The sequence below is a fragment of the Poromitra crassiceps genome, assembly GCF_964638095.1.
Source record: "Poromitra crassiceps genome assembly, chromosome: 3".
In the NCBI taxonomy this organism is placed as follows: domain Eukaryota; kingdom Metazoa; phylum Chordata; class Actinopteri; order Beryciformes; family Melamphaidae; genus Poromitra; species Poromitra crassiceps.
Genome location: NC_139625.1, coordinates 77130424 through 77194763, shown reverse-complemented (window position 1 = coordinate 77194763; position 64340 = coordinate 77130424). Strand labels below are relative to the sequence as shown.

Here is a 64340-nt window from a genome sequence, read left to right as displayed (position 1 = left end):
ATGCTAAGTGTGATGACACCTGTTAGCACTGGGAGAGAGGTTTTTTCTTTTCTCCTTTTCCGTGGACAGAGTGCAGGTACCTCAGGTTGTTAAAGCAGCACTAGGCCCAAGATTCTCATGTGGGACTAGTGTCACTTAGCCAGCGCTCACTCCACACTTCATTTTAGCGCTGCAGAAAGGGCTGGCCGGGGCTCGAACCCGCACCTCTGGTGTTTGCTATGTAGTCTCTTGGTTTACACTCTAAAAAATGTCATTGAATGCAGTTCGACAACTCTGTACCTGAAGTAAATCACAAGCTGTTTTGTCTGTCAGCCCAAGTATTTCTCTCTTATCTCCATCAAAAGAAATTATGAGATTTTAAATAGACTCTCTCTCTCTCTCTCTCTCTCTCTCTCTCTCCCTCTCTCTCTTTAAAGCCTGTCACGGCCGATGCTCTCGCACGTCCCTAATCAATAGACAATATTCCTCTCCTCTGTGCAATCTCTGTGAGTGACAGAATAATGTCGGGCCCATGAAAGGGTTGTGTCAGATAGTTTCAAACCTAATATTAAAACAAGAATTGTGCTCGTTATGCGTTGTCATTTTTAATTATCTTGCAACAGCGTCAAAGGCGCACTCTCTCTCCCACTTTATTTACCTCAAAACGGTGGGAGAGATTGAAGAAAAGAAAGAGAAGAAAGGAGGCCAATATCAAACAGGTAGCAACAGTTTTTAGCGTCAGCCGTAGCGTCAGCTGTAATGGCTTTTGTCGCGGGTGACACTTCACGTAAGAGAGCAGGAGAGAAGTAAACACTCTCTTTTCTTTGTCTTTTTCAAACACAAAAGGTTGATTAAGAGTGAGCTGGGGGGGGTGAGAGGGAGAGGCTCTTGTCAGCGGTGGCACCTAAACAATGGCGTGTGTGTTGACGTTAATACCGACGCAGTTTGACTTGACGAGCTCCCCGCACGTCATCTCGCCTCCTCAGAGGTAAGACATCGAAGACAGCTGACGTCTCGGGGAAGATTGCGTCTGCCTTTTCGGAGTAATTCGGGAGACGTGAAAAGCCCCAGTGTTGCAATGTTCCTCACAAAGACAGACAAATACAATAGTCAAATCTAGCTTCTCTACTGTTGATTTTACACTTTGCACTGTTAAAAAAAATAATAATAATAACCTCTACAGTGATTCTTTTTCTTTTTTTTTTCTTTACTGTTTTTTGTTTTCAAATCAAGCTTAGTTAATATTTTAGTCAAATTCCTCTCTCTGCACTGGCAGATATAATCTGCTGGTTTCAGTAAATGTCACTTGATTCATGCCAATATGACTTCATAAAATCATCATAAAACAAAATCATCATAAAACAATGAAGACATAGTCTGGAAAGAAGAAACTCTATCCAAGAAGACATTTCAGTTTTACCAAGAAAATGTCCTGAAACAAGTTAAATTATGCTGGAAGAAAAAGGAGTGAGATGATTAAAGAAAAAGTCACTAAATCCTCAAATGAGTCTAGATATAAGAGATGTTTTTGTAGTTTTGTGAAGACCTAAATGCTCAACCACAACCATACTTGTTTTCAGTGCCAGAATTGTTGTTTTTTTTGTTGTTTTTTTTAGACGCCTATCCCGTCTCCTCTCATTGCTATATGGGAGTGTTGCATTATGGGACGGTGGTGCGGTGGATGTGCCCGCCGCCCCACGAAAAGAAGCTCCCTGCGTCCTTTTATTGGGGGAAGAATGGGCCCTTTAAAAGCTGTCCAGCCTGAGATCATTTCATTCAGACGTCCTCATTGAATCTGCATCCACAGATCAGGTTCACAGCCACGGGTTGATCGCTTCCCAAGCCTCCTGGCCACACCCCCTCCCAAAGCTGTAGGGGGTGGAGAGAGAGAGAGAGAGAGAGAGAGAGAGAGAGAGAGAGAGAGAGATGAGAGAGAGAGAGAGGGAGAGAGAGAGAGAGAGAGAGAGAGAGAGAGGGAGAGAGAGGAGAGAGAGAGAGAGAGAGAGAGAATGGGAATTGTGTTGTAAATGATGAGGTATCCACTTCTTGAGAAGAAAGTGACGCCCACTCATACCGAATGATTGATGACCTGAATGGAAACAGAATGTGAAACTATTTAAGGATGGGGGAAACTTTGGTCGCTTTTATGCTGACTTGATCCTCTAGATTTTTTTTAAAGTTCTTTGAAGGTGTGACTTCACACAGCGAACAATCTCCATGTTAACAAGCCATTTAGTGCTTCTCAAAGTGGGGTTCGAGGAGCCCTATAGGGTCCTTGAGAGAGGTGGTTCACAGCAAAACATGAATAATTCACTTTCACTCATTCCATCCGTAAGTAACACATTAGAGAAAGTGTATGAAACCTATGACCAAAATAGTCTTATGGACTCTACTTATGGATGGAATTATAGTGAAAATAAATTATTCTCCTTTTTGCTGGGGACCCCATGGAACCCCCTTAAGGACCCCTGGGGGTCCACGGACCCCAATTTGAGAACACTGGACTAGGACATCCTGAACAAGTGAAGCTGCATTGAGACAAGTGGAGTTATCTGTCCTCACTGCACACTGTATCTGTCCTCACTGCACACTGTATCTGTCCTCACTGCACACTGTTTCTGTCCTCACTGCACACTGTATCTGTCCTCACTGCACACTGTATCTGTCCTCACTGTTATGTCCTCACTGCACACTGTATCTGTCCTCACTGCACACTGTATCTGTCCTCACTGTTATGTCCTCACTGCACACTGCATCTGTCCTCACTGCACACTGTTTCTATCCTCACTGCACACTGTTTCTGTCCTCACTGCACACTGTTTCTGTCCTCACTGCACACTGTATCTGTCCTCACTGTTATGTCCTCACTGCACACTGTTTCTGTCCTCACTGCACACTGTATCTGTCCTCACTGCACACTGCATCTGTCCTCACTGCACACTGTTTCTATCCTCACTGCACACTGTTTCTGTCCTCACTGCACACTGCATCTGTCCTCACTGCACACTGTTTCTATCCTCACTGCACACTGTTTCTGTCCTCACTGCACACTGTATCTGTCCTCACTGCACACTGTATCTGTCCTCTCTGCACACTGTTTCTGTCCTCACTGCACACAGTTTCTGTCCTCACTGCACACTGTTTCTGTCCTCTCTGTCCTCACTGCACACTGTTTCTGTCCTCACTTCACACCGTTTATGTCCTCACTGCACACTGTTTCTGTCCTCACTGCACACTGTATCTGTCCTCACTGCACACTGTATCTGTCCTCACTGCACACTATCTGTCCTCACTGCACACTGTTTCTGTCCTCTCTGCACACTGTTTCTGTCCTCACTGCACACTGTATCTGTCCTCACTGCACACTGTATCTGTCCACACTGTATCTGTCCTCACTGCACACTGTTTCTGTCCTCACTGCACACTGTATCTGTCCTCACTGCACACTGTATCTGTCCTCGCTGCACACTGTATCTGTCCTCACTGCACACTGTCTCTGTCCTCACTGCACACTGTCTCTGTCCTCACTGCACACAGTTTCTGTCCTCACTGCACACTGTATCTGTCCTCACTGCACACTGTATCTGTCCTCACTGCACACTGTATCTGTCCTCACTGCACACTGTATCTGTCCTCACTGCACACTGTATCTGTCCTCACTGCACACTGTATCTGTCCTCACTGCACACTGTATCTGTCCTCACTGCACACTGTATCTGTCCTCTCTGCACACCATTTCTCTGGCTTTAAGAAATATAAGATTTGAAGGCTGAATATAGATTGACTTTAGTGCATTCTACAATAGGAGCCCAGTCTCTAGAGTGAGCCAAGGTGGATGTGGAGTGTACAGACCCAGTCTCTAGAGTGAGCCAAGGTGGATGTGGAGTGTACAGACCCAGTCTCTAAAGTGAGCCAAGGTGGATGTGGAGTGTACAGACCCAGTCTCTAAAGTGAGCCAAGGTGGATGTGGAGTGTACAGACCACCCAGGAATTCCTCCCGTTTCTTCCAGTCTCTCCGCTTCCCATCCCGTCACGTCCGAGCAGCATTGGTCTGAACTTGCATAAACCCTTGTGATCACACCTCTCTGAAAAGGTTTTGTTTCCTCCGTCAATTGGTATTCGGAGCGGGTCACCAGCACAACCCCCCCCCCCCCTCCTCCTCCTCCCCTCACCCCCTCCCACGTTTTGAAAGCCCCTGTTTTCTTTTTAATTTGCACCTGTTGTGCAGTTGTTGGCAGAAGGCAAGTGCGGACCAGTCGATGGTATATATGGAGACGTGTGGGGAGGAGATGAGGGAGGCTTTTCATATGTATGATATCTCTTTTTTATGAAAAGTCATGTAAGAACTTTGTCTGCTTGGCCATCTTGATACTTGTCAGGTTGCTATATAGCAGTGATTCTCTACCTTTATATCAAAAAAACCATCACAATGTTTTTATTGTCAGATATGATTTTGTCCAAAATGCCTTGACTGTGTTGTAGGTAGTGTGTTGTGTTAACTTCCTGCCAATTAAATAATGTTGAATTTTAACAAGTCATCCATTTCCATCAAGGACCCCTGTGGGTCCCCAGACCACACGTTGAGAACCACTGCTAGCATAATAGTGGATGGAGTTTTGCACTATAACATTGCCAGGTTTGGGCTTGTTTATTGCGCTTGGAGTCACCTATGATGAAGCAAATGTATGTATTTTTGGATAAGGCGTTTGGTGTATTTCACAGTATATTAAACCGTTGACTTATGAGCTCATTGCTGCTATTATTAGTCGGAAACATACTATTCAAAAGCAAATAATATAAGATATGATCCTTTTGATTTGTTTCACACTTTTTTGGTCGCTGCATAATTTCCATTTAGTTAGTTCATAGCTTTGATGCCTTTAATTTTTTTTCTAAAATGTTGAAAATAGTAAAAATACTGAAACGTGCGTGAGTCTCAGTGTGCCTACTTGCTCCGTTACAGAACTTACATTGCTAAGAAGTTAAGGCTAATAGGTTGTTCCATTGCACACAGCAAATCCTCCATTTTGGCCTGAAGGAGAATACGGTACTGATGCCAGTAAAATGCCATGCCTACAAACTGCCATCGTGTCTCTGTTAGAGCTGCAACAGCTTGACAGAATTACTTGACAGTAATTTTTTAAGAAAAAGGGTCAAAATTCTCTGATTTCGAGCTTCTTAAATGTGAATATTTTCAGGTTTCTTTACTCCTCTATGACAGTAAACTAAATATCTTTGGCTTGTGGACAAAACAAGACATTAGAGGATGTCATCTTGGCCTTTGGGAAACACTGATCAACATTTTTTTCACCATTTTCTGACATTTTATAGACCAAACAACTAATCGATTAATCGAGAAAATAATCGACAGATTAATCGATAATGAAAATAATTGTTAGTTGCAGCCCTAGTCTCTGTCATGGTTCTGCGCTGTTTCTATTGGCACAATGAGGTGTTTTCAGGCCAAAATGGCCGCAGCGCTGTTGTCAAAAAAGCACCACAGCTTTGTCTCTTGCCTTCTATACTCTTTGCGTCTCCAACCTAGCTTACATAATGATGCATATTCGTCCAATAAGTCTCCTGACGTCCCTGCTCCAGCGTGAGAACCTGCCCGCGGCGGCCGGCGACTCATTTGCACTAGAGCCACCTTTGATTGAGTTCAGTCCTGATTTACACACAAGCCGCTGTGTCTGGGACCCCAATGTTGTGGCACCGGGCGGGGCATCTCTACTGCTTGGGAGTGATTGTGTGTGTGTGTGTGTGTGTGTGTGTGTGTGTGTGTGTGTGTGTGTGTGTGTGTGTGTCTGTGTGTGTGTGTGTGTGTGTGTGTGTGTGTGTGTGTGTGTGTGTGTGTGTGTGTGTGTGTGTGTGTGTGTGTGTGAGGCCTTAAGGCTCTGTCTTGCTTCTATATATATTTTTTAGAAAACATTTCACTTCACAGGCTGCACACACGATGAATATTCCAATTACCATAGGTTAAGCCTTCTGTATGCAGCGATGGCATTCTGTCGTAGGCTAATGTGTTTGCTATGTGTAGCATCTGAAACGCGGCGGCTATGCTTCAGAGGCAAAGCCGTCCTGAAAGGTGCAGCTCGTTGGCATGCGAGGCATGCGAGCGGGACACAAAATTAGTGGCTATTTTGGCGCACATCTCTTCGGCAGCTGTCTGCCTCACCGCTGTGCTTCAGTCACAGATTCCACAGTGGAGGATGCTGTAATTGGGGTGTAACCCACAGAAGAAGAAGAAGAAGAAGAAGAAGAAGGGGGAAAAAGGCCTGGGACCGTGCAGTGATGTGGGATGACCTTTTAATCTAAGAGTAGATTTCCAAAACAAGTCACATTCCCTTTTGAAACGTCCTCTGTAGCTTCAAAAAGGGACGATTCACGCCCAAAAATCATAAATTTATGAGAGATATCGGCCGTAGAGATGTCTGCTTTCTCTTGAATACCATGGAACTGGATGGCACTCAGCTTGTGCTGCTCAAAGCACAAAAAATACATTTGAAAAACTCAACAGTGTCTCTTTCCAGAAATCATGACCCGCTTAAGATAATCCACAGACCCTGTTGTCAGCAGTTTCATCTAGGGACTATTTTCTTTTTCGACGTAGCTACCCGCTAGCTGTGGTGTAGCAGTCCGTGAGCTGTCCCTTTAAGGCGTTTAGCTGCTGCTGTTATCCAGACAAACTTGGAGGGAAAAAAGCTTAGAATAAACATGACGAGGAGCCAATAATAAGAAATACAAGGGTCAAAGCCTTAGTGCCACAAACACAAGATTTAAAAATATATATCCCTGTGTCTCTTGGATGATAATCTGAGAGAGAGAGAAGTGCATGGGAAAGAATAACTGGATTGTTGTCTCAGTCTGTATGTATAGACCCTTTTCACAGCAGCCATGTTGATGTCAAAGCAGGGTAAACACGTGTAACCTTGGCACTGGAACACATAAACTGAATGGAACCATCATTGATGTATGCTATTGGTTACATGTGTTTACCCTGCCTTAACACTCACAACAGCTGCTGTGAAAAGAGTATGTTGTAAGTAGAGAGGCACCACTAACAGTGGAACTATGATCAAAATAGTCATTATTATACACTTTCTAATAGTGTTAGCTTCAAATGTTGAAATAATGGTGAAGTTCAGCGATTCGTAAATTTGCTAGGGACCCTCTGGAACCCCCTTAAGGACCCTCGGTGGGTCACCGAACCGCACATTGAGAACCACTACTATGAATTGACCTCATGCAGATCGATTTCAGCCTAAAACAATACTTTGCCTGTTTGTTTATTGTGTTGAATGTCCACCTCGTTGTTTCACTATCTCAGTCCAGTCTGCCCTTGACCAAATTCCTCAGTAGTGACCACAGTTGTTTTGTCTCTGCGTCTCTGTTTGTTACAGCACTGAACTACGAGAACGTGGTGGAGACAGGCTCGGAGACGGAGGAGGAGGACAAGCTGCTGGCGTCCGAGGAAGACGCCTTGCTCAACGGCACGGGCAGCCCAGCCAGCCTCACCAACCCAGAGGCCTCGCCACGGGCCCCAAGCCACGGCCTGCTCACCGACCCGGAGGCCTCGCCGCAGGCCCTGAGCCACGGCCTGCTCACCAAGGACGAAGAGGATGACGAGATGAGGGACAGCGGTGTGGAGCACATCTGGCCCGACAACGACATGCTGAGCGCCTCCGTCGACGGTACAGGTGAGGGTCTCTAAACAGAAATAGTGGAGCAGATTGAAGACGAGCGTGAATTCGCAAATAGCTGCGACCAGATATGCGAATTTCCAATTTTCTCCGGACCAACCGACCTCTCTGCCTCATTTCAGAGAGGTGGATAAACTGTGTTTAGTCTCCACTACGCTCCTGATGATAATATATATTTTTCTAACTAATCTAGGTCACTCTTCGTGGACAGCAACTAATGGTAAATACCATACAAATCACATGAGAGCAGAATCAAATGTGAGTTTCCGAGTTGTTGTTCCGACTTCACGACTCATTCACGTGAATTTTCCAGTCGGGATCTCATTTTTCCCCGATGACTCCGACACCACATGAATGCAGCAGACATGAGTTGTGTCTCTGAGACGTGTTTGCAAAACACCAATCTGCAGTCCTAATGACAAAGACAACATATGGAGACATTTGTTCCAAAATGAAAATTCCACCATTTGATAAACGTGAGCTGCGTTAGCAGATAGAAAGCACTCAATTAAAACATATTAACTCTTTTCTTAAAGGGAAGCAGATGACACTTTAACGGCCTGGCTTCCTCTATATTTTCACATAATAGCCTTATTGTTTTGTCTCCCAAAATCAACACTTGGAGATGATCTTTTCATATGATTGTAGCGTTTCAGTGATGATGCTTAAACTGGTGGCGCACGCATAGACGGCTCAAATAGTCATCATGAAAAGAGACGATGTCTCATCTTTTCTTTTCATCTCCCTGAGCAGATGTGCAGGCTTGAGCTGTCAGTCACACACACGGTGACTACACTGCCTTCAGTCACACACACGGTGACTACACTGCCTTCAGTCACACACACGGTGACTACACTGCCTTCAGTCACACACACGGTGACTACACTGTCTTCAGTCACACACACACGGTGACTACACTGTCTTCAGTCACACACACGGTGACTACACTGTCTTCAGTCACACACACGGTGACTACACTGCCTTCAGTCACACACACGGTGACTACACTGCCTTCAGTCACACACACACGGTGACTACACTGTCTTCAGTCACACACACGGTGACTACACTGTCTTCAGTCACACACACGGTGACTACACTGCCTTCAGTCACACACACACGGTGACTACACTGTCTTCAGTCACACACACGGTGACTACACTGTCTTCAGTCACACACACGGTGACTACACTGTCTTCAGTCACACACACGGTGACTACACTGTCTTCAGTCACACACACGGTGACTACACTGTCTTCAGTCACACACACGGTGACTACACTGTCTTCAGTCACACACACGGTGACTACACTGTCTTCTTCAGTCACACACACGGTGACTACACTGTCTTCAGTCACACACACGGTGACTACATTGCCTTCAGTCACACACACGGTGACTACACTGCCTTCAGTCACACACACACGGTGACTATACTGCCTTCAGTCACACACATGGTGACTACACTGTCTTCAGTCACACACACGGTGACTATACTGCCTTCAGTCACACACACGGTGACTACACTGTCTTCAGTCACACACATGGTGACTACACTGCCTTCAGTCACACACACGGTGACTACACTGTCTTCAGTCACACACACGGTGACTACACTGTCTTCAGTCATACACACGGTGACTACACTGCCTTCAGTCACACACATGGTGACTACACTGTCTTCAGTCACACACACGGTGACTACACTGCCTTCAGTCACACACACGGTGACTACACTGCCTTCCAGATACTGTATGCCACCCACACTCTTTTCTTCCGCGCTAAACCCCACCCGCCTGGCATCCAAGCAGGGCTAAAACAAACCACACCAAGTATTTGCAAATTCTGCCTGAGCGAAGTCTGATGACGAAGCCCCGCTCGACCCTCAGCAGACAGACGCCAGAAAGAGAGAGAGAGAGAGAGAGAGAGAGAGAGAGAGAGAGAGAGAGAGAGAGAGAGAGACATTTGGTTCTGACTTAGAGAAAGCCCTACTCTGAGCCAAACAACAAGAATATTTACGTTGATGTACAAAAAAGAAGCCTCAGTCTGAACTCTGGGGGGCTAAACGGAAAAAGAGAAAGTAAGAATTCAGACTTTCCTCAAGATGCCAATCCAAACTGCACACTCCAAAAAAAATCCACCTTACTGTAACATGTCTGGCTGATTATTGAGTCATAATAAGTGAAGAAATCTGCCAGTGCCAATTTTAGGACTATCGATTATTTTCATTGTCGATTAATCTATCGATTATTTTCTCGATTAATCGATTAGTCGTTTGGTCTATGAAATGTCAAAAAATGTCCATGCGTGTTTCCCAAAGCCCATGACATCCTCAAATGTCTTGTTTTGTCCACAAGCCAAAGATATTTCCCTTTACTGTCATAGAGGAGTAGAAACCAGAAAATGGAATCCGTTCATTTTGGCTATTTTTTTTAATAATCAGACCGATTTATCGATTAACAAAATAGTGGGAAAATAATTTGATAGTTGACAACTAATTGATTAATTGATGAATCGATTCATCGTTGCAGCTCTAAGAGACCGACACGCATTTCTAGAAAACTGGAAACGTGAAGCTGCATTGGAAACAAGTTGAGAAAAATAATATTTGAAGGCTGAAGATGAGACTAAACGACTCGTTAAGATGGAGAGGCTGAAGATGAGACTAAACGACTCGTTAAGATGGAGATAATAAACATGCAGTGTGAGATTCCAATATGACTTCTTTCAAAAAAATCATCATAAAACAATTAAGAAAATCTGAAAACAATTTCACTTTTTACCAAGTAAATGTCATTAAACCAGTTACAGTACCATCTCCTGGAACACTAACATAAGTCGGGATGCAATTCCTGTCTGTTGATGCCATGTGTGTCCTTGTTTACAATGTGTTAGCATGTCAGACGGTGACAGATGCACTGTAATTCCTCCATCATCTCCCCTGCCTGGCAGGCTAATCCCATGCAGGTGATACCGACCCCAAGACGACTGACTTGACTGACTTGTCTCCATTTTGTCGGGAGTGACTCCGATAGCGGGGGGGCCGAGTCACAGATGCTTGAAAGATAAATACTTTTAATTAGGGGGCAGGGGTATAATCATTAAAGGAAGCCAGACTGCTGCAAAAAAAGTCATTAACAATCTTAAATGAAATTTTTATTTTTATGATAGCCATTTACATGTATAATAAGAGTCAATGATTCTTGGAAGCATGTGACAGAAACAGAGTATGGCGAGAACTCATGTAAGACAGCCCATTTAAATGAGCCAGGCTCTCGCTATTCATTTCTGCTAATGAACTGGCTGTGCACAGTACCGAAAAACGGAGGAATGCTCAGCAGTCTGAAATTTTAATACGGGGAGAATTGCACATTTATTAGGGTTGTGGGGTGGGTTGGGCTGGCTTGTGGGGTGGGTTGGGGTGGCTTGTGGGGTGGGGTGGGTTGTGGGGTGGGTTGGGGTGGCTTGTGGGGTGGATTAGGGTGGGTTGTGGGGTGGGGTGGGTTGGGGTCGGCTGTGGGGAGTTTTGGGGTGGGAGTTGTGGGTTGGGGTGGGTTGTGGGGTGGTTTTTGTTAGGTGTGTTGTGGGTTGGGTTGGGGTGGATTGTGAGGTGGGTTGTGGGGTGGGTTGTGGGGTGGGTTGTGGGGTGGGTTGTGGGTTGTGGGGTAAAATTATAGACCCTTTTCACAGCAACCGTTTTGAGGTGGTAAAGCAGGAAGACAAGCAGGTGTAACCAACACCGTTAATGATGGTTCCATTCCATTTAGGTCTTCCAGTTCTAGGGCCATCATTAATGTTATTGGTTACACCTGCTTTACTTCCTGCTTTACTACCTCAAAACTGTTGCTGGGAAAAGGGCCTGCCTACACACGTCACAATGACAGTGTGAGGTTTAAGTTCGGAGAAGAGGTGGGAGTGATGGACCTGTAAGTGTTCCCGACTTGCAACTTTCTTGTCATGAGAGAGTTGGTTGGAATCCCGACCCAAACCAGAACCTTCCCCCCAACCAAGTTGTTTTTGTTGCCTAAACCCAACCAAGATGTTTTACTTGCCTAAATGTAACCGCGATTCGAGCCGTGGCTCCCCCGCAACACGTTACCGGGCCCGCAGCCGGTAGTCTCAGTAGCCGAGAGATTCCCGCAATTCGCTACCAGGCCGAGGCGGTGCTCACGGTAACCAGGAAGTAGCGGTGGCTCCTCCGAGGCGGGTGCAAGGGAGGCGGTTATGTGGCAAGTAACCAGGAAGGAAGTAACCAGGAAGTACCAACCGGTGTCTGGCTGCGCTGGAGGAGGACCAAAAAGGTCCTATTTTACATTTCCATGGATTCTAGAAACGTACAATGTCGACATTTTATTCTGGCGATTGGGTTGCACTCACAGTTCACACTGGGTATACAGCTCTTTAGGGGTGGGGGAATAGGGAAAAGGCGGTTTTGGTAAATAAATCAAGATAAAGGATAAACAAGCTGTCGTTGCATACGGTAATTGTTTATTTGATAAAGACCCACGGTGCCATAATGTCTGTAATTCAACTATGTTGCAATTCCCAGATAATACAGTGAGCTTCTCTGTGTGTGATAAAGAGGCTGCCATATTTCAGACAGCAAGTCAGTTCATTACAGCCTTCGTTTCGTTTGGGAGGCTCTTTCCCAATCTGTGGGTGCTGTTTCTCAGCCTCCCCGGTGCCTTGGTGTCTACAGTGATACCTCAGCACATAGCTTATGTCTGAGATAAGCTATGCGCGCACTCTCTCCCCCTCAGTCTGCTCTCCCTTCATGTGTACTAGGCTTTTGACACCGGTCTTGAGAAGGAATGTCAAGTCAATTTAGTCCAGTCCAGGTCTTGAAAAGTTTGGAAATTGCAGAAAAAGTATGGAAAACGTAAAGAGAAACATGTCCTGAAATACAAAAAGACATTTTGTGGACATGCTTTTGTTTGATATATTGTGATTCACAGTCGAATCATCCTTAGTCTTATTATCTAGTCTTATGAGATCATATTCAATACTTGCCAATATGTTCAAATTCAGTATCATGAAAACAATATCGCATTTTTACATGGAAAATTGGGACACAGATTCACTGCAAAAAAATGACCAGCTGTCCAATGATCCCCCCCCCCCCCCCCCCATTATTTTTATGTTTAGTCAAATTCTCTCACTGCACTGGCAAATGATCAGCTGGTTTCAGTAAAGGTCACTTTCATATGACTGAGTTATATGAGTTACATTCTCCTGAAGAAAAGTCACATTTGTTGAAACTGGAATCTGCCTAGAATCTATAGAAGGAAACGTAAAATACATATAATCAATGTGAGGTCTTGAGCAGTTTGGAAAGGGCAGAAAAGCATGAAGAGTATGAAACTTACAGGCCATGTACATCGGATGCGTTATGGCTGCGTTATGGCGGATCCGGTAAAACTGCCGGATCGACTCACGCGGTAAGGAAAAGTTATGCATCTGTTCTATTTTTGTCGTATCCCTCATACGTCTGACAGATTACATGAGTGTGGGTCTGTTTGCAGCCGTGCCAGAGCCGTACCACATCTGTTCCGGAGGCGGTGTACATTGCCTGTTAGACACATACTGTATATTGTGATCCACTGCAAGGGAATTGTCCTTCCTTATACAGTAGGTATAGAACCCAAAGTCTTAATATATTATTATGAGTCTTATTCTATATCAATAGAAAAAGAAATGTAAGAAAGAATATGAGAGTTAGTGGCTGTGCGTTCGCGGTACAATCAAAGTCTTCGTGTATCTGGCGTTGTCCTTGACATTCCGTCATCAGCGGGCGTGCACGGCGAGGCTGGACGCGCTGTGCTGGAAAGCATGACATCATCATTATCACTGGCAGAGGTTTTACAATAAATCAGCTGCTGTTCGCTCCCCCCCCCCCCACCTCGCCCTTGTCCTTATCCCCTCTCGAAACTCTTCTCCGGAGCTTCTGTGAGATTTTATGAAGTTATGGAGCTGAGTTACAAAGTCTGTCAAAGAGGCTGTAGGAGTCGTGCTGATGTCTCCGTGCCTGTAGTTGGTGCCGTGCCCCAAGAGGAATTGTTTGGAATGTGCGACAACATAACGCGCTGATATTGGCCTTTTATTAGATATCATCCAGTCAGTGTCTCCTCCACCTCTGATGTGATGGAGAGTCCTGTCTAACCACTGCTACAGCACAACTGTCTGTACAACATGCAGTCCAATGTGATTTTCTAGCACTTTACAATGAGGATACATTCATTAAGGGGTATTTACCTTCATTAACAGTGAACTAACATGTCTTAATCATGTGCTAATGATGAAACATGGCCTTCCAGGAGGGTGAAGGGCAGTTTATAGTACAGCGATAGGTGTTCATGGTTGCGACCATGATCATATTCCATCGTTGGTGGCAACAATATAATGTTTATACTTCCAGCGACGGGCGATATGGCATCCTTGCGATGACGGTTGCGTCCATCGCCAAGACTTCATTTGGATTGAACTTTGACCCCATCGCTGGCTCGAGAAAGTATTGCTAGCTCTTGTTTTTCTACCTCCATGTCTTGAGAGAAAATGAAATTAAAATGTGCCTCTGCGATGTGTTCTGCTATCGGCCTAGTATTTATACTTTTTATGAGTGACAGCTTCCAAAATCAGCGTCTAGCGATAATAGAACATAATGTGACATAATGTGTAATGCTCGTTGGTCGATCATAAATCGCTGTACTCTAAACTGCCCTTGAGACCTACCGCCTCCAGGCTCTGGAGTGATTTATCAGTGACATAACACACCAATGAGTGCATGCATTTGTAGCAAAGTTCCATGTGAATTATGTTAAAATTGACATGCAGTCTACAAAGTTGCATATTAAAGCACACAGACATTTTGTTTCTTTTCACATTGTAGCCTATTCCACACAACAGATTTGACCTCAAATGTGAAAATTGAATTTCATAATAGTCTTTTTATTGTGTACATTGTTCACATTTTCCCCTTGCAAGACTTGACTTTTAACTGACTGTTAACTGACTTGACATTTAAGAAAAAAAATCACATTAACAGGCCAGAATAGGTGGCATGTTTTGTTTGTTTGTTTGTTTGTTTTTGGGGGTTTTTACAGTGTAGGTACTCGTCACGACGCCATGCAAAACTTTTTCACCTCAAAGGTAAAAAAAATAAATTCTGGTGCTTTTTCTTTTCCTTCTGGAGATGTTTCCACATTCTGCCAGTATTTGTTGAACATGAATCCCACATGTGGAAAGAGACCATTTCAAATGTAAAGGTGACTCAAAATGTCATTAGCTGGTCCATGCATCATCATCATCACATGTGATTTTGATGCTGTATCCGTTAAACGACGCAGGGGCTCAAACCTGTAACTCTGCTGCTGTTAGTGCCTCGATTTCCCTCATTCAACTCCCCTACTTACAAGCAGGCCTACAATCCCACTCTGTCCACGTGTATGTAAGCGGTCTTAGCCTACCTCCTACTGGAAGCAGCCGTCTCTCCCTGGCTTTGACCACAGATAACAAGACGTTTCCAAGGTAAATAGGGGAGTGGAGAGCCTAAATCCCACTGGTCATCCCCTTGAGTCAGGCCAAAAGTATGCAGCCAAATGTAATTACCAAAGCAAACACCATGCCTGCCTGCGAGGACACAGGCATGTGAGGGAGTTTTGGTACATATGCTTGATATCTGATACGTGTGGGTATATTTTAATCTGCGGTGCGGCCTTTGGTTTTTATCTTGTTTTGTTTCGTCGTAACTTAATTTATGTCCCTTAAAGCCCATTTATTTTCTCATACCGCGCCTGTGGTTTGGATGCTATTTGGCAGCGATGCAAGAGTGTTCCGACATGAGAAAAAGGAGGAGAAGAGAGAAACTCCAAGCGAGAGGAAAGTTAAACTAGGACAAGAGTCTGTCATTATTCTCTGAAGCCATTGACAGCGGTATTTATCATTTTCACCGCAGAAGCCCATATCTTTAATTTCCAAGCAGAGCCTGATTTGTGGAGCCTTCGCCTTCGCGAGCATCTGTAACTATTAAGACCATTGTTTTACACACGGGGAAACGAATCCAATCGTTTCTCTTTTCATGTCCTGGATTTTGTGTGTAAGGCAGAGGCGCTCACAAGTCATTTTTTGCAAATCCAAGTCTAAAGTCTGAGCTAGAGTCCAAGTCAAGCCGCAAGTCTTTGGTCACAAGTCCAAGTCAAGTCTCAAGTCTCTTATGGATGAGTGTTCTTTCATCTGCTGCATACCATCCGGTCTGCCTAGAACACTGCTAAAACCAAGGAATTCAAAGCATGTACTGTATTATCCTTACGCTTAGCATACAGTATCAACATTGATTAGTTGACATTATTACTAGTAGACCCTTTCTTACACACACACACACACACACACACACACACACACACACACCTACACACACACACACACACACCTACACACACACACACACACAAAGATTGTTCACAAGCCCCAAATCCCGAGTCCAAGTCAAGTCTCAAGTCTTTTGAGGACGAGACTCAAGTCAAGTCTCAAGTCACTGTGTGTGCGACTTAAGTGCGACTCGAGTCGCAGTGGCAAGTCCAAGTCCCCATCGCTCCTGTAATGTAAGTAATGTAGGCATCATAACGTTATTATCAACAATACCCCCACCCGCTTCTCCTGCAACATGGAAGCCAGGTTTCTACATAGGCACTCAACCTAGTCTAGTTTTAGGGCAGAGTGTAGAGGTAAAAGCACTCGGCTACTACAGTACCAGACCCGGGACCAATTCCCAACAGCCGTACCTCCGGCTTGGTCAGACGTTCCAGACACAATTGGCCATGTTTGCAGGTGGGAAGCCGGTGGGTATGACTCCTGGTCGCTGCACTAGCACCTCCTCTGGTCATTTGGGATGCCTGTTTGGGGGGGAGGGGAAGTGGGGGGAATAGCGTGACCCCCCCCCCCCCCCTCCCCCGCCACGCACTACGTCCTGCCAGTGAAAGCCCTTGCTGTCAGGTGAAAAGAAGTATAAATATTGGACGAAGCATGTGCCAGTCAGCTCTCCCCAGATCAGCAGAGGGGCTGGAGCAATGAAAGGGACAGCAGGGGGAATTGGCCAAGTATGGAGAGAAAACAGGAGAAACTCCAGCAAAAGAAAAGAAAAGAAAAGAAAAGAAAAGAAAAGAAAAGAAAAGAAAAGAAAAGAAAAGAAAAGAAAAGAAAAGAAAAGAAAAGAAAAGAAAAGGAAAAGAAAAGAAAAGAAAGGAAAAGAAAAGATCATTGTTTTACACACGGAAAAATATCTAATCATTTCTATTTTGATGCCGTGGCTTTTGCTTGTATTGTAACGTAAGCAGGATAACATTATTAGCAACAATACACCCACCCGCTCCTCCTGCAACATCTAAGCCAGGTTTCTACGTAGGCGCTCATCTCATCCTGCTCCAATAGCCAAGGGAGAGTTACATCACATCCTGCTGTGGATCGGGACAGAAAGAAACGAACATGAAAAAAGGCCTTCTTGACAATGCAACACTTGTGAGGTCCAGAGCAAGAACAGATGCGGGTGATCAGCACACAATGCAGGTTTCTTGTCATCTTTTTTCTCTCTCTTTAATACAATGCTCCCGTGTTCTGGGAAGCACCTTGATTTGATTTCGACACACAGGCAGGAAGGAGGTACCAGGACTCCCTAAGTGAATTGTCCGCCCGGCGTCTCCTGTCGAGAGCCGAGTTTGCCCAATGTCAGAAGTCGTCTCTCTGTCCCCTCTGTTTACGAGCCGTCAGTCAGTCAATCCAAGGGTTATTTACAGCCGCCTCACCTGTGCCAGGACACTGTGTGCACAGAGCGCACGCCATTATCCTGATTGGCAGTAAGAAGCTATTCTGTATAAAACGGTCCTGAGAGAGCATGCATGCTGCTGGGTGCAGCACTGCAGCGTGAGGCGAGGGGCGGCCTGGAGATTTAAATTTCTCCAAGGCAGAGCTGCTCTGTAGGAAGAAAGATTCTGATTGGTTGAGGTCAACCAGAATGGGCGGAGGCAAAAAAAAAAAATTCAAGCGCAAGGTGACAAACTGCCAAAGAAAGAACTAAAAATGTAAACAAACAAGACAGGGTCAAAACCTAGTGACATAGATCAAATTTCATTTCATATTCAATAAAGCAATAATGACATACACATAATGAATTGGTATGAGTTATAGTTATGTCATATAGACAGACACTACAGACAGACAGCATAATCTGTCGTGGCATTGAGAAGGTCAATGCATTCTGACACGCGCTCACAGACATGGTGCCAACTTATACAAATAGTTATTAGTTATCAGCACATCATAATGGAGACACATACATAGCTTATCAAAGGAGGAGATTCTCCCCTCTACTCTGGCCTTCAGAAAACTCTGCATGTCATTGGCCTTGGTACCCAAAAGACACAGGAACAGATACACACACACGCACGCAATCTGTGTGCTCAGTCAGATTCTCTCCTCCCTTCTCTCTGCCTACTGTATAAGAGTACATGCACTTCACTGAATATTTGGGCTCTGTAACATACATCATGTGTACATTGAGAATTCAGTCCTTTGGCAATGACGTTTGCCAAAGTATGTTATGGCTTTAATACACTTCTATAAGACATCTTCAACACCTAGTATATGGCTGGACCATGTGTAATGCATCAACACTACTAATAATGTGCGTTCAATGCATTTACATTTTTTTAGGCAAACAACGCAAGTACCGTAAATTTCGGACTATAAGCCGCGGCTTTTTCCCCGTTTTTTGGCCCTGCGGCTTATATAACGGTGCGGCTTATCTATGGATTTTTTCCAAAAAAAAAAAAAAAAAAAATCTCTCTTTTTTAGCACTCTTTCTAACTATAAATCCACTTCTGTTTTAATTTCCTCTCTTGCCCTCTTTTCACCACACCGCGGACACTGTGTGCACTCTAAAAAAAAACACAGGTGGTGTTGTGTTATGTTGTTTTGTTGAAATGTTAATAAATGGGAGCTTCCTCAAACAGCCATCTCTTTCCCGACAATCCCCTCTGTGCATGAACCCTTACATATGGTAATTAAACATTAAAACACAATTAAAAAAAAAAAAAAAAAAAAAAAAAAACATTAACACATTGAGTGCCAGCCATTTTTTCAATCCTGTAGGTAAGTTGTGCCAGGTTTTTTTTTTTAGGATTCTGGCTCATTTTACAAGAGCCGAGGATTATTTTCTGTTAAGAATTCGTGAACACCAATCATCTAAAAATAACTAATAGAATGTGTGCTTTCTCTGTCTAAAAGAGTTAGTTTGCAGAGTTAGTAGTTATGTAGATATTAGCCGTTGAGTACAGCATGGTTTCAGAGATTTTCAGAGAGTTTGGAGATAAATGGATTTTTAGAACCACCTCACGTGCCTGTGATTATGGGTGCCCTTGTCTCCCACTCTGTGCGCTCTCTCTCTCTCTCTCTCTCTCTCTCTCTCTCTCTCTCTCTCTCTCTCTCCTCTCTCTCTCTCTCTCTCTCTCTCTCTCTGAGAGGAGAGAGAGAGAGGGAGAGAGCGAGAGGGAGAGTTGCTTCAACTCCTCCCTCCGTGGGCGTTCTTCTTGGCTGCAGCGGCCGTCACAAGCTTGTCACCAGTCTCAGTGCTTTGCTGCTGTCCTGTGCCTGTGGCTGCGCGGCCGCTGTTTGAGGAAGTCGGGATGGACTCGCTCGCTTCTTGGAGTTTTGGTTGAGAGAAGCTTTTGCGATTCTGGTCATATTTATGCTGCGTGTTTCAAAGTGTGTTCCACCTGTAATCTATTATGTAAATTTGCAATCCCGCATCGCCAGCAATCAGCGCGAAAACGAAAGCGTTTTCCCCCATCCATTTTCATGAGAATGGCTGAGGTGAGAATGGCGTGACAAGTTAAAAAAATGCTTGCCTTCCTCTAGTCAGGAGAGCACTGTCGCCACTTAGTGGTCGGTAAAATAGATTATACACATTCTCTTGCTCCAATAGTGATCTCGAAGATGTAAAAGGGGTTGATTGATGTCCCACCGTCAAAAAAAAAAATGTTTATGTAAGACGAGATATCTCGGCTCTGGCACTCAAGCGTTGGATTATGTAAGACGAGATATCTCGGCTCTGGCACTCAACGTGTTAAAACACCTGCGGCTTATAGTCCGGTGCGGCTTATATATGTAACAAACAGGCAATTTTGCTGCTGCGGCTTATACTCCGGTGCGGCTTATAGTGCGGAATTTACGTTATACAACCTGCGAAGTGAATTTTCACCTTGAGGGGCTAAGCTTCTTCATAAACAACATAACAACATAACAACAAAGTTCTTTATTTTTGGTTCTAGCTCTGTAAATGTGGCACTTTAAATTAATATTTTTTGAGTGGACAAATGTAACCATGTAGATTCCCACTATGAGGTCAGTTTATCAAAATAACGTGTGTATGAAAATCTGATTTTCATTGCTGGAGATCTGAGGAACCGGGGCCAGCCGGCCTTGTCAACTAACGGGCCGGACTCCGAGCTGCTCAGCTGGGCAACGTAACGTCATCATGTGATCCCCACATTCAAAGCACTTCATATTCCCTGAGCTGGCATAACCATATCAAAACTCTCCTCATGCTTTAAAACCTCCAGTGTATGTGTTCGTGACTCCAAAAACATAAACAGCTAGCTAACGGCTGTGCTAACTTTGGCTAATGCTTCTGTGCTAAATTAGCTGGTCCCCGGGCGGGAGTTGTATGAAACAAGTCTCCTGGCATAGGCTACAGAGATCGAACAAAAAGGAGATTGAGGGCTTTGAGAAAAGTCCGCAAGGAAGTTGAACTACCTGATAAGTTCTGAAAATCTAACTAGCGTAGATAACGGCTAGAATGTATATTTTCAATCACCAGCAGAGCGCTACATTCACTGAGCTTCAGTCTAATGTTAATTTAGCCAGAAAGAAGTTGCTTCTTCACTGAAGTTGAACTCAACCTAGTCTCTCACCAGACATTGAATCGCTGCACTCTGCATAGGCTACTACAGCATAGAATCTGTGCCACTTGGCAGCCCGCGCTGCTGTTTTGAGGGTGGGTCGAGGGGTCAAAATTGAATGACTGACCAAAGAGAGTGGTTCCTTTTCAAAAGTCAATAGAGTCAGGTTGGGTGGGCGGTGTGCCTGATCGATAAAGTCGTTACTGATTGGTGACCCCAGCATTTCGGGGGAACCAATCACTGGCCAGGGTTTTCCAACACAGGTTTGGAGCTAGAAGTGTCCCAGACCCAGAGAGAGATCTGCAGCGTGCAGTAACCCTACAGTTGTGTATCAGCGTAAGAACTCTCATGGGTCTGCCGTTGAGACGAAACTCAACCAGTGACAATGTCTGCCTCTGAGGAATGAATGCCTGTAAACTCCAGCTCTAATCTGTGTGCTGGGGGTCCATCTGCATGGTGGGGCTCCTGTTCTTTGTGTGGCTCTGTGGCTGGGGCCAGCTAACACTGCGCCTCCCGTGGGGAATAACCCCGGGGCGGGTGCTGTGCTGCGCTGTGGTGGTGCGAGCCTCTGGATGAAAGCGTCAAAGCACCAAGTGACATGATGTTAAAACAGGCGTGCTCATGCATGCGGAGGACTGCAGCGGGCGTCACAGCCGGTTAGTAATAAGCTGCCTCTGTGTTGGCTGGAGCTCTGTGATTGCTCAGGTGTCGTATTTAATCGCCTCTGTTTGGCGACTGAAGCTTCCCCCGCCCCCCCTCCCCCCCGCCCCGCCCCCCCTCCCCCGCCGCTTGTTGTCATGTTAAAGGTAAATAAGTCAGTGTCTGGCGTGGACGATAGCATTCATTAAGAGCGCCGCACACACGCGGCGGTGCACTGCGATGCACACACGCGGCGCCTTTATTGCTTTCTCCATAGCCTTTCTGCTCAAAGGCCTTGTTGTTGTTGTTGTCAGTGTGGTTTGTTATGGCACTCAACCCAACCTCTCCCCCCTCCCCCCCCCCCCCTCCCCCCCCCTCCCCCCACCTCTCCTCCTCTGTTTCTGTGCAGATGAATTGAAAGATGATTTGGACACCCTGGGGCCTGACGCCTCTCTCCAGTCGCTGGGAAACTGTACAGGTGAGTCCACATTTCTGTCTCATAAACCATCAATGCTTTTCATATAAAGGACCCCTAATTTAATCCACATTAGAGCCACAGTGCCGCATTTGAGAGTATTTCTATTCTTAGTTATAATTTTGTCCAGAATTCCATGGCTATCTCTATTGTATGTAGAGGGAAGCTATGATGAAATATCTCCTTATACCATCTCTAGTTACGTTAACTTCTGAAATAAATGAAATAATGCCAAAATTTTACAATTCACCGCGGAGACCCAGGTTCAATTCCTGGGCAGTGGTACTTCCGGCTTGGTCAGACGTTCATACAGACACAATTGGCCGTGTCTGCGGGTGGGAAGCCGGTGGGGTAGGAGTCCTGGGCGCTGCACTACTGTAGCACCTCCTTTGATTGGCCGGGGGAGGGGAACTGGGGTGACTAGCGTGATCCTCCCACGTGCTACGTCCTGCCAGTGAAACCCCTCACTGTCAGGTGAAAAGAAGCGGCTGTGCTAGTCTACAACTTTCAACAGATCGGCAGAGGGGGTGGAGCAAAGACCAGGACAGCAGGGAATTGGCCAAATGTACAATTGGGGAGAAAATGGGAGAAAAAACTGTGTGTGGGGGGGACTTGATAAGAAAAACGGCAAAAATCATCTGCCTTTGCTGGTGATTTCACAAATCACAAGGTGATTTGCATTGAAAACAAGTAAAATTAACAAACATGGCTGATTACCCCCCCCCCCCCCCCCCCCCACACACACACACACACACACTTATTGTAAGAAGATTAGGATTTTAGTACTCAATAATAATAATAATAATAATAACAATAATAATAATAATAACCACGCTTTAGAATAAAGGGAACATAACAAACATGGATTACGAGTTTGGCGGTTTCTGGTTTCTTAGCTGGTGTGTGTGTTGCTCTCCCATCATAACCTGCCCTGTTTTATTAAGCCCACAAAGCGGATTTGCACACATGCAGGCACACACACACACACACACGCACGCACGCACGCACGCGCGCGCGCACGCACACACACACACACACACACACACACACACACACACACACACACACACACACACACACACACACACACAGGCATTAGACCTCTCCCTTCCATGATATCATCTTGGCCACCGTGACACTTGGCCCCGGATGCTGCCGTGGCTAAAACCAAACGCACCCCACAGAACGCCAGCCCAGCTTTAAACCTTCAACTTTAATTACCATTACATTCTGCTAGTCTCTCTCTCTCTCTCTCTCTCTCTCTCTGTCTCTCTCTCTCTCTCTCTCGCTCTCTCTCACGCTGTGTGCTTCAAAAGAGTGCCAAAGTCACGCCCTCTTCTGGGTTCGGCATGGGACCTAAGGGCTTTCATTCCACATACATTTTTCCATAGACATTTAGATATTTATGTATTTCCTTTATTTTTTATTTTTAGTTCAATAAACAATATTTAAGTGAAAATAAATCACCCTTCTTTTGGTGGGGACCCCCTGGAACCCCCTTAAGGACCCCTGGCGGGTCCCCAGACCCCACTTTGAGAACCACTGTCTTCAGGGAGGTTGATCCTATTGTATGCATGTTTCTTTCCAAAGCCTTTGCATCAAGGCAAATCATGTCAAATATGAGATAGTTTGGATTGTTTCACACTTTTTTGGTCGCTGCATAATTCCATTTGTGTTATGTCATAGTGTTGATGCCTTTACTGTCATCCTAAAATGTGGGAAATGGCAAAAATAAAGAAAAATGTGGTGTGGCATGTCCAAACTTTTGACTAGTGTATGGGCGTGTGTTGAGGGAAAGCAAATGTTTTCCATTTCTACTTTTTTATTTTTTTATTTTTTTATTTATTCTTACAACGCCATCTGTAGAAAATCCCATGTGATTTAGTTGAAGGTGCTGAGCAGTGTGATCACGTCTCGCTGTGAGCCAGGTGATTTCCTGTGAAAGACGACCGCGCCTCCTTAAAGACACATCTTCCTTTCATCGTTTCTGATCTCAATGCAAAGGCCACTTACGGAAGCATCTGGGGAATGAGCTGAAATTCTACTTTAAGGGACATTATACGCAACAGAAATGAAAAGTAAATAGTAGGGGAGACCGGGGGCAATTTTAACAGGGGGCAGGGGGGATGGTTTGCAAAAAATAAAAAAGTAAAAAAAACAATAGAGAGCCAGTCACACCTACTTCCGCGTTCAGCATACAGACCTATGGATTTCATCCGCCATTCATTTTTTCATCTACATTCCAAAAAATGCTTATAAAAATAGTTGTACTTGGTCAAACCAAGCGATTCAGCGATATATTTAGAATCAGGAGAGACCACATAACATTTCACTTGGGTTAAAAATAAAACAAATAAAAACATTTTTTTATTTTATTCAGTGAGGCGATCACGGTGAAATCTGCCGAAAGATCCATTGGCACAGATGACATTTCGGTGCCATTTTTGACCACCGAATATCTCCTCTACCTTGACCTTTGACAGCACAAAGTCAACCAGATATCTTCTCTACCTTGACCTTTGACAGTGCAAAGTCATCACGGCCCGACACATGGCTCTTTAAACCTCACCTGGAGTTGGTGTGTGCTCTAAACCAGAGGTTCTCAAATGTTTTTCAGCCAAGATAGAAAATATACCGGGGACCTCCTCATTCTGATTTGTGATTAGAATGTAATCCATGAACCATTTTAGATTTAAAGCAAGTTTGACAGCCGCGATGCAATTGTGGCAAAGAAACACCAAAAAACAAGTACTTCCGGAGTCTCTTCAGGTTGTGAGCACTGCGTGTGTGTGTGCGTGTGGGCGTGTGTGCAGTGCACGTGCGTGTGTGTGTGGGCGTGTGCATCCACGCCACGTGCGATGAAAGTGCGTCGTCCCCTTGACTAACGAAGGTTGCAGATTTAGTTTGAGCCCCGGTTTGTTCCTGCAGGCAGCTATCTCCACACAGCAGCTTAGAGGAGCTTCCCTGAAGAGAAGGGACCAGCAAATAAGTGGAGAAAAGGCATTGTGTGGCCTCAGCACTTTGGCTGGCTTAAGATACATGCTGCTCCCTCCGCCATGATGCCAACGCGCTTTTTTCTCCTTATTCTATTTTTCTCTTGGTGTTTTTTTCTGCACTGTGTTGTGGTTTGGCCCTGGTAATCTCTTCAACACAGAATCAACAAAAACCACAGTCTCTTGATTGACCTTATATGTGAAAGTCGATACAAAGAAACGTGGCTGCTCTGTTGCTGATTAAGTGGGTGCGGTGTGTGTGTGTGTGTGTGTGTGTGTGTGTGTGTGTGTGTGTGTGTGTGTGTGTGTGTGTGTGTGTGCGCGTGTGTGTGTGTGCGTGTGTGCGTGCGCGTGTGTGAGCATGCGCGTGCGTGCGCGTGCGTACGTGTGTGCGTGTCTATACTGTATATAAATTGACATGCACTGTACAATCCCTAAACTCACAATCAGATTTCTTGTGATGAGTAAATGAGGTCGCCAGAGTCTATTAACGTGCGGCCGTTTAGCGGCTTTCGTTCGCCGCCGATGGTGGCGTGTTTGCCTCTCCCCGCATCGCGTTTCCACTTTGCTAATGGTCACGGTCATTCCCAAAGATGGGTCGTGAACCACGGGTGGGTCACAGGAGATTTTATTTGGATCGCCAAATAAATGTGCAGCATTTCATTCAACATTGAATGTAACATGAATAGCTAGCGTACATTCTGTTTCTTTTCTTAATGAGAGGGAGGGGCGATGTGCCTGCTAACTCCGCCTTCATGCACTTTTGTCTCATTTATAACGATGAAAGGAAACAAAAAATGAGATCAGCCTAAATGCATTTATTTTGTCTCATTCATAACGTATTTGACGTGTATATGTTTTCAATAACGTGCATAAAACAAAGTTGTATGTGATTTAGCAAACGTATACCACTTCATAATGGCTGGTTTACCTCTTCAAGATAATTTAAGATGATGCAGTAAAAACGGTCACACAAATTCACACTTCTCACGATTTATTGAAAAGGCCTGTTGTGAATTGGGTTGCGAGGGTTTGTCATTTTTAAAAAGTACGTCCCCAGAGAGAGGGAGAAAAAAGCTTTGGGAACCACTGGATTAAGTTATGATTCTTATTTTAGCCGCTGCGGCGTGACAAGCCAACTCCCGTAATTTAGACGTATTCTTCTCCCCCAAAGTGCTACTGTAATGTTTTCGGGTGGCGGACCTCATCGCATTTCCACCAATATTCTCCTGTAAAACATTTACTGTATGTGGGGAAGAAACCAATATGATTTATTCCTAACTCTCCTCTCACTATCTCTCTCTCTCTCTCTCTCTCTCTCTCTCTCTCCATCCCTCTCTCTCCAGTCAAGGATGTCGACTGCCCCTCGGAGTTTGAGGACTTCTTCTCTAAGCGTAAGCTGGAGGACAGTGAGAGCCATGTGGTGAGCATTGCAGAGTACCTCCAGCGCGGAGACACCGCCATCATCTACCCCGAGGCCCCTGAGGAGCTCTCGCGCCTGGGCACGCCCGAGGCCACTGGCCCCGAGGAGAACGGTATGGAGCGTACACTGTCAAAATTGTGGTGATTTTAACTTGTTTCCAGACCTATCAAACGTATTTCATTAAGGTTTACTGACATTTATTGAAACCTGTGTTATTAATATCTACCAGTGCAGTGAGAGAATTTGACGAAAAATATGAAATAGTGAGTTGCTGAGTTTTGGAGACATTGGCCGCAGAGATGTGTGTCTTCTCTCTAATACAATGGAACTGGATAAGGCACTTTGAACCCCAGTTCCATTGTATTAGAGGGAAGGCAGACATCTTGATGCCATATATCCACAACTCTACAACTCACACCAAAACCATCTAGATGGATAAATACCACTACAGGTAAGAGTAAAATATGTATTTTTGATTTTGGGATGAACTGCCCATTTAAAAAAACTTTTGGACATCAATTCAAAACAGTTTCCAAACGCGTTTTAATGTGAATTATTCACCTTGCCATAGCATTTTAATGTGAAAATCTCACGCCTTGACATAGCATTTTATTGTGAAAATCTTGACGCTAATCTCGGCCTCCTCCTGCACGTCATTGTCTGTCAAATACCCCCCAAACAGGAGCTAACCTTCCCTAAGTTCCCTGTGTGATAAAGGTTAAGGCAGAGGGGCAGAAAAGGGGGCGTGGCCTGTGTGAATAAAGGTTAAGACAGAGGGGAAGAAAAGGGGGTGTGGCCTGTGCTGACATGGCGGGGCAGCTGTGGGGCCGGATGCCTCTGTGTTTACCTCCAGTCCTTAGCAGCAGCTGGGCAGACCCTGAAATCAGATCATTCACCTCCGAGAGGAGAGAGAGAGAGACAGAGAGACAGAGAGAGAGAAAGAAAGGGAAAGAGAGGGGGGGGGGGGGGTGATTCATAACGAACCTGTCGGTGGGAATGCTATTTAATAGGAGAGAGGGGAGGGGCATACAAGCAATTAAGATGATTTGGGAAGAGTGTGAATAGGGTGAGCAAGTGTCTGTCCACACGTTTCTGTCTGTGAACGCATCATACAGTATGACTGTTTGTTGTCACTGCAACAAACGACAAGATGCCCCAGTGATTTCCTCTTGTCTCGAGATCAGTTTATTTCATGATATTTTCAGTCAAATTCTCTCTCTGCTGGTTTCAGTGCCTTACAAGAAATCATCATAAAACTATGAAGACAATCTGAAAACAAGAAACTTTCTCCAAGACAATTTCACTTTGACCAAGAAAATGTCCTTAAACAATTTACATTCTCCTGGAAAAACTGTTGACATTATAAAGAACTAGAAAGAAATATTGCGCACTTTGCGCACACTCCTTTCTCGCGTGCCACACACGCTCCGTGCACCCGCCCTGCTAAACTGCGCTCAACTGTTGAGCAATTGTGTGTCGCCCCCCCCCGCCGCCTTATTATAGTGTAGTGAGATGGTTTTGTTAAAATAATAATAATAATAATAATAATAATAATAATAATAATAATAATAATAATAATAATAATAATAATAATAATAATAATAATAATAATAACAATAAACAATAATAATAATAATAAATAATAATCGTAAAATAAGATGGATAAGTCTGGAGAGAAGAGTAGAGCTGCAATTATTAGTCGATTGATCAATTAGTCGATCAACAGAAAACTTTTGTTCATAGTCAATCTTTTGGAGAAATTCCTAAGAAGAAAAACAAAACTTAAAAAATAATCTTGTTCCAGCTTCTTAAATGTGAATATTTTTTTGTTTATTTAGTCTTTTATGACAGTAAACTGATTATCTTTGGGTTGTGGACTGTTGACCAGGACAAAAGAAGACACATTTTGAGGACATTATCTTGGACTTGGGAGAAAAAAGTGATCAACAATTTTCACCATTTTGTGACATTTTATAGAAAATAATCAACAGATTAACCAATAATGAAAATAATCATTAGTTGCAGCCCTACAATAAACTTTATCCAAGACAATTCTTATATACCAAGTAAATGTCCTGAAACAAGTGACATTCTCCTGAGGGGAAAAGAAAGTCTTTAAAAATGGTTGAAAGATGATTGGGCGGCAGTTTTTGTGTCTGTTTTTGGTTTTTGCAGTGTGAGTGTGAGTGGGCAGTGGGGGTGTGTGCACGTGAGATTGTGTGCGCGCACGTGTGTGTGCGTGTGTGTGTGTGTGTTTGTGTGTGTGTGTGTGTGTGTGTGTGTTTGTGTGTGTGTGTGTGTGTGTGTGTGTGTGTGTGTGTGTGTGTGTGTGTGTGTGGGGGGGGGGGGGTGTTCAGCGGATGCCAGCCTGACACGGTGGTTCTCATGTGGAGCAGATTGCACAGATAGCTCCCATAGCAGTCTGGGCAGTGGGCCCATCCCGCTGCCGGTGATGCGCTGACCTTTTGGCCCGCTTTCCCGTTTCTACCCCCCTCTCTTGCCCCCCTCCCCCCTCCCTTGCCCCCCCCCTCCCCCCTCTCTTACCCGCGCAGACCTGCCACCTGGAACGCCAGATGCCTTCGCCCAACTGTTGACCTGCCCCTACTGCGACCGGGGCTACAAGCGGCTGACGTCGCTCAAGGAGCACATCAAGTACCGCCACGAGAAGAACGAGGAGAACTTCGCCTGCCCCCTGTGCAGCTACACGTTTGCTTACCGCACGCAGCTGGAGCGCCATATGGCCACGCACAAGCCGGCCAGGGATCAGGTGAGACCACGGCTTTACTGTCTGCTTTCCTTTTTTTTATGCTTTCCCCTCCCTCGTTACTGCAAAAACACACCAATTAGCAAGTCGTTTAGTCTAATTATTGAGTCAGAAAAATCCGGCTTTTCTTAAATGAGTGAGAAAATCTGCCACTGGGGTTCAATAACTCCACTTCTTTCCCAATGCAGCTGCTCTTGTTTCAGGGGTTTTCTATAAATGAGTGTCAATCTTATTTTAAGAAAATTATGATTTTTAGCAGGGGTGGACGTAGCGATTTGGGGGCCCTGGGCAAAGGCAAACATGGGCCCCCCTGAATCATCTTGTCCTGTATTACTTGTCTTATACTTTCTATTTTAGACCACTTGCTAAGTTCTTTGAATCTCGCAGAAAATGTGCAGTGGCAAAGCAAAATAAGCCCAAGATGCAATATTGCAGCTAGAACACTGGTTCCACAGCCACAGACCCCCATTTGATGAGATGTTGTCTTTGAGACCCAAATCTGAGAATGTCTCTTTTGGTAGATATGATTTTGTCCAGAATTCCATGATGATCTTTAGTATTGCAGGCAGAGAGATAACAGAGACACTATGATCAGAAGACTCACTCTTCTGCATGCTCTGGTGTGTTCACTTCTTGTAGATTAAGTAATGTGAAGTTTCACAACACAATACATTTGCTGGGGACCCCCTGCAACCCTGTCAACGACTCCTGATGGTCACCAGACCCCACCTTGACAACCACTGCGTTAGAAGTTAAGTGGAATAGCCCGTTGCCACTGTAACCTGACATAAGATCATTTGTATTTTTGTTGTAACAAAAAGAGGGGTCCTTGCAGGATGAGGTTAGGCGCGCTTCCACCCAAACAGCCCAGCAGGGTGCGCTCTCAGAAGAGGGCAATCTTTTTGGCGAGACTTCAGTTGAGATAAGCAAAGTATGGCACTGGAGCACACGGATCAAGTGTAGAAATACTTTTTTTATTAAGGACTAACGTTTCAACGCCAAAGTGTCTTCATCAGAGTCTCTGATGAAGACGCATTGGCGTTGAAACGTTGCTTATCTGAACTGAAGTCTCGCCAAAAAGAGGGGTCCTTTTGAGCCTGTCTCTCTTTTGAACTGATGAGAAATATGTTTATTTAAGTGGTATTCTAGTATGGGGCCCATAGGATGCTGGGGACTAAGGTAGTCGCCTACCTTTGCTTAATGGTAACACCGCCGCAGGATTTTAGGCCTCAATATACACTGAATAACTTGTGAAGATGGCTATTTTTTTTAGCAGTCTCCTCCTCTCTCCTTTCGCTCTCATTCCGTCTCTAATGCGCTCTGATCCCTGCGAGAAAAGAGATCATTTTTTCTGATTGGCAATCATTATTAATTTTTCATGGCATTTTGAAGATGCAGATCCTTTAATGGTAATAACTTTAATTGAGGCCCTAAATGGTTTTTTGATGGCCCTCCCTGATATGATTTTCCAGTCTCATGTTCACGATCGAATGATTGTGTTAATTTCCAATTTGGAAATTTTTATCAGCTCCTTAACTTCACTTCACTCCTGGCCTTTTTAATGTTCTTTTTTGGAGCAGCCGGCGGTCCTGGTACTCCATCACACACACACACACGCACCCCCACTTCTAATTTCATGCACTGCATAAACATCTGTGTATACTTTGAAATTTCTCAAGCGATATATATCCTATACATCTGAGATATAATGTGAATCTGCTGGCAGTTAGTATGAATCACCTTAAAGTCCTGTGAGGTGAAAACATTCACAGCAGTCACGGCTGTTTAACTCGCTTGTCAGCTTGGAGTTTAAGAGGCGGGGGAGATAGATTGTGGCAAAAATTAAATAAAGAATACAAATCAGAGCGTTGGTTGGGGGCTGATTAGAGCTTCTCAGTGCAAAGGAAGTTGAAAGTGTACAGATGATTTTTTGCGTGTGCTTTGGAGGATGATTATGATTTAAGTTAGTTTAGGAAATGCTACAGTCACCTCTCTAAGATCCACAGGAGAGTAGTGTTTTGTCAGCTGGGGACTCAAACCTCAGGGGTCGGAGCCCGTTTTTGGGCGATTTTGCTTTAGGGTAGTGGTTCTCAACCTGTGGATCAGGACCTTTTTATCTGTCTTCTTGTTTTTTCTAAACTTATTCATACAAGCTGAAAAAAGATAAAAGATCCTTTATATCATGGCTGACCAATTTGGCCCACGTTTGTTTTGATCCTCCATGGTTTTGAAAAAAAAAAAATCATGACCAATATTACTGTCTTTCAGAGGCTGCGGCAGGCTCATTTTTAAAGCTTGATGATACTTTTACCATATGAAACTAGAAGACCTATTTTAGATTTGGAGTGTAAATTGTCTATAAAATAATATATTTTAATGTAATAACATCAACATTTATTTTTGGCCCACGGCCATCCATCCAGATTAATTTTGGCCCTTCATACGAAAGAATTTGGGCATCTCTGCTTTATATATCATAATTTTGTTAAATAAATAAAGGTTAAGAACCACTGGTTTTGGCTGCATTGAAATCGGCTCTTGTTTAACACTTAAGAACTGTTAGCCCCTTAATGCCGATATCCTCCTTGCCAGCACAGTTTAAGACACTAAACAGCTGCAAAAACAATAAACAGCACCAGAGATCTTTATGTTGTCAAACTTCTTTTTCTTTTTTGAATAGATGCCACTCATTTCAAGATATATTGTTTTATTATGAGCTTCTCCTGTGATGTATGGAGAAGAGAAATCCATTCAACCAATCAGAGATAGCATAATGTGAGCGGATGCCTTGAGGTGTCTGGTCCCAGGTCGTCGGTGTTGTGCTGTGCTGTGCCGTGCCGTGCGCTCTCAACCAAGCTTGATCTGATCTGAAGTCAGCAGCCAGCACTTTCACCTGATCCACCAGCTGGGTCTAAATGTGAGCAGATGGGCCGGTCCCGCGCGAGCCCACCCTCGTATTACAGCCTCCCCGCCACCCACCCACCCACCCACCACGAGTCTGCACGATGGCCGCAGACAGGGTTCCCACACCTTCTTAAACATCAAAATTCAAGGACTTTTCAAGGGATTTCCAGGCACAATTCCCATAATTTCAAAGACCCAGCATGGTTTGAGGCATGGATCAAGGTTAGTACTGTTAAAACACTGAGAATGTTTATAATGAGAACTAGCAGCCTTACAGAAGCTCACAGACAACTATTAAAAAGAGAGGAGCTTACTAAGTTAAAAAAAAATCTAAAGAACTATTCTGGCACAAAATACATGTATATGAATTAAAGCACTTTCAATACTTTCAAAACTTTCAAGGCCTTGTTATTTTTCTCAAATTCACAAACTTTCAAGGATTTCAAGGATCTGTCCGAACCCTGCACAGACTCCCGTTCAGGCACCGCCTTTGAGCTGGTTATTCCAATTTGTAAATTATCCGGATTGTTAAAGTTGTAATCCTCGAGACGAACGCTGTTATCCTCTGATTTTCTGCTGATCAAGTTTCTGTTTTCTTTGTCCGTTCAGAGAAAACTGGAGAGAACTGGATACAAGTTGGATCATATGGAAATTTCACCAATTATGACTCTTCTGTGTGAGTGGAGCAGTATAGGCTACTCAGGGTTCCCACGGGTCCTTTAAATCCTTGAACGTTTGTGAAATTGAGAAAAAAGAATCAAGGCCTTAAAAGTTTTTGTAAAATAGACATGGTTGAATTTATCCTATTTTGTGCAAGAATAGACATTAAGTTATTTAGATTTTTTAACTTAACGTTAGTAAATAGCTTTAACACAGCAGTTGAGAAGTGTCTCTCATTTCAATAGTTGTCTGTGAGCTTCCGTAAAGCCTGCTAGTTGTCATTATAAACATTCTCAGTGTTGTAACAGTAATTAGAAACGTGTCTCAAACTATGCTGTCCTTGAATTTGAGGGGATTGGGCCTGGGAAGTCATTGAAAAGCCCTTGAATTGGATGTTTAAGAAGGCGTGGGAACCCTGTCTATCTTGCTGCTATGCGTTTTGATAAGAACATCTTCTGCCATAAAGCGTCAAAATACAGGAACGATCTCAGATGAACACAAAAGTTACAGATGACGTCTGGCTAGGTAGTGCCCGCAAACACGTCTATGTTTAGACTCCTCCTCCTCTGTTTACAAGCCTGACTCCTCCTCCTCTTAACCAATTAGCCCAAATATGACTAATTAGAGCTTATACTTATGCAAACATGCAGTCAGGTCCCCGCCCACAAACAGGGCTATGGAGAGAGAGAGAGGAAAGAGAGGGAGAGAGAGAGAGAGAGAGAGAGGAAAGAGAGAGAGAAGGAGAGGAAAGAGAGGGAGAGAGAGAGAGAGATGGTGCCATTCACAATAGACCCTTTTCGCGGGGGCCATTTTGTGTCGAAAAGGCAGAATAAACACAGGTGCCAGCAAAACACTAATGAGGGTTTCCAAATTCCAACCATGGACGTTTGAAACCCTCATTAGTGTTTTGCTTGCACCTGTGGTTCCCCTGCCTTTTCGACACAAAATGGCCCCCGTGAGAAGGGTCTATTAGAAGTGGAGAGCGATTGTGTCTTATTATCGGTGGTGGCGCTGCTAAACTTGAACGGGCGGATGGGTGTCCTTGGGGGGAGGTATGGGGATGCATGGTGTTAGGGGGAAGGTGGGGCGACGTAGGGGGGAGGTATGGGGATGGTGTTAGGGGGAAGGTGGGGGGACGTAGGGGGGTTGCTTAAGCAGCTGTTGCTGTTTGTTTATGCAACTCAGCAACATACGAGCAATGGGGTCCCTCTCTGGCGCTTGGCGGGGCCCCCGACTCTCTCTCTCTCTCTCTCTCTCTCCCTGCTTGATCTTTGAAGGTTGGGGCTGTTTGAACAATTCCTCTCCCAGTCCTCCCAGTCCTCCCAGTGTCCTGCGCCCAGCGCCATCTGTCTCCCCAGGAATGTGGGTAGAGTCAGCACACACCCCGGCATTTGTCGGGCCCAGATCGGAGGGAGAGAGGGGGGGTTGTGTGTTTTTTCCCCCTAGCGAGCTCTTTTTTGTTTTGTTTTTTGTGTGTTTCCTAAACGTTTAACGTCTTCACCTCCCACTTGGAATGACTTGTTAAATGTCTGCTGAGCCAGGTTTACACAAACTGTTGTTTTTTTTGTTGTTGTTTATATTTTCATTTGATTTGATTTCTTTTTTTTCCAGACGACAAGCCTCGTTTGAATTGCAAATTTTGATGGATTGCAACTGATGTTTTACCTTTGAACAGCGAATCAAGGCCAGGCCAATACGCTCTGTTCTTTATCCTAAGATTATTAAACAGACATTTGAGGTAAAGAAAAAAAAATCCCAATTAAGAAATTTGAGACTCTTACTGAGACTGAAAAAGTACAAAGTCTAATTAAAATGGCGTGAATACAGGTACGCAAGGCCAATGATTCTGAATACCTTTTGGTCGTATTAGGCCCAAATTAATGAAAAGTAGATCAGATTACCTCTTCTAATTAAGTGGAAACGTTATATGTATAAAAAAAAACTCTTTTCATTTATGCCAAATTGTAAAGGCATGCCTCCTTTGGCTGAGGAGCCAGGAAATTAAAAGGTATGTGATTCTCTGTGTTATCACGGCCCGCGCTCCTGGAGCCGCTCGACGGAGGTGGGCCCACAAAGCCAAGATGCCTCTTTGGTCGACGGGGGCCGTTTGGCTTGTTGCTTGTTGTCATGCCGACCGATTGTGATTATTTACTGAACTCTACCCCCACTCAATGTGAATCTCTCCCCCCCCCTCTCTCTCTCTGTCTCTCTCACAGCACCAACTGCTCAACAACCAAGGCGCTGGCAACCGCAAGTTCAAATGCACAGAGTGTGGCAAAGCCTTCAAATACAAGCACCATCTGAAGGAACACCTCCGGATTCATAGCGGTGGGTAGGAAGGGAATGCTGCTGCACCCAACCCCCCCATGCTCTTTGAATATTCATAACCTTGATTTAAGACCACCATGAATGTGCCCCCTAATGGTAATGGACAGTTAGCTCAGTATTGCCAACTACAATAATTGTACAGAAATCTATAGAAATTAGGATGGCCATCACATGCAATGCAATGGCACAATGCAATACATATTGCACACTATACATACAGTGCCATGCTACAAAGATACTATGTAATGCATTCATTCATCATTTGAATTTGAAAATCACTGAGGGTGTACAATGTACAGCCTACAATATTAATATACCAGTGGTTCTCAACATGGGGTCTGGGGACCATGAGGGTTTCCTTGAGGAGGTTCCAGGGGGTCCCCAGCAAATTGATGAATTGTTAAACTTCACCATTATTTAATTTACAAGAGATTAACACAATTAGAATAATGACTGTTTTGATCATAGTTTCTCTGTTATCTCTCTAAATACAATGCAGTTAGTCTTATAATTCTGGACAAAATCATATCTAACAATACAAATATTCTCAGATTTGACACAAAATCTGATCAAATGGGAGTCTGTGGCTCTATCGTCCATTGTATGAAAAAGGTTCAGAATCACTGAAGTAAACAACCTTAACCCAAAAGAAACAGTTGCCCGTAAAAGCAATCAATTAAGATGTTTCAAATCATCTATATTTATCTATCTATCTATCTATCTATCTATCTATCTATCTATCTATCTATCTATCTATCTATCTATCTATCTATCTATCTATCTATCTAAGACACACACACACACACACACACACACACACACACACACACACACACACACACACACACACACACACGTCTCTTTTGTGTGTGTGTGTGTGTGTGTGTGTGTGTGTGTGTGTGCATCACTGATGATGTCACAATGCCTCTGACATCACTAATGATGTCACATTTTATGACATCACTGATGACATCATCACTCTGTCTCTTGTGTGTTTGTGTGTCCATGTGTGTGCCTGTCTGTTTCTTGTGTGTATGTGTGTGTGTGTGTGTGTGTGTGTGTGTGTGTGTGTGTGTGTGTGTGTGTGATGTCTGATGTCATCAGTCTGAAGGTCCTTACACATCAAGAGCGATGCGAATATACGGCACGAAATTGCGATGCGAGTTTTGACCCACCTGTCAATCACAGCCACAGATGTGTACACGTTGGAAGCGAATTTCTGAAAAATCGACCGTGGTTCGAAAAAATAAACACCGCAATAACGCTCAGCGAAACTTCGCCGTCGGTATGCACGGTTGCATTGACTGATATAGGTTCGGAAAATATTATTGACGTGCGAATTAATCGCACGAAAAAAACGTGCTCGGTGTGTAAGGACCTTGAGGCTCACGAGAGAGACTGAGGGAGAGAGACTGAGGGAGAGGGAGAGAGAGGGGGGGACTGAGGGAGAGAGAGAGAGGGGGAGAGAGACTGAGGGGGAGAGAGAGAGGGAGACATTGCGCGCCAATAGGGCATGCAAGGCCACACAGCAGCCGAGCTGCGGGCAAGGCCACGCAGCGGCCGAGCTGCGAATGCGAGCTGCAGGGCCAGCTCAGCGAGCTGTAGGACGGGTGAGGCCTGCGAGTCTAGGAATCGAGCGCGCGAGATGCCTAGTATCTTTAAAACGATCAAAAGTAACAAAAGCATAAAACTTCCAATAAAAGTTGCAGTTCATTCCAGATTTAACAGGGGACCTGCAGCATAAGCCAATCATTCGAACAGGAAAAAAAAATACAATTAGCTGCTCCTAAATTACTACGTCTTCTGCTTGTGCTACTGCTGCTAGTGCTTTGATCATAGATTGACCATGCTATAATAAGACCATCCTGCACATATCAGCCGTCTCACCTTACATTTTTCTTCCTTCCAGGTGAAAAACCTTATGAATGCCCCAACTGCAAGAAGCGCTTCTCCCATTCGGGCTCCTACAGTTCGCACATAAGCAGCAAGAAGTGCATCGGCCTGATCGCCGTCAACGGCCGGATGCGGAACAACATGAAGCCTGGCTCCTCCCCGACCTCTGCCTCCTCCTCGCCAACCAACGCCGCCATCACGCAGCTGCGGCACAAGCTGGAGAACGGCAAGCCTCTGGGCCTCGAACACAACAACCATCACCTGAACATCAAAATGGAGCCGCTAGACTTTAATGACTACAAACTGATGATGGCAGCATCGCACGGCTTCCACGGCGTGCCCGGGCCCTTCATGAATGGAGGAGGAATGGGGGGGAACAGCCCGCTAGGGGGGGTCCACCACCACAACTCGACAGGCCAAAGCCCGCTGCAGCAGCACCTTGGGATGGGTGGGCTGGAGGGGCTCCTGGGCTACCCGGGGCCGCTGGCGAACAACCTGAGCGAAGTTCAGAAGGTCCTCCAGATCGTGGACAATACGGTGTGCCGGCAGAAAATGGACTGCAAGCCCGAGGAACTCTCCAGGCTCAAGGCCTACATGAAGGAACTGGGGGCCCAGATCGAAGAGCAGAAACAGGGGCTGATGTCGGCGGGGGGCCCTCCGGGGGTCGGTCTTCCAATTGTCAATCACAATGGCGCCACCAAAAGCATCATCGACTACACGTTAGAGAAAGTGAACGAAGCCAAAGCTTGCCTCCAGAGCTTGACCACAGACTCAAAGAGACAGATTAGCAATATCAAGCGTGAGAAACCCAACCACATGCTTGAAGGATTAGTCGTGGATGAGAAGATGCAGGAAAACATCTTTACACCTTTTGCGTGCCAATACTGCAAAGAGAGCTTCCCCGGGCCCATACCTTTGCATCAGCACGAACGCTACATGTGCAAAATGAACGAGGAGATCAAAGCAGTGCTGCAGCCCAGCGAGAACTTGATGCCCACCAAACCAGTGATCTTCATGGAGAAGAACACCCACTTACTCTCCTCCATGTTGTCAGAGAATGGGCTGACCGGTCCCATCAACCCGTACAAGGACCACATGTCTGTTCTGAAGGCGTATTTCGCCATGAACATGGAGCCGAACTCGGAGGAGCTTCTCAAGATCTCCATAGCGGTTGGTCTTCCTCAGGAATTTGTCAAGGAGTGGTTCGAACAGCGGAAAATGTTCCAATACGGCAGCACTAGAACCCCGCCGCTAGAACACAGGAACAGCATAGATATGGTTGTCGGAACAAATAACCACCACCACCACCACACTCCGCCAAAAGACTCTATGGCAGCTAGGTCACCCGTGTCGCTAATCAAAGCCACTGACCGCATCACATCGCCCTGCATCGCGGAGCTCCACAACAACGTCAACAACTATGACACGCTCAGACTTTTCAAAAGCCACCCTTTTAGCGGCGGTGCCAAGATAGGTGACCACAAGATGGACCACTCCCGTAGTAACACCCCCTCCCCCTTGAACCTTTCGTCCGCCTCGTCCAAAAACTCTCACAGTAGCTCCTACACTCCAAACAGCTTGACTTCAGAAGACCTCCAGGCCGAGCCACTGGATCTGTCTCTGCCCCGGCTCATGAAGGAACCCAAGCATGCACTGACTGTCAAAAGCAGGCCTAAAGTCAACAGCATTACCATTGAACACAACGGCATCCCTTCCCCACGTGAGCACTTCGAAGAGCCTTTGAACTTGGCCTATCTCAAGAAGGATTTCTCAGGCGCTGCCCACAACGGAAACCTTGAAAAAAGCACTAGCCCCATCTTTAGCATGCACCCTTTCGCTGCCAAGCCCTTATACACATCTCTTCCACCTCAGAGCGCTTTTCCCCCGGCCACGTTCATGCCCCCGCTGCAGGCCACCATACCAGGTCTCAGGCCCTACCCGGGCATGGAGCAAATGGGCTTCCTACCGCACATGGCCTACACTTACGCAACGGGGGCGGCTACCTTTGCCGAGATGCAGCAGAGGAGAAAGTACCAGCGGAAACCAGGTTTCCAGGTAAATAAGCCACCTGTGGTTTTGTAAAGCCCCCCCAGGCTCACTCGGATTCTCTAAGGTGATCTGAACTCATTTCTGTACTAATTAAAAACTAAAACTCCTGAGTCTGGAAAGAGCACGCTCACCTGAGGTGGAAGGTGAACTGACAAGGGCACAGAGCTAAACCCCAGTCAGAAAACTGACTAATATCAGTTTACGATATAATCAGTCCTTTCAATAAGAATCAGGTATTGGGATTAGGGGTGCATGATATTGGATTGTTTTGCCGATACCCGATATGCCGATATTTTCCAACTCCATACTAATATATGCGCACATTTTTTCCCACCTAATTTCAGAGAACATCAAGTCTCTCCTGTAGCGGAATTAACACATTGTTATGCTCTCTTTGTAAAGGCCCACTGGCAGATGCAGACATTGTAGACAATGTCTACTTATTTCAGAGACATTTTTTTTAAACCCTGAAAAGAACCTTGAATCCTACCCCCCACCCCCATAATTTGTATTTTTTGCACAGACATTGACAAAATCAATGTGCAGAATATCAGTATAAAATATTGCATATCAGCCAATTCAATCCAAATAATTTCTATGAGTATCGGCCCTAGAAAAACCCATATCAGTCGAACTGTAACTGTTACCACTCTGAGAATTGTACCCACTACTTATTGTAGAATAACATGAACGCTCTTGAATGCAGTCTGCCAGAGAAGTCCTCCTCCAGCCGGGTTCTGAACTCGGATACTTTGTTATTAAATATGGGTGAAAGGCCTTTGTAAAAATGACAAAGGTGAGCCCCAGAGCCACGCGCTTCTCTGAATCTCCCCATCGCAACTTTGCTGCATTTTAACGAGAGAGCAATGACCAAAATGAGCTTCTACACACGGATGAATAATGCACAGTCTCCATGTTCATTACCACTGAATGCTGAAGGCTGTTTAACATAGAGGGGAACCATTTTGATGGGGGGGAAAAGTATTAATAATGTTTCCTATTCTAAGTTATTAAATTAGATTTTAAAAATACAGCTACAGGCGTTTAGTTCAAATTGATTGCAGAGTGATAGTGGTCGGTTGTTAAAACACAGTGCCGTCTCCAGGATAATTGTCATTAAAGAAAGCGCTCATTTCAATATTGGCCATTAGGTGCACCTTCTGATTTTAATCATTATATGAGTTTGAACCACTAATGTTGTAATATTGTTCTCCATCAATTCATTTTTAAGACTAATCTTCCTCATAAAAGACCATAGAGATTTCTAAAGGAATATGGCAGAATGAACGCTCTTGTACAAAATTAGACCGCCGTTGATACACCATTATGGTCCAGTTTCATAATAGGGAGCATGTCAGATATGGATGGCTGGTATTATCCCAGCTCTGAAACTTTTAGAAGAAATCAATGCTACTGTTTTAATCGCTTCTGCATTGACTTAGAGTAACAGTAAAGATCAATAGACTCCTCTTTATTTGCATTTAATTTAAAGGGGAAAATACTTTTTTTAAGTATGTAATCAATAGCCATTTTTTGTGATTTTGGTATAGATTGAATTTGTCACTTGTGGAGCACCTATAAACTATTTTTACTTGTCTTGTTTAGTAGAATATTAAGATAAAATCAGTTCAAGAGATTATATAGCTCCTCACAAGCTCAAGATCAAATCATTTAGAAATGTATTCTGAAATGTAGTTTCAGTTCTTCTTCTCTCTGTCTGCTCCGACATGGCTATGACTGCTCATGCTAACTACCCAGCTCTTCTTCTACTGTTTGGTCCAAACAAAGCAGAAATGTAAAATACATCAGAATAGAACACATTAGAACAGAGAATGGAAAAGCTTAAAGGAACACTGCCAATTTTCAACCAGCTTTGTATCATTACAAAATCAGGAGTAAATCAGAAAACTGTAAACCGTTTTGCAGGCATTCATTTAGTTTGACAGTTATTCAGAGTTGATTGTTGAGTGAAGTTGTGGACCAGTGATGTCATAGTGCATGCATGAAAAAGAGCTTCCATAGCTTCTAGTGTAGTTTACAGAGGGCTGACGTGACTATGGAGCGACTCCATGCTTTCTGATGCTTAAAGTGTTCCTTTAATGAACTAGATAGTCACTGTTGAATTAGAGTAGAGAGGAAGAACACTGGCAAATTCTTTTCATGAAAATGTCACGTTTTGAAATATAACCGATGCATTTCAGGGAACTTCTTCTCAAAATGGATCCTTTATTAACTGTATGGCCCTGGCCATTTAGCTTAACTGCAGAGGGGACCAATAATTCCCTCTTTTATATTATATAGTATATTTTCCCATTCTACATACCAAGCTTCCTTGTTTTCTGATCCGCTTCTGTTGGGGTTCATTTTCCTCTTCTTCTTCTTCTTCTTCTTCTTCTTCTTCTTCTTCTTCTTCTTCTTCTTCTTCTTCTTCTTCTTCTTCTTCTTCTTCTTCTTCTTCTTCTTCTTCTTCTTCTTCTTCTTCTTCTTCTTCTTCTTCTTCTTCTTCTTCTTCTTCTTCTTCTTCTTCTCCTCCTTCTCCTTCTTACTGCAATGCATTACCGATAATTACGGTAATCGATTCGGCCTGTATTTGCGGCTGGCCTTTATTTGTTAGTGTTGACAACACCCCTGGCCATCATCAGAGGTTTTTAATTGACTACCATTATATGAGACTGTTAGAGGGGAAATATGGTGTATATATAGTATTGTAACAAATTTCCACTTCTAACATCCAATTTCTTGTTTGATTTTTGTTTGTTTTTCTTTGATGTGAAGGGGGACCTGCTTGACGCTACAGCAGATTACATGTCAGGGCTGGACGACATGACAGACCCCGACTCCTGTCTGTCGCGGAAGAAGATTAAGAAGACTGAAAGTGGTATGTACGCGTGTGACTTGTGCGACAAAACATTCCAGAAGAGCAGTTCCCTTCTAAGACACAAATATGAACACACAGGTATATACTGTTCTAGAACCTTATTTTAACCCCCATGCCTATTTTTTATGTTTTAAAGGGACAGTTGACCCCAAATATAAAAATACATATTTTCCCTCTTACCTGTAGTGCTGTTTATCCATCTAGATATTTTTGGTGCGAGTTCCTGTGTTTTGGAGATATCGGCCATAGAGATGGCTGCCTTCTCTCGAATACAATGGAACTGGATGGCACTCGGCTCGTGGTGCTAAAAGCACCAGAAAATACATTTGAATAACTCAACAGCAATGTCTCTTTCCAGAAACTCAAACTACCCAGCTAGTAGCAGCAGCTAGATATAATCTAGCAGCAGAACCAAACTACACCCGCTAGCTGCTAGCTAGCTGCAGCTAGCGGGTGTAGTTCAGTCAAAAGAAAATAGTATACATGATGAAACTGCTTACAACAAGGTATGTGGATTATCTTGAGTAACTGGATCATGATTTCTGGAATGAGACATTGCTGTTGAGTTTTTCAATTTATTGTATTATCATTATTCTTATTATTTTGGCACTTTGAGCACCACAAGCTGAGTGCCATCCAGTTTCATTGTATTAGAGAGAAGGCAGACATCTCTACAGCCGATATCTCCAAAACTCGTCAACTCACACTAAAATGATCCAGATGGATAAATAAACAGGTAAGAGGAAAAATATGTATTTTTGATTTTAGGATCAACTGTCCCTTTAAATGTTTGTGTTGCCAAATTCTCTCGATATATAATTTTTTGTTACCCCTCCCCACCCCCTTTTTCTCCTTCTTTCCCTCTCTGTTTACCTTTAAGTTGTATTGTAAACTGAGACCTAACTTGTTTCTTCATTGACAGGGATGAGGTGATTTCCAATGAATATATTTCAAAAAACGTTGCTATGTGTTTAATGCAAATGTTTGTATACAAAGTTGTGTGTTGTCTTTTATTGGTAAAATGACTAAAAGAAACATTTGAGATTTTTGAGCAAAGTCTCAATTGAGAATGTTTTTTAAAAGTACAAACCATAATTCTGATTGTGTCGAAACAAGAATGACAGGAGAATGATCTGTTGGAGTGATATCACTCTTCATTTCCCAATCATATCTCAGTATATTAACCATAGTGCTATCTACAAAGGCACACATCAATTCACCTGATATATACAGCCAGTGAAGGCCGTAATGCCTTTATCGGCCCCATTATTGGCGATAGATCTCATCATCAGCGTAGCTCTCAGAAGCTTGTGAGCACTGATAACAAGTCTTTCATTATAGTTATTATACAGAGATCCTCTTTCACTAGCTTGCATCATATTTTATTTTTTCTACCCGCTATCTACCGGGCGCCCTGTAGCAGTACGCTCCATGCTTTATGCAGGCGTCATGTTATCTGTTTTGGCCATAAAAGGAAAAAGAGGGGTGCACTCTTTAAAGAGGAAATGTTCTCTTTGCACGTTTGTGTTGCCTTTTCAACACCAAGCACATTCATAAGAATCGTGATCATGTGTCAATTATGTGTGGCTGATGATATTGTGTCGGAAAATGATCTCTCAAGGTTCCTGCCCATGTCCAGAAATGTATGGACAACAGAAGTTGGTCATTCCCAGGTCTTGATAAGTCATAAAATTGCAGAAAGAAGTTTGAAAATTACGAAAGAAATTGGTGTTCTGCCCCAATATTTATATTTAATATTTTGTGACCTTGGAATTAGGTTATATCTGACTCTTTTGTCAAAACTGAGTTAGTCACAGGAAGGTATTCTATGAGTGTCTGTCGACATATGTGTGGTTATTTTTTTGAAAATAATGATTTTCGAGTCAAATGGACCCATTTCCATTTCACTCAATGGATGCTGGAAACTTTGAAGCTCAATATCTCAGGACTATCCTGAAGGCAGATAGAACCTTATTATTACAAGCTCATGATTTTATAATTGGAATTTGGTCAATTCCAGGTCTTGATAAGTCAGGAAATTGGGCGGGGGCGGTTGACGGGGTGAGGGGGGTAGGGGAATCCTGCTCTGCTCCGATATTCATATGCCGGCACATTTCTGTTATTTTCAATTCTGATAGTTGTGCTAATCCATACAGTGATGTGGCAAGAGTCAGTCGGGGCGTAAATCAAACATCTTAACACAGAAATCTTCAAGTCAAATCAGCAAATTAAAGCCTGAAAAAAGCCTGGGATTTGCAACGTCAAATGGTGCAGGAACCGTGAACTCAAACGGCGTTGAGTGGGCCAGACCTTGGAGAGCAGTCCGGCATTCGGGCCGGCCGCCAGGCGGGCGAATCCTGTCACCGGTGCATTGACATGTCAGCGCCGGGGACTTGATGGGGTCTTGTGATTTGTGCGAGGCAGGCATCCATATTTCCACATGACCTGTAGCAGTAGTAAATATAAAAAAGAGAAGAAAATGGAAAAAAATGTCAAGGAGATTGGCTGCAACTGAAGCGTTTAGGTCCGAAATGAGATGTCCATGTAACATTTGGAAAGAAAAGGGAAAATGATAACAGAAATATATTAGTAACTTAAGTTTGAAAAGAAATATTGAGTGATGAGTGTTTTGGAGTAAAACTATTGTATAATTACAGGCCAAAAGACATTTATTTGGCCAGACGTTAATTGCACAATATCCTAAAATGATCTCACCCTGCCAATGTGGTCAGTTTGGGCTTCCCATCTCAGTCTTGGCAACCAAAGCGTCCTGTCAGACTTGGCAGACAGAGGCTAAAACTAATGGAGGGAGAGGACTCACCATCAACTTGAATTGTGTAGGGAGATAAGCAGGGTCGCCCCGAGGAGTCTCCCAATGCAATTTCATCTCCGGTTTGTTTACTCCTTTGTCGCGCCTCCTCTGTTTGTTTGCTTTGTGGTAGTTTTGTTTATGTTGCATTCAGTAAGTCGTCGTGGTTGGGTTTCCCCATGCTTTTAACCGCAGGAGGGAATTTCCATAATGTCGACCCGTGGATGCGAGCGCACTTTCTCACCCGAGCCACTTTGAATAAACAAATCGCCTTAAGTCGTGAGTCAAAGTTAGATTTAATGCCCGGCGATGTCGTTCTGCTCCGTGCCGTCCGATCAATCACACTTTTTTCCCTCTACGTTTCACTGTGCAGTATTATACCCCAGAATCCTACGTTTCACTGTGCAGTATACCCCAGAATCACTGTGCAGTTATACCCCAGAATCACTGTGCAGTATACCCCAGAATCCAGGGAGGGTATTGCCCGGATATTTCAAACTATGGATATGCCCTGATGTCATATCTGGAGTGCATCTTATCTCTGGATTGGGTCACTTTGATACTATCAGTTAATATATTTTCCTGATATGACGGATGCAGTATTTTGAATGCCACACACATCACTGCTGTCAGAGTGATGATATGCCACATATTTGGTCATATTCTAACCAACTACTGAGTCCACATATTGCAATATATGGCATGAGGGCATAGAAGGACATTTTATTTAATGTGTTTATGCAACAGTAAATGTACCTGGGCACAGTACAGTATATGAGGCAAATATGGCTCAGTATTTGACCTGGTATAAATCATATAAAACAAATCCAGGTATGATGCAGGTGTTTGGAAGAATTTAAGGCGAGACTGTGAGACTGAATAGGGTAATGTCTAATAGTTATCACCATGAAACGTCACGAGTTGATTACTTACATTAAGACTTTTTTTTCCTATTACAAGTTTTCTGAAATGTTGTTTAAATACGCAGGTGAGGCATTATCTAATTAAATATGCGCTAATTTGTATACATTTCCAGAACAGAAATCTTAACATTGGATAATAGGTTCCAAATGTTCACCATGTTTGTGTTTTTGGTGCCCCCATGTTACCTCCGGCTTGGCTGGGCGTCCATACAGGCATGAGTGGCTGTCTGCGGGTGGGAAGCCGGATTAAGGGTATGTGTCCTGGTCGCTGCACTAGCGCCTCCTCTGGTCGGTCGGGGTGCCTGTTCGGGGCGGAAGGGAACTGATGGGAATAGCATGATCCTCCCACGTGCTATGTCCTGCCGGTGAAGCTCCCCACTGTCAGGTGAAAAGAAGCAGCTGTGTCGGAGGAAGCGGGGTGCTAGTCTACGGCTCTCCCCAGATCGGCAGAGGTGGTGGAGCAGCGACCGGGGCAGCAGGGGGAAATTACAATTGGGGAGAAAATGGGGGGGGGATTTGGCTGGGGGGGGGAACAAAAAAAACGTCACAATATAGTTGGAATAAAACTGGAAGTTTTGGTGTAAGTAAGTGCTAATGAAGTGTAGATTTCTGGCTCAGAGTTCAGGTATGAGAAAATAAAACTATTCACCTAGAGTCTTGCCTTAAAAAAGCTATCGTCGGATTCTTGGGATTTTGGTGCAATATTTTTTTTTTTCTTCTCACTTGTATGTGATGTGTTCTGAGCCAGGCGGACAACTCACCTCCCCCTCCCCCCTGTGTGTCTTGTGTCTCCGCAGGTAAGCGGCCGCACCAATGCCAGATCTGCAAGAAGGCCTTCAAACACAAGCACCATCTCATTGAGCACTCGCGCCTGCACTCGGGGGAGAAACCATACCAGTGCGACAAGTGCGGCAAGCGCTTCTCCCACTCGGGGTCCTACTCCCAGCACATGAACCACCGCTACTCCTACTGCAAGCGTGAGGCCGAGGAGCGCGAGGCGGCCGAGAGAGAGGCACGCGAGAAGGGCCATCACCACCTCGAACCCACAGAGCTGCTGATTGGCCGCGCCTACCTGGGGGGCATGACGCCACCGGGGTACCCCGAGCCGAACGCCATTTTGAGGCACTCTGAAGTCAACGGGGGCATCCGAGAGGGACGCAAGGAGGTGGAGAGTGCGTACGTGAAGATCGGACGTGGGGACGAGGAGTTTGAAGAGTTCGAGGAGGAGAGCAAGAGCGTGGACACGGACCCCGACACGCCACGGTGCGAGGAGGAAAATGGAGAACACTCGATGGATGATAGCTCGCTGGACGGCAAAACAGAAACCAAATCGGATCACGATGAGGACGCGATGGAGGACGGCATGTAATCATCGGACGGTGGTCAAAAAGCTTCCCACTTTTTTTTTTTTTTTTTTTTTTTTACTTTCCTTCGGTTCAGTATTCTTACCCGCTCGGTTTAAAACATGCCACTCCCATGTTTTAAGCCGTACGTGCACGTGCCTGAAGCTTCCGGGAAGCTTTCTTCGACAGACTCCTCGGGGGGAGGGGGGGGGGCTCTAAATCAATCTGGAGGAGACATCGGGGTCCAGGGTTTGGGGAGGGGGGTACGGGATGGGACGGGAACAGGGAAGGGGGCATGGGTTTGTGAAATAAGCTGCATTATGCAAACCGAACAATGAATAAATGAATACATTTCAAAAAATGTACAGTACTAAGTCTAAGGCCTAAAAATATGTGTGGTGCTAACCTCCTCAAATAAACCCCTTGTGTTCCATAGTATTTATAGCACAACTAGTGACTTGTACAAATTGCACTCCGCTTCTATAATCACAAACAAAAATAATAAAAAAGTATTGCCTATGTATATATTTATACAGTGTTGGAAAAAGAGCAGTAGTGGCTGCACTACAGTCCTTCGATATCACCTTTGTTATCACCCACTTGCCACCCATGTCATCTTTAGTTTTGCCACTACACTTACAGTATAACCACACTGTTCCTGGCCTCCAATTAACTCCACAAGAAGGAATTTAAACTAATGACTTTATGAAGGAGCTTAAAGGATAAGTTCACCCAAAAATGAAAATGTAGTCATCATCTACTCACGCCCACGCCGATGGAAAGACGGGTGAAGTTTTTTAGTCCGCAAAACATCTGTAGAGTTTCTCCTGTAGAGCTTCTCCTACTCAATTGAAGTGGATGGTGACAAACTTTCAAATGTAAAAGGAAAAAGAAGAGGGGAAAAGCCTCCATACTGCTCACCTGGCGTAAGCCAAGTCTCCTCAAGCCCTGAGATGCCAAGTTGACTTGAAAATGTACACCCTGTTTTTAGCTGAAACCTGCACTCTCACAGGCTACAGTTTTCCCACACCTTCATGGAGCAGCTGGCTACAGTGAAGCTTTCAGCTAAAAAACAACACCTTTTCAAATCCACTTGGTATCTCAGGGCTTGTGGAGACTTGGATTACACCAGGTGAGCAGTATGTGAGCTATTTTTTCTCTCTGTTTTTTCCTTTTCTTTTTTTCTTTTTTCCAAGTTGTAAATTGGTTGAATTCAATTCAATTGTTTAGGAGAATGCTGCAATGGTGTTTTGCTGTGAAACTCCACAAATGTGTTGTGGTTGTGGACTAAAAAACTTCACCCGTCCTTCCATCGGCATGAGGGTGAGTAGATAATGACTGAATTTTCATTTTTGGGTGAAGATATTCTTTAACAAACACCCTGTTTTTTGTTTTGTTTTTTTGTTTTAATGAGTTGAGACATTCGATTTAAGGGAAAATACAGTTTATGACAGATGGTATGGATTAATTTAAAAAAAGAACAATGAAGGACAAAGCCTTTGTAAGGTGTTTTTGATAAGAAAAAATAAGAAGAAGCCTTATATGCAAACCTTTTAACCTGTGTGTTTTCTGCAAGTGCCACCCTCGTATTGTGTAAATGGACGGTTACTTTTGTTCACCAGCTTCAGTATTATGAAATGGTTCACATTGTGTCAGTATTAAAGACAATATAGGCAGCAGCGTTCCTTAGTTTACATTATGTTGTGCAATGTTTCCTCAGTTCGTTAAGTTGTTATAACTTTGTCAGTATTACACCAAACCGTTTTTTTTAAACAACAAATATTGCATTCATTTTATTTGTAGGTTGGAAAAAAAACGTTATTTATGTGGCCCATTTTATATTTCCTAATTTTATTTATTTCATACTGTTGTGTACAGTACTATAGTTCTTCAATATATAGATATATTTTAGTAAAAAGGAACATGGTGTCGATCATAGGGGCAAATTTTACGTAAAGAGAGCATTTATTGTGTTTTGAAACATTGTGAAATGCGAAGTTTTAATCGTTATTATTTTATTTTATTTTATTTATTTTCCAGTGTACTGGAAAATTCCAAAATTTGGGAACTTTTATACAATTGTGAAAACACTGTATTTTCGACTGAAAAATTCCACTTTCTTCATCTTTGTTTCTTTTTTTAAGCTAAAAAAAATGAAGAGGGACTGTTAAATACTATGTATGATATCATGACTGAAGAAAAATCTTTCCTGAAATGTCTTTGTAAAAGTATTATTGAATTCTTAATTTGTAATTTCTCTTGAAAATGACCATGCTCGAATAAAAGTAGCCAAATTACAGAGTACCAAACCCCTCACGTTTCACGTTTTTTTCACCACTTTTTTTGCTTGGGCTCAGTTCACTTTAAACCTCCCCCAAATTGGGGAGAAAGAAATATATATTATATCTTATATCTATATATTATCCAGTCTGTGAAGAAATCATGGAGAATGAAGGCTCTGTTGTGATATGACAACTTCAGTTTTCAAGGTTCCCACACCTTCTTAAACATCAAATTCAAGGACTTTCCATCCCAATTCCCTCAAATTCAAGGACCCAACACGGCATAGTTTTAGACACATATCAAGGTTAATTACTGTTACAACACTGAGAATGTTTATAATGAGAACTAGCAGCTTTACAGAAGCTCACAGACAACAATTAAAAAGAGAGGCTTGAATGTGTACTTCTCAACTGTGCTGTACAATCAAAAAAACTTCTACTCATTCTATTCTTGCACATAATGCAATCACTTTCAAAGATTCAAGATTCAAGATAGCTTCGTTATCTGTCACAAGAAACAGACATTTTCAGAAATTTTCTGTTACTTGTGACAGACAAGAAAGCTATCTTGATATATTTTTTTATGTATATTTTCAAAAACTTTCAAGGCCTTGATTTATTTTCTCAAATTCATAAACTTTGAAGGATTTCAATATCCATGGGAAACCATAGTATATGGGACCACAAACCTGCTGCTTATTGTATGTTTCATCAGATTTGATAAGATAAACGTTATTGTCCCGAAGGAATCTTATCATGGACACGATCACATTTGTCACATTCCACATTTTAAAGCGTTTCATTACAAAATATAGTTTCCATATTATTTCCCCTCCGCTTCAGAAACACCTCTTTTCTTGTAAAGCAGACAACTGCTGACCTCAAAGAAAACATACTGTGGTGTTTTGTGGACACATGGTATTCCATTTGTTTGCTGATATATGCGTAGTTTTTCCACCACCTAATTTCAGAGAACATCAATTCTCTCCTGTAGTGGAAGTAACACATTATTATGCCTACTCTTATGGTGATGGCTCACTGGCAGATGCAGATATAAATACAATGCTTTTCAAAATGCTTTTCATTCACTGGGCAAAATAAGAAAACTGTTTCACCTTAGGCTATGTAAAACATGCCATATATTTTTTATTTATGTAACATTTTCTTTCAAACAAAACTGTAAAAGTCATCCTATACTTAAACAGGCTTGGATGATGCTCTCCCTGAGACAATCCTGACAAAGCCACGAAGCATCACCAAGCGTCGACTCGTCGAGTATTTGCAACCAGGGCAAACTTGACCTATTTCACAAATAAAAAACAAACAAATCAAATTTGTTTGTTTTGGGCCGATGCCGAGATTTCATTTAAAAGCCTTTATCGTCCGATACCAATGACGTGCATCGCTAAAAGCGCCTTACAGTAAAGCCTCCTCCTACACATGATCCTACACATGATCCGCGGTAAAACAGCTCTGCACCCGCTGTCCCTTTATTTTCCTGTGGGGAAGAGCATTGCTGCTCAACTAGGTGGCAGCACTACCCTTGGTGACGCGCACAGCTCGATTTTGCCATTTTTGCTCTGCGCCCAGAGTTCAAAATATCTCAACACTGACCTACTTATCGCTGACCTTTCATGAGTGCAACCAATCAGAGGAGAAGAAGATAGCTGCTCGTGCCACACCTCTTATCCTGCAGATTTGCGCTCCGCTCACCAGATCGCTCTACCTCGCAGTGAGAAAAGGGCAGAACGCTTATCAAGTGAAGGCGCCTTAAGAGTGCAAACGTTCATATCCCAGCTGAACCCTGCTGCTCAGGAGTTTCACTATAATGCCAGCATTCATTCCTCCAGTAGTGGAAGACATTTAGGTTTTTTCTTCCCCCCTCCCCTTAAACAGTGCGATCTCTCATTTGGAAACTCCGCTGCCTCCTGACAGGTGATCTGGGCCGCGGAGTCCTCCTCGGTGAAGGAGATGCTTAACTCCATTAGCCACTCGCACTGCATTATGCAGATTAAAGGCAACATCAAACGAGCCCAGATGAAAGCCCAAAGGTTGAGCGATGCCAAACATCAGAACGCGCTTTGCATATTCCGATTTTACCCTATCGATCGGATCGTTCGGATCATTCGGGGAGCGTCCCGGAAGATAAAAGAGCAGGTCTTAAATGATTAGCCGATGAATTTGATAATGCACATGATGTGAGCCGCCGCCCGGCGATTAGATATGTGGAAGTGAGCGCATGTGTCAAGACAGACGGAGAAGAAATCCTCTGCTGTTTTTTTGGCCTTGAATCGTTAAGAGAGATATTTTAACATTCCTGCATATTTCAAATATTTAGCTGATAGCAGAGGTGAAAAGTAACAGTAAATTTACAATTTTGAGGTCCTACTTCCCATTCTACAGCAGTGATTCTCAACCTTTTTCATATCAAGGACACCTAACTCGCCTTTTTCACAGTCATTTTGTGTCTAAAAAGCAGGAAGTAACACATCAGGTGCAACCAAAACATTAACGAGGGCCCCGTCACTGGAACACCTATGGATTGTAAGTTGGAAACCCTCATTAACCTTTTGTTTGCACCTAGTGTTACTTCCGGCCTTGTAGACACAAAATGTCTGCTGTGAAAAAGGTCAATTTAGGCCACATTAGAGCCATGCGGACTGATTTTGTCTCTTGAACCCAAATCGGAGAATATTTTTATTGTCAGATATGATTTTGTCCAGAATGTATTGTAAGTTGTAGGATAACAAACTACGATCAAAACAGTCATTCTTCTGCATTCTCTAATGGTGTTAAATGGTTGTAAATTAATCGAGAAATTTTACAATTTATCAATTTGGTGTGGATCCCCTGGAACCCCCTCAAAGACCCCTGGTGGTTCCCGGACCCCACCTTGAGAACCACTGCTATAAATCTCAGAGGGAAATCATGTTCTTTCTCCTCAACTATTGATCTGTTCACTGGAGTGACTAGAACACATTTTTAGGCACAAAACATACGATAAGGCTATAGCTGATCAAATATGTTGCATTGTTAGAGCTCAAGTATATGGAGCAGTTAGACTGATAACATTAAAATACTTCTTAGGTTCATGCTTCAATAATTTAACTCTGACTGTGACAGAATGATGACTTTTACTTTTAATATTCTTTTTTACATTTGCTGCTAATATTTCTACTTCTATACTTTTACTTTTACTTTTACTTACATCCTTACTTTTAATTGAGCGTTTTTTCTCTTCTGATATAGACTGCTGATCAAATTACTTTTACTGTAGAATATTGATTAAGTCACTTGAGTCACAGGACAGTGGCTTCACGGCCAGTGAAATATAATACAGTTACATGTTAATATGCAACTGCATTTCTGACTTCACTTATTTGTTCTGATTAGTCTTCTGAGGCCTGGGACAAAACAAAGTGTTGCTGTTGATGAAAATTAACGCACGTTTAATGTTAATGATGTTTATAATGTTTAATGTATGACAGATTATCAACTGAATGCACTTTGCACAAAGCCACCATTCATTTATACAATGTTTTGTATTTGCTTGTCAATTATGTGATTACATGTTGCAAATATACTAAAGAATGCATGTTAAATGAATATGCAATATGCAAAGTTATACTACTACTCAGGGTGGGAATTACACAGATCCGTTGCCCCTCCCTCTGGCCGTGATGCCCTGAGATCACTAAGGCCACCTTGGCAGTGCCCTGCTAGCAGCCTGCTACTGTCAGTTGCTCTAAAAGCATCAGTGGTCTCAGTTTAATGTAACCTGCTCTATGCAAAGGATGTGTCATTGGCTCATTTTAACACACATTTCAGAAAAATCACTCTTCATGATGTCAATCTTCTTCTTTTCGTTTCTTCAAAGCGATGTTATACGACAGTCTCCCATTTCTTGACACAGATCTTTGCGTGTGTGTTGCATTCTGCAAGGTCTTTGTGGCTGCAGGGGTTGGGTAGTAGAGGGCAGATGAGGCAGTGCTCCATGGTGTGGTCTGTTTCACCACATTCACAGGTGACAATAGAGCAATGGCCTTTGTGCCCGGGCATGTGGCCAGATTGCCTTGCCCCTAAAATGAAGAACTTCCCACCATACTAATAATGCATGTTTGAATAAGAATACTAGAAGTGCCCACTCAATCAATCAATAGCTTCTCCCTTTCTTCATTCACAAACATTGAACGTGTTAAAAAAAGGTTGCAAACTTCTTTAAAATGACAAATTCAATTCAACTTCTTATATGATCTTGTGGTTGAGGTGTTTGTTGTTGTGATTGAGTCAGATGTGAAACAGTGTTGGGACGCTGCCCGGCTCACAGGCAGGGAAAACAACAACACAGCCATGCAGTAGTAAGTCATACTCTGTGTCATGCAGCCTTAAGCTTTGGCCAGACTCATATTGGTGTTATGCAGCCGTGTGTGTGTGTGTGTGTGTGTGTGTGTGTGTGTGTGTGTGTGTGTGTGTGTGTGTGCGTGTGCGTGTGCGTGTGTGTTTTGGACAGCTGAGCTGTTGTGATTCATTGCTGGGTCGTGTATAGACCAAAGCTAAGTGTATATTCTGCCCCAGGCAACAACACTGCTGCTAACACAGATACGCTTATAGTATCAAACGGACTCTTGTTGCCCTGAAAACACTCCTGTCTTGTCCAAACTCTCTCTCTGCTTTGCTCTTTGTTTCTTCACCTATAGCCTGTCTGTACTGCAGGACAAACACGACCATATTATGACAAACATGTTTCTTCAGCTATAGCCTGTCTGTACTGCAGGACAAACACGACCATATTATGACAAACATGTTTCTTCAGCTATAGCCTGTCTGTACTGCAGGACAAACACGACCATATTATGACAAACATGTTTCTTCAGCTATAGCCTGTCTGTACTGCAGGACAAACACGACCATATTATGACAAACATGTTTCTTCACCTATAGCCTGTCTGTACTGCAGGACAAACACGACCATATTATGACAAACATGTTTCTTCAGCTATAGCCTGTCTGTACTGCAGGACAAACACGACCATATTATGACAAACATGTTTCTTCACATAGCCTGTCTGTACTGCAGGACAACCACTACCATATTATGACAAACATGTTTCTTCACCTATAGCCTGTCTGTACTGCAGGACAAACACGACCATATTATGACAAACATGTTTCTTCACCTATAGCCTGTCTGTACTGCAGGACAAACACGACCATATTATGACAAACATGTTTCTTCACCTATAGCCTGTCTGTACTGCAGGACAAACACGACCATATTATGACAAACATGTTTCTTCAGCTATAGCCTGTCTGTACTGCAGGACAAACACGACCATATTGTGACAAACATGGGGTAAATGGAGGCAAGGCGGCAAAATGAAGACGTCAGGGGAAAAGATGGTGGTTAACAAGACAGGGCAAAACCTAGTATATGGCTGACCTCTGTGTTTACTAAGGCCCCCTGGTGCTGTTCTGTCATTAATTCCAATGGAAATTAACGCTTTCAGGGCTAGCACTGAACCTCTTCTTGAGTTGAAACATTTGAACTTTTCTGAAGCATACCGCTTGTCAATAGAGTTCCAAAATCCTCTTCCGGGTTCAGCATGGGGGCTAAGGGATTGCATTCCCTATTCAGTTTTCCATAGATGTTTTACTTTATTCAGAATCAGGAGAGACTCGGGTGAGTGATGATTATGATCTACGATGATGAGTTTGACTGATGTGGGTTCTCACAGTTTATGCTATACAGATATGGATGTTTTTTAGACTTAAGCAAGCCAATATTTTTATTCAACATCTTTCATTTGGACCATTTTCATTCCAAACGATTTGAAGGAGCTACAAGAGACAAACAGGAGAAACGCCTGTACTGAGCGCTTCCCCTGAGAGTTTTCTTCTCTGGATGTGATTCTGAGGCAGCATTCAGAGCATCACCCCACCATATTCAATTAGTGGAGATATCACCACACCTATTCAATTAGTGGAGATATCACTACACCTATTAAATTAGTGGAGATATCACCACTATTCAATTAGTGGAGATATCACCACTATTCAATTAGTGGAGATATCACTACACCTATTCAATTAGTGGAGATATCACCACACCTATTCAGTTAGTGGAGATATCACTACACCTATTCAGTTAGTGGAGATATCACCACACCTATTCAATTAGTGGAGATATCACCACACCTATTCAGTTAGTGGAGATATCACTACACCTATTCAATTAGTGGAGATATCACTACACCTATTCAATTAGTGGAGATATCACCACACCTATTCAATTAGTGGAGATATCACCACACCTATTCAATTAGTGGAGATATCACCACACCTATTCAGTTAGTGGAGATATCACCACACCTATTCAGTTAGTGGAGATATCACCACACCTATTCAATTAGTGGAGATATCACTACACCTATTCAGTTAGTGGAGATATCACTACACCTATTCAATTAGTGGAGATATCACCACACCTATTCAATTAGTGGAGATATCACCACACCTATTCAGTTAGTGGAGATATCACTACACCTATTCAATTAGGGGAGATATCACTACACCTATTCAATTAGTGGAGATATCACCACACCTATTCAATTAGTGGAGATATCACCACACCTATTCAGTTAGTGGAGATATCACCACACCTATTCAGTTAGTGGAGATATCACCACACCTATTCAATTAGTGGAGATATCACTACACCTATTCAATTAGTGGAGATATCACCACACCTATTCAATTAGTGGAGATATCACCACACCTATTCAATTAGTGGAGATATCACTACACCTATTCAATTAGTGGAGATATCACCACACCTATTCAATTAGTGGAGATATCACCACACCTATTCAATTAGTGGAGATATCACCACCTATTCAATTAGTGGAGATATCACCACACCTATTCAATTAGTGGAGATATCACCACCTATTCAGTTAGTGGAGATATCACCACACCTATTCAATTAGTGGAGATATCACCACCTATTCAATTAGTGGAGATATCACCACACCTATTCAATTAGTGGAGATATCACCACACCTATTCAATTAGTGGAGATATCACCACACCTATTCAATTAGTGGAGATATCACCACACCTATTCAGTTAGTGGAGATATCACCACACCTATTCAATTAGTGGAGATATCACCACACCTATTCAATTAGTGGAGATATCACTACACCTATTCAATTAGTGGAGATATCACCACACCTATTCAATTAGTGGAGATATCACTACACCTATTCAATTAGTGGAGATATCACCACACCTATTCAATTAGTGGAGATATCACCACACCTATTCAATTAGTGGAGATATCACCACCTATTCAATTAGTGGAGATATCACCACACCTATTCAATTAGTGGAGATATCACCACACCTATTCAATTAGTGGAGATATCACCACACCTATTCAATTAGTGGAGATATCACCACACCTATTCAGTTAGTGGAGATATCACCACACCTATTCAATTAGTGGAGATATCACCACACCTATTCAATTAGTGGAGATATCACTACACCTATTCAATTAGTGGAGATATCACCACACCTATTCAATTAGTGGAGATATCACTACACCTATTCAATTAGTGGAGATATCACCACACCTATTCAATTAGTGGAGATATCACCACACCTATTCAGTTAGTTGAGATATCACCACACCTATTCAGTTAGTGGAGAAAGTCTGGGAGACATGACTGCATCAGAATTCATTTACAAAGACCACTGTCAGCTTTTCCACTGTGTTTTCCATCCTATCAGACAAGGTTGATATCTGATATTTGATAAAAGCCTGATATCGGCCCCGGATATCGGTTGGGTCGTTGTAGGAACATTCGCTCTGGCTATCGAAGCGATGGAGATTGAAGGACGGCTTGGATGAAGGGAAAAGTAGAGGAAAGCTCACACGTTTGACCTCATTAAATTATTTACATATCCCCATATACACCGGATCATCCGAAGGACAGAGGGAGAGAGAGAGAGAGAGAGAGAGAGAGAGAGAGAGAGAGAGAGGGAGAGAGTCCTCAGACCTGGCACTCGGAGAGAGAAAGTTCAATGACATGCAAGGGAGGAAAAGCGCTAGTGACCAGCAGGGATTAGCCAATCAGAAGCGTCAGAAGAGCGGCCAGCTGTTGGTTCTGGCCGGAGCGTAGAGAGGCCCGGAGCAGGTGGTGCAGCCCGGTGCCAGCGGTGCTACAGAGGGGGAGGGGGAAACCATAGAACAAGAAGAAACAGTAGAAGAAGAAAAATATGACGATAAAAGACAGCTCATCCCGACTTAACTGCATTACTTTTGGACTCTCTGCCCCATTTTCTCTCTTTCGGGTGAATATTCTAGGGGAAAACAGGAATAGTTGCAGAGGTTCGTTCCAAAAAAATAATTAACTCCTCAATCGTTAGCCTGCTAGCACTAGAAGGACCAGAATTCCACTGGATTCCAAACTATGTTGATCATGATAAATACTTGAGAGATTAATGCATTCATTGTGTTAAAATATATTTTCAAAAGACAAAAATACCAAAATGTGCATTTTAACAAGTTTAAAGAAGTGGCAGATGTGCATTTTAACAAGTTGAAAGAAGTGCCAGAATTCCATAACTACTAGAATGAGCGTAAGTGGTCATTTTAACCACTTCCAAACCCTATAATATAATAAGCATTCTTGACTGGCACCATTACAGGTATTAGCTCCATGGCTAACGCTATCGTAGATAGACACATTTCTGTGCATGTTGATGTTAATGTTTAAAAATGGAAAAGGGATGAAATCTTACAGATGCGTGGCTTCTACAGGAAGATATACCATCGTTTCACCACTGGGAGACCCGTGGAAAGTCTACATTGGGTGGTTATGACATATGGCTAATAATCAAGTTCAAGTTCAAGTTCAACTTTATTTTCCATTTGCATTCAAATTTGGCATTAAAATGCATTGGAATTCTTGTACACAAGCCACACCTCCACATGGTATATAAAAAAGAAAGTACAAAAACAGAGAGCACACAACAAAACATTAAACAGGGTAAGACATGGATACATTCAGCATGTCGGCACAGTGCATGGTTGTCAATGAATAAAAAGTATTAAAAAATAATGTAAAAAAAAAAGAGGCAAAAATAAGAAAGGTATATGAATAAAGTAATAAAGTGCTTTGTGCTGTTCTCTAGGAACCATGCCAGGGTTGCATGTCTGCACAGTGCAACAAGCAAGTGACGAGAGCAACAAGCAAGTGACGTCACAATGTCACGTGACTGTTGAGCTCTATTATAGTTCTGATTCTGATACCCTTTGAAGCACACAATCACTGGCCCTTTAGTCAGGCCTCCACTTCCCTGGCTGATTCCAATTCCGTGCAGCTGTGCTCTTCCACTCATGTGCGCTCCATCAGCAGCTAAGGAATGGAGCTCTCCATGGTGCTAAACCTGTGTTGACACATTTTGGCATCAGAGAAACTATCAGAGCAGTCATTCTTTTAACTGTGTAACTTCCTGTCTATTGAATAATGCTGAAGTTTAACCAGTTTGTGCTGTGGAGCCCCTGGAATCCCCTGAAGGACCCCTGGTAGACCCCGGACCCCGCGTTGAGAACCGGTGTCCTAGGAGGATAGAGCAATATAGGCTATTGAAATGTATGCAATATTCATTTTCCCATGCATTTCTAGACCTGCAGACAAGTCATAGGTTACAATTTGTTTGATGTATTTGGACATTTTATTCATCGCAAACAGACTCAGAATGAAGTGGAAGTGAAATCAGAGTGAGAGTATCCTCTTCATCCCTGGCAGCTGCAGAGCGCCACAAAGACAACAATGCTGTATACTGTATATGCTGTATATATATATATATATATATATATATATATATATATATATATATATATAATGATTGGAAGTTGGAAACCCTCATTAATGTTTTGCTTGGACCTGTGTTTACCCTGCTTTTTCGACACAAAATGGCTGCTGTGGAAATGGCCCATTGTGCACCTTGGCCAGAAAAAAAGTAACAAGCCTCTGACCTGAGCAGGTGCGTTTCACCCTCAGCAGTGCCCCCTGCTGGTTGACTCTTTGTTCTAACTAGTCTTCCTATTTTTTTTTGTCAATCAAAGCCGCATGGCAGGTAAACATGACTGTGGCATCTTTGGACGTCCTGCTTTGTCAAAATTCATCTTCTGTGAGTACATTAAAGACAAAATCACGATGTAAAATATTAGCTTAGTGTTAGAGATGTTAGGTTTTGTTTTGGTCATGCTGTGTTCAGTAGCAGTAGGCTATGCTAGTAGCCTAGCTAATCGGCTAGTAACATTAGCTGTTTGAGAGACACACAGAGGCTAGCATGTGTGCACAGTAGGCCTACACCACTGTGGGGTCCACCCGCTATGCCGACCACCCGTCCCGCAGTGCCGACAGCCCGCAATGCCGACGTTAGGTTTAGCGTTTAGGCGCATGGGCCGCCTCGCTCAGCTGGTTCTGCTTGTGGGCTATCGGCATTGCGGCCTGTCACATAGATGGGGCACCCTGACGGTAAACACTAGTGGCAATGTGTTTGCATGTCGCCTAGATACATTTTGCAATATCTCATGTCACTTGGAATAGAACCTGCAGCTGCTTCATATTGATATTTAGATGAATGTCCATATCTATACGATTTAACCCATGCAATACCAGTATGAACAGATGTCTTATCTGTTATTGTACCCACACTTCGCCCACTCTCTCTAGGCTACTAGCTAACATGGAGGGAGCTGTGTTTTGCAACAACAGAACAGACAGCGGAAGAGAACGTTTTCAAAGTCAAAGCCCTGGACCAACTGCTCTGCTGCCACAGTTTCAGGTGAGTGATGATAGGTAAGGCATCAAGCCCTTACTTATGTGCCAAATATCACAGGTCACAAAGTCATTACTTGAGACTTGATTTTGACTAGTCAGTGACTTGGGGACTTGACTCTGATGACTTGAAAGGGTTCCTTGACTTGAGATATTGTGTTTGTGTGAATGACTTCGATTGAAAGTGATGAGATTTGTTCCAGCCTGCTTATAGAATTAAAATTCAGTTTTCTGAATTTGTATGGAATTATTGAATTTATTGAAGTTGAAGCTGATGATAGAAATCAAACTCATGCTGCACTTATCAAGTTTTTATCCTATTAAAACCATATTGCATTGAAAATTCCAAGATAGATATTTAATTTTCTTTAAAGCCCCCCTAGGTGTATTTTGTCATTTTTAAGATGATGATGTGTTGCTGGGTTTTGCCCTGGTCTACTGATTAGCCACAGTGTTCACCAGTGTATTTTGTTGACAAATAACCTTATTTTGTACTCAAAGTCCTAAAAACAAGTGATGACATCAGACATTATAATGTCTGAGGAGTGACGTATGATGGACAGTAAATGCAATATTTACAGTAAATACCCTCTCCCGTTAGCTACATTTGCTAACTACCACTGCTTTTTACTGTGCACTGTGCTGTGCTGACTAGAAAACATCAGATCTAACTCAACTGTTTTTTACTGTGCACTGCTGTGCTGACTGGAACACATCAGATCTGAGTCTTTTTACTGTTTTACTGTGCACTGCTGTGCTGACTAGAACACATCAGATCTGAGTCTTTTTAACTCATTCACTGCCAATATCTGACTGGCATTTTTGGCACAGGCCAAGTATTTCCATAATGTTTGGTCATCTTTCAAGACCCACAGTAAATTCTGTACTAGGACTACAGTGATGTCCAATACCTCGAAATGAAGATCTAAGTCTCTACTTTCACCCCCAAAAAGAAAGTTAGCTTTTAGCATGTTCTGTACTCTACTTATAACCCTTTTTATACACCCCATGTTCACCAAAAAAGCCTGTCTGGGAAGAGAAAAGGGAGAAAAAAGCATTTTTGTAAAAGGGCACAATCTCAGGCATAACTCACTCTCAATTCTTTTATTTTGAACTGTATTGACATCAGACATGTAAATATTATTCGTTAGGACACAAATGACAAAAAAAAAATATATATATATATATATATATATACACACATGAAGTGCTTTTTTTTTACATTCAACAATACAGTTTACTCGGTGTGAGTGTGCAGACAGACAGACAGACAGACAGACACACCGACAGACAGACAGACAGACAGACAGACAGACAGACAGACACACACACACACACACACACACACACACACACACACACACACACGATCCCCCTTTTAGATTTCTAACCCAACATAGGATAAGCAATAACCACGCCCTGTGGCGCTGGGATTGGCCAGGAGCAACACTGGAGGGCGAGCAGCCCAGCGATTTCATGAACCAACTGAAGAGCTCTTGAGAAGGACAGCGGGCTGCTGTGAGTGCCTTCTGCCCGCTGCTGCCTAGCTGTTCCTGTGTTTATTTTGATTTGTTCTGGTACACCGTCCTCGTCCATGTCTCCCTGTCATATCTATGATCGTTCCCGTTTTCCCCTCGGCTATTCAACACGTCCTCACCGCCCTCGCAAACTGATCGATCATTTCCTCATTCCTCCGATGATCAAACACATCTCTTGATTACTTTCTCCCGTTTTCTCCTGGCTGGCACAGAGGAAGGCGACTCCAGCTCGGCGTTACAATGGCGTTTCTCCTGTCTGCACAAGGAAGCGTTACCCGTTCTCTGCTTTCCCTCTTGCTCAATTTATAAAACAACAGCTGCGGTATGTGTTTGATCGCGTGCTGTCGGCTACCCTTTGAAGGCAGGGACCTGTGTCTGTGTGACAGGCTGGGCAAGTGTTTGCTGCAGGCGCTGCACCAATAAAAACAAAAACACGTCAAACACGTCCTTGGCGGGGAAGGCCATTGCTGATAACACGTCAAAGACGTCATTGGCGGTGAATGAGTTGTGCGCTGTGCTGACTAGCAAACATCAAATCTGATCATTTTCACTTGATTCCTTCCGTTTATGATGATATTGCTGGTTTGATCTCACACATAGCCAACATATTTGTTTGCTATTCCAATCATCTTCAATATTAGTATATTGTGAGCTGTCTGATGGGGGACCTGATTTGCAGGGTTGAATGGTGATTGGTTGAGGAGGTAGGCAGGGTGTGTCTGTATTGTTGTAGCTTACCTGTTGCTTTAGTTAACATCCATTGGGTTAGCGTTACGTAAGAAAAATTTGCCTTATGGTTTGAACACACTGGCGATCGAACCTTGGTCGTCATTATGTATACGCCCATCCTCCACCAGGGTCCACAACGCCCTTAGTGGCCACCGTTTTATTTCATTGTCACACTACTGTGGCATCGATTTCAGATGTGGGAGTTCTATAGAAGTCTATTGGACTACCCTGCATGTTGTGGGAGTTCTATAGAAGTCTATTGGACTACCCTGCATGCTGTGGGAGTTCTATAGAAGTCTATTGGACTACTATGCATGTTGTGGGAGTTATATAGAAGTCTGTTGGACTACCCTGCATGTTGTGGGAGTTCTATAGAAGTCTATTGGACTACCCTGCATGTTGTGGGAGTTCTATATAAGTCTCTTGGACTACCCTGCATGTTGTGGGAGTTCTATATAAGTCTATGGGACTACCCTCATATTGTGGGAGTTCTATAGAAGTCTATTGGACTGCCCTGCATGTTGTGGGAGTTCTATAGAAGTATATTGGACTACCCTGCATGTTGTGGGAGTTCTATAGAAGTCTATTGGACTACCCTGCATGTTGTGGGAGTTCTATAGAAGTATATTGGACTACCCTGCATGTTGTGGGAGTTCTATAGACGTCTATTGGACTACCCTGCATGTTGTGGGAGTTCTATAGAAGTCTATTGGACTACCCTGCATGTTGTGGGAGTTCTATATAAGTCTATTGGACTACCCTGCATGTTGTGGGAGTTCTATAGAAGTCTATTGGACTACCCTGCATGTTGTGGGAGTTCTATAGAAGTATATTTGACTACCCTGCATGTTGTGGGAGTTCTATAGAAGTCTGTTGGACTACCCTCTCCCTCTCCCTCTGAAGCTGCGTTCACACCGACCTATTAAAGTTTGTCGCTGGCGTCGAGTTTACATACAAAGTCAATGCAAACGAGCGATTGAGCGTATATTCGCCTGGGAGAATAATCGCTGGGCGTCCGAGCGGCAGAGACAGAGCGATAGGGAGAAAATACGCTCGTCGCTCAAGATGAAATATTCCAACTCGAGCGAAAATACGCTGGCATCAGTCGCTCGTTGTTCAACGCTGATTGGCTGCCGTGTGAGAGTGAGTCAAGGATCACTCTGGCTTGGAACAAACCGCTGGTTTATTGTGTGGCAACAAACCGCATTGACAGGCTGACAGCTGACATGAAGTGAAGTCTGTACTACCGGTATGCAGCTCGCATTAGGAGCACGCTGATAGGCTTTAGCTTGTAAACAATGACGGTGGCTCGTAGTGGACAAACAGCATGACATTGCGTAACGTTATATCCCCCACATGTCCGTCATTTCGTGTGCTTGTTGATGAGCGATTTAAACAGAGCGACAGAGCGATTCCAAAGGGTTGACTTGAGCGACAGAGCGAAAAATAAATATCTCGGTGTGAACACAGCTTGAGGGGTAAGTGATCATGTGTTTTGCCCCCCCCCCACTCTCACTCTGAGGTGTAAAGCTTGTGGCATACTCTTTGCGCCCAGCCAAGCGCATAGGGCGCGCGGCGATTATGACATCATCGCACGGGGCGTGTCGGGGGGCGAGGCCTGAGCGCAGCGCGGCGAGTCCATGGAGATTTTTCTATCAGCGCGTCGGGTTTTGCTGCCTGTGCCTGTGAGATCTCCGTGGTAGGCTATCAGCGGATATCTGCTGTGATTGAGTCCTCACCGTCGTAAAGTCGCCTTCAAAGCATGATGTTCGATTATAACGAACTAGTTGTGTGGCTTAGCCTTCCCAAATGTTGAGGGTCGTTTTTTAGAATTTAATAGATAGAATTGGGAACGTTACATTCAATTTCATTCAGACTGCCTGGCACTGATCGCCGCCATTTTCCCCTGGAGCTCCTAGCGAGCTGCGCACTCACTATGTTCTGTTTTGGCCCGCGCAGAGTGCGCGCGCCCTCCTTGGAGCCCCGCCTCCAGCGCGTGCGCGAAGAGTATGCCAGAAGCTTTAGCGATGATGCCCCCCCCCCTCTCTCTCTCCCCCTCTGAGGGGTAAGTGATCATGTGTTTTGCCCCCCCCCCCTCTCCCTCTGAGGGTTAAGTGATCATGTGTTTTGCCCCCCCCCCTCTCCCTCTGAGGGGTAAGTGATCATGTGTTTTGCCCCCCCCCTCTCTCTCTGAGGTGTAAGTGATGATGCCCCCCCCTCTTTCTCGG

The 64340-nt window shown here is 43.6% G+C and overlaps 1 protein-coding gene across 1 annotated transcript; it reads left to right on the top strand.

The window, feature by feature from the left end:
• Positions 1-3943: 3943 nt before the first annotated feature.
• Positions 3944-46757, top strand: zeb2b (zinc finger E-box binding homeobox 2b; the record flags this gene model as incomplete). Its single annotated transcript, XM_083633163.1, is given in 10 exon segments — positions 3944-4050; positions 4052-4107; positions 7380-7676; positions 21675-21743; positions 26080-26268; positions 28709-28923; positions 34701-34812; positions 36722-38760; positions 41530-41632; positions 46162-46757. Coding segments are annotated over 10 exon segments (3759 nt in total). The 3' UTR covers positions 46734-46757.
• Positions 46758-64340: the final 17583 nt, after the last annotated feature.